Consider the following 72,089-nt stretch of genomic DNA (forward strand, 5'->3'; position numbering starts at 1 on the left):
AAGAGAAATCCAAACGATTTCTCAGTGACACTGCACTGAAGGTGCTGTGTCACTATACAAAACGCAGATGCCTATGGAGATTGTCAGACTCAAAAAACAGTGAAAAATGTTAATCCTGATCCGGGAAAAACAGAAGAGGGAGTGAGAAAAAGGTACCACTCACTCAGGAATTCAAATTAAAAAGTCCTAAGTCCAGCAAAAGAACTGGGGGTCTCTAAGGTTGGAGGGAATTAGCACAGTAATGTAAATTCTCCCTAACAGTCTCCTCCATTCCCCTTGCAATTAGGAATGCAACAAATGGACTCCCACTGATGTACCAATCTTGTTGGCTGGTGAACACACAGAACTGTTTGCTGGCCCACACACGTGATCTGTCATGCAAAGAGCACTGTAATGCATCCCCAAACCGACTCAAAGACTCAAGGAGGTGCTGAGCAGGCTGGTGGATCTACCTCAGTGCGCTGGAGGTGCGAGCCTTGCAATGTTTGTAAGTGCAAGGACGCTTGTCAGCTATGCACCTTGAACACCCATGGCCCAGTTTAGTGTTGACCACTTATCTTCATCAACTCTTTTGGCCTGTCTTCTTTTTCAATTTTTTTAAATTAAAGTGTTTGTGTTTAAAAACAAAAACCTTAAACACTACATATTCAAACATATAAAGAAAACTTATTATCTTAGTACACTAGGCAAAATTCATAGTATTTAATTGATCGTCAAACTAAATATTTAAAATCTATTTAGCAAAAACATTACATATGTTGTTATGTTATAGTGCATTTGTCTAGCGTCTTATGTACCATTGGTATGATCTCAAAGCGCTGTGGGTTCAACACCCTTGGAGACCGTGGACCGTATTAGTTGAGAGAGTAGTGTAGCATATAGTGCTTGGGTGCACTTGGTATGTGAGCAGCCAGAGTTTTTTGCGTGGGTTGGCTGCATTCTAAGCTAAGTGTGGTGCGGTGGATCTGAGAGATCAGTTTTATGTGCACTGCAAGGAGGATGGTCTCTGAGTCTGCATTCTGGCTGCTGTCGGGTAGGTGTAAGAGAATATTTGTGCCGCTACGCTGATTTTTACGTGGGGTATAGCTCTGTACTACCAGGCTGTTGGGGTGTTCTATGAGCGATGTAGGTATGTGTGCAGCTAGGCCGAATTGACTGAGAGGTGTAGCTGCGTTCTATTGTTTGTCGATGTAAAATGGAGAGTGAGCATATTGGTAGGAATGAGTGTCTGCGGTTATCGGTGGGTGGCTCCCTTACTTGGGATGCTTTCGGAGCTCAGTGTGTCGGCCGTGTCTGCCCTGGGGGTTTTTGGCAGTGGAGTTCAGAGCAAGGTAAACTGGTTGGTGGGGTTTGCTGTGTTATCTCGGTAGGGCTGTTCTTTTACAGACGCTCTGTAGTCAGACTCGGAGGGACAATTTTCTGTGCCCCTGGATGAATTTTTAAGCTAAGTTGCTGGGTGCTACTTGGGTTATTACATGATTCTCTCTCGAGTTTAGCCAAGAATAGTTACGTCTGTGCCGCCGGTGCAGGGCTGTAGGTTCTTATTCCTAGGTAGGCAGGGTTCACCTCTATTGATAATATAGCACCAGCTGTGCTTTGGCACAGCTGGTGCTATATTTTGCATGCGGCTTGCAGCTGGATAGGCCGGACATCCTTGGTCCATAGGCCGACTTCCATGCCCTGACTGATCCTGATTTTCTGGTGTGAGGTAATTAATTAATTAGTCAGCCTTCTTCCATGGCTCTCATGGAGAGTTTCAGGTTAGTGCAGATTCTCACAGGACTTTGGTCATTGGGGATGGGTCTATGGCTTTGGCCGGACCCGTTCACTGATTTGGGTTTTTACCGCTTTAAAGAAGGTCATGTAATCCTGGTTGTGTCGAATACTGGGAGGTAGTGAATTCCTTAGAGTTGGTGCCAAAGTCAAGAAGGCTGACCCTCCAAGTCTGCCTGAATTGGAGGCTGGGATCATTAGTAGGAGGGCTGTGCTTGACCTTAGGGTGTGTGTTGGGCAGTAGCGCATAGTCTTTTCTTGGAGGTATGTCAGGCCAGCCTTGTGCACTGCTCGGTGGGTGATGCACAGCATTTTGAAAGTGGCTCTTCGTCCAATGGGCAGCCAGTGGAGGGAGCAGAGAGCAGGCGAGATGTGGTCTCCTCATCCCAGAGCAAGTAGGAGTTTAGCAGATGCGTTTTGGACTCTTTGGAGTTTGTTAAATTGGTATGCCGGAGTGTCCAGGTCCATGGAGTTCACATAGTCCAGTCTGGACATGACAATTGACATAATAGAGGTCAATCTGTTTTTAAAACACTGGCTCTCGCACATAAATGTCTTCATGGATTAGCCTCCCAACTATCTAGCTCAAAGGATCATCAGACAAACATCCTCTAGACCGTCCAGGACTGCTTACGCCAATCACATCATTGTCCCTCCTACATGCAGAGTGTGAGCCGGTGGCTCCAGCTTCCCAACCATGTCAGCGACATAATGGAACATCCTCCCAGCCCAAATCAGATTGATCGAATCTCATGCAGTTTTCCGTAAGGCACTAAAAACCAGCCTCTTTGTATGACTGCCTCCCCTTCCAACCTGTTTTGCGCCTCTTGCTCTATGCTGTTCTCATACCATGTACTGTACCGTGAAATGTAACCTGTGCTGGGTCTACAGACCCTGTGTAACTAAGCAATTGTATCTAACTGGGGCTGCTCACCTGTACCCCGAAGCAAGCCTACTTTCATCTTCTTACAATGTCTCATTGCCCATGGGTTGTAGTGCGCTATACAAATCCAAAATAAATAAAATAAAAATAAATAAATCTGTTGGGGAAGGAGAGATGCGTCTCAGCAGCCTGAAGTTATAGTGACAGAATTTGGATACATTATTGATCTGGTGGGACAGGGTTAGACCGGAGTCCAATGTGCAGCCAAGGTTTATGACTGTGTTGGAGGTGGAGGGAGGGGAGAGTGCCGAAGGAGGCAAAGGGAGTGGTTGCAGGTGTAGAGCTGTTTTGCCACATACAATGATCTTTGTTTTCCCTGCGTTGAGAAGGAGGTGGTTTCTAGTCATCCATTGGTCTATATCACTGAGGCAAGCTTCTAAGTCTGGGGGGATGATCAGAGCTCGTCTTGGGGATTAGCAGGATAATTTTGGTGTCATCAGCATAATTGTAGCAGGTGTGGTTGTGCGAGCAGATGATCCCTGGCAGCAGTTGAAAAGGAACGAGGAGAGTCAAGTGCCCTGGGGTACGCCGGTGTTCACTGGGCGAGCGGAGAAGGTAAAAGGAGGAAGGATAGTGATTTGTTTCCTGTTTCAAGGAACAAAGCAATCCAGTTGAGTGCCAGGTCTCGTATTCCAAGGGATTGGAGCCGGTCGAGGAGGATTGAGTGGTTGAGTAATGAAAAGATTTCCTAAAATCAGTCGTTCAATCCACCAATCTTCTTAATCAGTTGCCACATGTAATATAAATTGCAGCTTAGGTATACATTTTCTCCTGCATAAATCTACACCCATGATTGGTCTTCTTGCATGTTACCAATACCCTTGAATCCACCATATCCTTTGCTATACATTTTAGACAAATCAGGGAAGCCAGTTAATAGATATCTGGAAGTCTCTATCTCAGAGCGGCATAATCTGCATAGCCTTTCCTGTTTGGGAATGCCCTGCCAGGCTTCCACCCGAGACCAAGTGCGTAACTGTTCTACCCCAGAGCTGCAGGATAAATCTCCTCACATTGAATTATTTAATGGTAATAGTGTAGTACTTGGCCGGAGCATCTATTGTAAAACCTTGTTGAACATAATTAACAAAGGTGATTTTTCCCCCTAATTCTCTCATATTACATATGCTATCCCAAATTGCTGTTCCTTTTTATTTCTTTGACTGCAAAGATGTTAATGGGGTAAATAATCTCAAAACCAATCAATTAGAAAAATATCTTAATCTGTATCTTAATGTCATGTAGCCATTTATTTAGAGTCTCGTGGGTGGTGTTTAGATTAAGCAATTAATCAAAGTTATTGTATAAGTAGGTAGATAACTTTCAACAACCATCTTTAAACAGAAGATGCTCGCAGCTATCTTTTTCTGAATGAAAAAGAGAGATAAGGCCTACCTCTCACCAGACTGCTTCAATAGTAGTTGATGTAGACAGCCCCAGTGTGGCACGTCAAACTCTACCCTCCAACTTCGAAGCCACTTAACCTCCTCATTATTAAATATTTCCATCCTATAAAGGGAACTCGATATGGCACAGCTGTTATATGCCCTTTCCATACCCTCATGGAGCAACCACCTTTTTTATTGCATCGAATTTTGGAAGTATTGTCCTGGTGGTTTCAATTGCCAATTTACTAGGACTAAGAGAGTCAGTAATGGGGGTACCCAAATAGGTGTTTTTCTCAACTCGCTCAATGGCCTCATCTTTGATTTTCCACCTGAATTTGTTGCCCTTTTTTGCCAGTGATTAATCACCATGATTTTAGTTTTTTATAATTGATGCTCAGACAATTGGCTTTGTTTATTGTCGTAAGGCTCCCCTGAAGACCAATGGGTGTGGTGTCCAGAATCACAAGGTCATCTGCGTAGGCTAACCACATGATGGCCTTAGTTTTAATTTGGCGAGGATGATCCCTGCACTTAGCCATTACGACCTCGAAGTCAGAGGTGTACAAATTAATTAGCATAGGAGCTAAGGTACACCCCTGCTTTAGATAAAGGAAAAGCAAGGGAGAGTCAACAGCTAGCCCTGTTCAAAAGTGTAAAATAGGTAGGCCTAAGGAACAGATAGCTAGTTTATACAAATACTAGCTGTTGGTGGTCAAAAAAAGGGCTGGAAATTTTTTTAAGGAAAAAACTATCCAATTTATTCATAGGTTTAGACACACATCTAAAATCTGTAGGTCTACAAATACAAACTTTGAACCTTAAAAAACGCATGTAAGCCCTAGCGGGCAGCAAACAAATAACAAAATGTTTACACTCCACAGTCAAGTGAGGGTACATTTCTTGTGTGAATTCATATACTACTTTCAAAATAGTAGTATGTTATTGTTGTCGACACATAATCATGTTCGTGTTTCTGGTTCGGGATGGAGTCAACCTTCACCGAGATCTAAATGTTAACAGATGAAGGATCCGAACTGTCATCAGGACGTGGTTAAATGTTGACCAAACAATGTGAACGCCTAAAGAGACAGATGACAAATTGCAGAGCGTGTGTCAGAGAAATGTGACTACAAAATGATTAGCTGTGATAGGGAGCTGCGTACAAAGGGCCTACCTTTGGAATATCGACGGTGAACTTGAGGTTATTAGGTACAGCCTCTTCAAGGTGCTGGCAGGGGGTCTGTAGTAGTATCTACAGGAAAAAGGGTACCTCAGGGGTTACGTAGATTTTATGTCGATTCATAATAAGAAGGAGTGATTTTGTGGCAGAAAAAATGTACCTCTGGCTATAATTTGACCAGGTCCAGGGATGTATGGCTGGAGTGTTGACGGTAGGGAACTAGATACCGTAGTCTCAGGATATGTATTCACAGTAGGTAGATAGATGCCATAGGGGGTCATTCCGAGTTGGGTGGTAAGGGAAAAACGATGCCGTTAAAGGACTACCGGCATCGTTTCCCGTTACGGCCCATTCTGACCCACCAGACCGTTATTTACGGCGCCGTAAAGTACGAGGCCGTAAATAGCGGTTTAGTGGCACGCAACCAACACGCCATGCCGAAATTAGCGGCATGGCGTAAACCGGAGCTGATCCCAAGTAAAGCGGACATGGAAAAAACGGCCTCCTCAAGAGGCTGGAGGCCCTGCTTGCAAGGCAGCAACTACAACAATAGCAACAACAACAACCACAGCCCCCACCACAGAGGATACACAGGAGGAGAAGGAGGGTGAGACAGGCCCAGCATGCCCTACCGGTGCAGCCACCATTACCACGCCGGCAGCCCCCAATCCCCCGCATCAGAGCCACCCCCTTCAACCTCACACCAGAGCAGATCCACACCCTGTACCGGCTTGACCGGGACACCATTACCACCATAGTGGACCTGATACATGACGATATAGTGAGCCGCATAGAAATCAGCACTGCCACCCCCCCTCTACTGAAGGTAATGTCTGTGCTCCACTTCCTTGCCACAGGCACCTACCAGCATACAGTGGGGCACATGCATGGCATTTCACAGCCCATATTTTCCCGGATACTCAACCAAGTGCTGGATGCCCTCCTCAACCACACAATGGACTACATATCCCTACCCCAGACTCCCCAGGAGATATATGACACCAAAGTTGCCTTCCATGCACTGGCAGGCATGCCAAATTGCATAGGTGCCCTCGACTGCACCCACGTTGAATTGGTGGTCCTGCATGCCATGGAGGTGCCGTATCGCAACCGCAAGCAATACCACTCCATCAACGTCCAGATGGTGTGTAATGCCAGTAAAGCCATCACACATTGCAATGCCCGATACCCCGGATCAACTCATGACTCCTTGGTCCTGCAGAACTCAACACTACCACGCTACATGGAGCGACATGCTGGACGACGTGCCTGGCTGCTTGGTGAGTAACCTGAATGGGCCATGGCAGTGCATTGGGGCTGTGAGTAGGTTGTCTGCATACTCCACCTGGGTGGGAAAGGGGGGGGGGTGCATACTCCACCTGGGTGGGAAAGGGGGGGATTCATACTCTACCTGGGTGGGAAAGGGGGGGGTGCATACTCCACCTGGGTGGGAATGTCCACGCCAGTGCACAATGTTCACCTCACAGCACACTGCGTCCCAAGGCAAGTGACACGGCACATGACCACATAACCACACAGTGATGAATTTGAGCCGACACCTAACACTACATGACTAACAGGAAACCTGGCCAGATACCACAACACATGCACCACTCATCGGCGGACCTTACACACCGTAGCGGCTTCCTGCACCATGCAGTGCAATAGCACCATGTCGCTGACTCCTGCATCTCAACACACAGGACAGCCATCCCTGGGAGTGCATAGAAGTGAGTCTAATAGGGATCCTACAGCGTGTCACTGGTCTTGCACCCCCATAGGATTGCTGCAAGTCACCATGGTAGGGATCCGTGCAGAATGACGAGTATGCTACCAACTACAGCTAACACCCCCTTTTACCAAGTCTCGCGCAAGACATCAATGAATGCAGTCCAACACTGCTGCATGCATGTACGATGCACATGCAACAAGACGTGAGTGCACACCATGACCCATCAGGGAGAAGCTACCCCCTCCATCATTCCATTGCACATGACACACAGCCGGGCCAGTAATGGGGTGACTGTATCCTGGGACATGTGTGCATGTGTCATGATCTCTGCTTCCAAAGGGTTAGGACTTACCCAACTCCCTTGGAAGCAGACCCATAACCCCGGTTCCGGGTGCCGGCCAGTCCCAATTGGGACCTTTTGGACCCTGTCCTGGCGCCAGTGGCACCAGGCTCATAAATATGCCCAGTCCCAGCGCTGGAAGCGCCGGGCTCATAATGCTTGGGTGGACTTACCTGCAGCAGACCATGCTGCTTACTTACCTGCCAGTTGAGCCCCTGATCCTCTTCTGTTTGGGACTACTTTTCCTGTTGGGTGGGGCAGGAGCCACTCCCTAGGTTCAGAACACTGGAACTCTTCTGGAAAGCAGGAACTCTTTTCTTACCTAGGCGAGGCCGTGGAAGGAGACATCTAAGCACTACAGGAGGCTATTTAAACCACACCCGATGGATGAATCTTGCTTTGCGTTATTCTGCATTCTCTGCAGCAGAACGCTCACTGTGTCTTCTGATCCTGTGCCTAAGGGAACAAAGGCTTACCATCCTGGAATCCAGTCTTCAGCAGCACCTATAAAGACAAAGAAAGAACAGGTTAGCACTACGGTCTTCAGTGGCAGCGCATCTCTTACCTGGTCCAGCGGCTGTCACCAACGCCTCGCGCTGCATACCTGCATCTGAAAGACAAAGGCTTACCGACTCTTCGCACGCTCCGGAGGTCTTCGCGCTGCATTCCGGCATCTGAAAGACAAAAGCTTACCGGCTCTTCGCATGCTCCGGAGGCCTTCAACGCTGCATCCCGCATCTGAAAGGCAAAAGAAGGTGCGTTTAGAGACATTGGGCAACTTTACTACTCACGTGCCATCACTCCTTCCCATGCCGAAATCAGCGGGTATCCCAGCACCCTTCAGCTTCTCTAAAGCTCCGAACTTGTACCTGCAAGGTAAAAGAGGCAGTTAGTGCGCATCGTGAAGCAGGCAACAAGCGCTCACTTACGTGCTTCCAAGCGCTTCTATTCCTCACGCGGGTTCGATCCTCAACTCTCTTCAGCCCGCCATCCGCCATCGCCGGAACCCTGCAAAACAAGAGGTATCATTACAAAAGAACTTTACATAAGTCAAAAGCCATACTCACGTGCTCCTCGGCACCGCTCCACAGCAGCTACGCCTTACGCACTTAAAGACTTTTAAGACATTTGAAGTGCCCAGAAGTTACCGTTCGTGCAGTAAACGACGGACAGCAGTCCTCTGAGGTCAAGAGGCCTGCACCCTTATCCAGTGAAGAAACTGGTTACGGCACCCTGCCCCCGAGGCAGATGGAGAGCTCGGCGTTCACCTACCTAAGGTGAGATCGTTAACCTTTGGGGTCCTACAGGAGAAGAGAAAGGGAAGAGGAGAGAGGCACCCAATAACCCCAGTTCATTAATCCCATATTTTCTATCTGCAGACATCTTACTCTCCGAGTCAGACACACAGTGCACAGAGGTCCAGCCCGAGGAACCAACCGTGTGTTACACATCACCTTTGAAGACACGGCATTCACACAGTCAAGACCGGCGCCTCTGCGGGAATCAGGTGAGCGTTACAGAACGCAAAGCCCACCGCAAAACTCCCACCCAGGCGCTATGGAAACCTCGGATACCGACCAGCTAGCCCAGTTACTTGGGGAACTAAGAGCAGAAGTGCATGCTGCCCGCCAGGAAACGAATGCTCTAAGAAGGGAACTGATTATTTCCAAGGAGCGAACAGATGGTCTCGCTAGACAATTGCTACAGTCACAAGCCGGACAAACTCAGTTGCCAGCATCAGGGGCAAATCATCCTTCAACATCCTCTACGAACCCAGTGCAGATCAACCTACCCGGGAATGTGCCTCTGGCTCCGCCCGAACGATTTTCTGGTGACCCAAAGAGGTTTGCAGTATTCATTAATCAGTGCCGCTTGCACTTCTTATGCCGGCCAGCAGCCTTCCCAACAGATCAAGCTAAGGTAGCTTTCGTGCTTTCGTACCTCAGTGGCAGTGCGGCAGATTGGTCGATCCCTCTAGTTAATCAGGATGATCCGGTTCTCCATGATTTTCAAGCTTTTCAGCTCAGCATGGAAAAACTGTTCGCAAGACATTCACTGGGGCAGGCCTTGGACAATGAGCTCCTTTCATTACGACAGGGTAATCAAGACCTTTTGGCTTATATTGCGTCTTTCAACAGACTGATAGTGGAAACCCAATGGCCTGAGGACAAAAGGATTACGCTGTTTTATAGAGGTCTACGTGGAGAGCTCAAAGATGTGTTAGCCCAAGTAGTAAATCCCCCGCAAGACTGCTCGGACTATATTGACTTAGTCGTTCAAATAGACCACAGACTACAGAACAGGAAGGCCGATCGTTCCAAGTTTGATGCTCGAGTGTTTTCCAAACCACCAACTCCTACCAAAGGAGCAGACTCCGGGGAACCCATGCAAATAGGGGGCCTGAAAGGACCACTAACCCAAAAGGAGCTGGAAAGGAGAAAACAGCTGCAATTATGCCTCTATTGCGGAAACTCAGGGCACTTTCTTCGAGACTGTCCGGTGAAACCAGCCAAGAAGGCAGTAGGAGCTGCAGTTACCAGGGTCACAAACTCTGAGCAGGGAAACGACCTCGCCCGACAAGAATAGAGGTCCTCTTGCCGAGCGTTAAAACCAGTTCCGTGACCTCGCATTTTGTGATACCTATGGTCCTCATTAGCCCTGAACGTCCGGATCGATTACATGCGATTGAAGCTTACGTCGACAGCGGTGCCATCGGCAATTATGTGGATCATGAAATGGTATTGAGGATGAATCTGACTCTTTGTCCAAAGGCTGTAAAGGACGTCATTACTACGGTGGATGGTACGGAGATAGCTTCCGGACCAGAAACGCATACCACCCAAGGAGTGACGTTAATAAGTCAAGATGGACACTATGAGAAGATCGTGTTCGATGTGATCAAGGCCCCTCAGTTCCAGATTATTCTAGGAATTCCTTGGTTAGAGAAGCACAATCCTCAGATCGATTGGCGAGCAGGAACGGTTCAGTTTCCAGAATGTGTCTCCATTTGTTACCCTCGACCTGATGTTGCACTGGCAGCAATTTCTTCGGAGGTTCCCCAGTTACCTCCCGAATACCTAGAATTCCAGGATGTCTTCCGGAAGGATCAAGCTAACTCTCTACCTCCTCATAGGTCTTATGACTGTCAGATAGACCTGATACCTGGATCTACCCCTCCTTGTAGTAGAATTTATGCCCTCACCGAGCCTGAGAATCTTCACCTCCGACAATACCTGGATCAATACCTAGCAAATGGGTTTATCCGTCCTTCCAAGTCCCCTGCTTCCTCAGCTTTGTTCTTAGTTCCAAAAAAAGAAGGCGACCTTAGAACTTGTATAGATTATCGCGCCCTGAACCAGATCACCGTTAAGAATAGATATCCGTTTCCTTTGATCCCTGAACTCCTGGACCAAGTCAGAAAAGCATGCATATATACAAAGCTGGATCTTAGAGGAGCCTACCACTTGGTACGAGTAAAAGAGGGCGATGAATGGAAGACGGCCTTCCGCACCAAGTATGGGCTATTTGAATATCAGGACATGCCCTTCGGACTTTTCAATGCCCCGGCCGCCTTTCAATATTTTATGAACGACGTCCTCAGAGAGCTCATAGATGTGTGTGTCGTTGTCTATATTGACGACATCCTCGTTTATTCTTCATCGGAAACTGAACATCGGAAACACGTGAAAATGGCCCTCGAGAGGTTGCGTCAACACAAACTTTTCGCTAAGTTGGAAAAATGTGTTTTCAACGTGACTGAAGTTGAATTCTTGGGATTCATATTATCACCTAGCGGAGTGCGTATGGATTCAAAGAAGGTCGATGCAATTCTCAAGTGGCCTTCGCCATCCTCCGTAAAAGGTGTTCAAAGCATGTTAGGCTTCGCTAACTTTTACCGCAGGTTTATCCCCGAATTCTCTCGAATAGTCCAGCCCATCACCGCCCTGTTAAAGAAAAACAAACGTTTTGAATGGTCTACCGAGGCGGAACAAGCTTTCCAGAATTTGAAGACTAAATTTATCTCTGCACCGATCTTAAAACATCCTCGCCCAGAACTCCCCTACATTGGTGAAACTGATGCTTCGAGTCTTGCCATGGGAGCAGTTTTATCACAAAAGGACCCAGTAACCAATCAGTTGCATCCCGTGGCATTTTGGTCCCGCAAATTCTCGCCTCCTGAAATCAATTACACTATTACTGATAAGGAACTTCTGGCTATCAAGTCCGCCTTTAAGGCTTGGCGGCATTATCTTCTGGGGGCCCGACACACCGTTACTGTGATCACAGATCACCGTAACCTGCAATATTTGAAAACCGCGAAAGCTCAATCCTCTAGGCAACTCCGTTGGGCACTATTCTTTGCCGAGTTTGACTTCATAATTACCTACCGACCTGGTACGAAAAACGGTAAAGCTGACGCCCTTTCTCAGATGGGAGTGGAAGAACACTTGATCAATCCTAAACCTGTACCTATCATTCCCGAACAAAGAATTCTGGGTGTAATCGCCACACAATCCATTGAAGAAGTTAAGGATAAAGCCAGGCAACTGGTAATTCCAGCAGACATACAGAATTGGCATCTGCAGGGAAAGGACTTTACGGTGAAGGACAATCTATTGTATTTCCAAGGGCGGTTATACCTGCCCAGCACAGATTTACAGAAAAAGGTAATCTCCTGTTATCACGATTCTTTAATGGAAGGACATCCCGGTATGGCCAAAACCTCGGAAAAGATCAAGCGCTACTTCTGGTGGCCGTCTTGGAAAAAAGATATCAGAGACTTTATAATGTCCTGTGGAGTATGCGCCCAAAACAAGAGTCAAAAGGAAAAACCAGCCGGCCTCTTACGCCCTTTTGACATCCCACCTCGCCCTTGGCATACGCTTTCTATGGACTTCATCACCGATCTACCTCCATGCTCCGGATACAATACGATCTTAGTAATCGTGGACCTATTCTCCAAGATGGCGCACTTCATTCCACTCAAAGGCTTACCATCAGCAGCAACTCTGGCTCGAGAATTTCTCGAAAACATCGTCCGACTGCACGGTTTTCCTTCGGTTCTAATTTCGGATCGAGGAAGTCAATTTATTTCTCATTTTTGGCGAAGTTGCTGTCGGTCGGCTCAAATTGATGTGAGACTTTCGACCAGCCACCACCCCAAACCGACGGACAAACCGAGAGGACCAATCAAACTCTGGAACAGTATTCACGCTGCATGCTGCAACAAACTGAAAAAACTTGGAAAGATATCCTTTGGATAGCCGAATATGCCTACAATAACTCTGTCCACTCGGGAACCGGGAAGACCCCGTTCTTTCTTTTATACGGTAGTCACCCTCGAACCTCGGATTTGGATCCACTCCAAGATCTTGGAACACCAGCAGTAGACCACCTGCATTCTACAATCACCCAAGCCTTTAAGGAAGCCGTTTCTCACCTTCAAAGGGCTAAAGAACAATACAAGAAAGGAGCAGACCAACATCGGAAGGAAGCCCCCCAATATCAAGTAGGAGATCAAGTCTGGTTATCCATCAAATATCTACCTCTAAAAGGACCACGCACATTCAACCCAAGATACCTTGGTCCCTATTCAATCACTACCATAGTAAATCCGGTAGCGGTCAAGTTGGACTTGCCCCCTCACATGAAGATACACCCGGTCTTCCACGTCTCTCTACTAAAACCCGTGCAACCTAAAACCCGACTAACTAAATCTCCAAAACCTATCCTAGTTGATGGAGAACTCGAGTTTGAAGTCAAAAGTATCCTGGATTCTAAGATCTCCAAATCTAAACTATTTTACCTGATTGACTGGAAAGGTTACGGCCCCCAAGAAAGGTCCTGGGAACCTGCAGAATATGTCCATGCGCCTCGTCTAATCAAAAGATTTCATCAAACATTTCCTAACAAGCCCAAACCCCCGGAGAAGCCCGGTTTGGGAGGGGCCTTGAGGGGGGGTGCTGTCATGATCTCTGCTTCCAAAGGGTCAGGACTTACCCAACTCCCTTGGAAGCAGACCCATAACCCCGGTTCCGGGTGCCGGCCAGTCCCAATTGGGACCTTTTGGACCCTGTCCTGGCGCCAGTGGCACCAGGCTCATAAATATGCCCAGTCCCAGCGCTGGAAGCGCCGGGCTCATAATGCTTGGGTGGACTTACCTGCAGCAGACCATGCTGCTTACTTACCTGCCAGTTGAGCCCCTGATCCTCCTCTGTTTGGGACTACTTTTCCTGTTGGGTGGGGCAGGAGCCACTCCCTAGGTTCAGAACACTGGAACTCTTCTGGAAAGCAGGAACTCTTTTCTTACCTAGGCGAGGCCGTGGAAGGAGACACCTAAGCACTACAGGAGGCTATTTAAACCACACCCGATGGATGAATCTTGCTTTGCGTTATTCTGCATTCTCTGCAGCAGAACGCTCACCGTGTCTTCTGATCCTGTGCCTAAGGGAACAAAGGCTTACCATCCTGGAATCCAGTCTTCAGCAGCACCTATAAAGACAAAGAAAGAACAGGTTAGCACTACGGTCTTCAGTGGCAGCGCATCTCTTACCTGGTCCAGCGGCTGTCACCAACGCCTCGCGCTGCAAACCTGCATCTGAAAGACAAAGGCTTACCGACTCTTCGCACGCTCCGGAGGTCTTCGCGCTGCATTCCGGCATCTGAAAGACAAAAGCTTACCGGCTCTTCGCACGCTCCGGAGGCCTTCAACGCTGCATCCCGCATCTGAAAGGCAAAAGAAGGTGCGTTTAGAGACATTGGGCAACTTTACTACTCACGTGCCATCACTCCTTCCCACGCCGAAATCAGCGGGTATCCCAGCACCCTTCAGCTTCTCTAAAGCTCCGAACTTGTACCTGCAAGGTAAAAGAGACAGTTAGTGCGCATCGTGAAGCAGGCAACAAGCGCTCACTTACGTGCTTCCAAGCGCTTCTATTCCTCACGCGGGTTCGATCCTCAACTCTCTTCAGCCCGCCATCCGTCATCGCCGGAACCCTGCAAAACAAGAGGTATCATTACAAAAGAACTTTACATAAGTCAAAAGCCATACTCACGTGCTCCTCGGCACCGCTCCACAGCAGCTACGCCTTACGCACTTAAAGACTTTTAAGACATTTGAAGTGCCCAGAACTTACCGTTCGTGCAGTAAACGACGGACAGCAGTCCTCTGAGGTCAAGAGGCCTGCACCCTTATCCAGTGAAGAAACTGATTACGGCACCCTGCCCCCGAGGCAGATGGAGAGCTCGGCATTCACCTACCTAAGGTGAGATCGTTAACCTTTGGGGTCCTACAGGAGAAGAGAAAGGGAAGAGGAGAGAGGCACCCAATAACCCCAGTTCATTAATCCCATATTTTCTATCTGCAGACATCTTACTCTCCGAGTCAGACACACAGTGCACAGAGGTCCAGCCCGAGGAACCAACCGTGTGTTACACATCACCTTTGAAGACACGGCATTCACCCAGTCAAGACCGGCGCCTCTGCGGGAATCAGGTGAGCGTTACAGTATGGCCAGTAATCACCTGCGGGCATGTAAGACTAGTACAATTCTCCACCATGAATGCACAAACACTTACCTTCATTCCACTCTCATGCAGGTGATGCTGGCTACCCTTTGAAGCCGTGGCTCATGACCCCGGTCCGCAACCCACAGAACAGGCACAAGGAGGACTACAATAGATCCCATACCCGTACACGGGTGGTGATAGAGCAGACCTTCGGCCTGTTGAAGGCACGATTTCGTTGCCTCAGCCCGTCGGGTGGGCCACTCATCTACAGCCACGAGAAGGCGTCCAAGATCACCATGGCATGTGTAATGCTGCACAACATGTGCATCCGTCGGAACGTGCCACTGCCCCCTGATGTGGAACTGCTACCACCAGATGATGATGAGGGGGAGGAGGAAAGAATGGTAGGACAGCATCACAGTGCCGATGCACAGGAGGGACGTTCCGTGCGGCAATCATTGATCGGACAATATTTCTGACTCACAAGTCAGCTGGGGGGGTGAGGATGACAGGACATTGGGCACTGGGTGTGGGGATACATGTACACCATGCACTGTGCGACGTTAAAAGACACATGCACAATGATCAATGTCCACTCTGTTTTTTAGGGATGATCAACCAGTGTATTGAATAATAATGTAGAAACATGTACAACAAAACCTCCACCCTCACCCCACCTCCCCCTCCCCCCAACTCCCACACACACCCTCACCCCCTCCCCCTCCCCCCCAACTCCCACACACACCCTCACCCCCCACCCCCTCCACCCCAACTCCCCCACGCACCCTCACCCCCCTTCACCTCCCCCCGCAACAACCCCACAATAGTCCCATCAGTGCAACATAGGCCACATGTTTGTGGCAGTATGGTCAATGTGCGCTTCCAGAGCCAGGGGGATCCATGTTGTGGCGGCGCAATGTACGCAGTGACCGACAGACAGGTCTGGTCTGCGTGGAGGAGCTTTGGGAGGGTGGGTACTCCCACTGGGGCTGTGGTCTGGGGGGTGCTGCCTCCAGGGCATCTGCGATCTGGCCCAGCACCTCACAGAGCCAGTTTGTGCTCGCAGTTATCACCACGCCCAGAGCCTGAAGGTCATTGTGCCACTCGGACCTAGATTCGCGGTTGTCCCGGATAAATACCTCAATCAGGCCCGTGAGGTGCTGGGAGCGCACTGCATCCATGGCCGGTGTGGCCGATGTGCTTGGCAGGCTTGGTATTGAGCCTGCAGCCCTTTCGGGACTTTCTGCAGGGGAGGTGGATCCAGGACAGGCAGGTGGTACTCCTTGGCCTGTGAGCCCTGGGGTGTCACTCTCCCCGGAGTCGCTGTGTGCCACCTGGCTGTATGATGGAGTGTCTGGGCTATGTCCAATGTCATTGGGGTCCTCCACGTTGAACACGGAAATTAATGTTGGGCTATCTGGCACATCGAGGAGGCACATGGCAGCATTCTCCCCTGCCACACTGGACTCCTCAGAGTGCACCGTGGGGCATGTCTCCGGCGGCACTGCAGGCATGGGTAGGGATGCGGGTGGGGGTTGTGCACCATCCATGGGGGTTGCTGGAGCAGGTGGTGTTGCATGTGTTTTCTTCCTGCTTGCAGGTATACGGTGTCCCCTGGCTCTGCCTCTGGAGGTACTGGGCTGGGTGTCTTCCTGGTCCTCACTTTCATGCCCGCTGCCTGTGGGGGGGAAGAGAGAGACGGCATGAGCAATGATTTGGGGGTCAGCATTTCTTCAAGCCTATGGTATAACAATGGGATTGCAGCGTTTTGTTGACATTTGGGTGGTGAGTGGGACAGTGATCTGGGCTTGGATGGAAAATGCATGCAGATGTCTGGGTCACTCATGTTGGCGGAGTACTGTGGTGACTCACATTGACAGCCTCTTTGTGTGGTATGGCCAATATGGGTTGCAGCCTTGCACCTGACATCAGCCTGGGTCCCACTTGTTACGGCATGATTTCATTGGGGGGGGGGGGTTTCCCATACATGATGTGACAGCTTGCCCAGCCCTTGGCGGTGCCTTACATTAGGAATGCATTTACTGTCTTGACTCATGACACTCACCTCCATCAGCGGATGACGGAGCACCGCACTCCATTTCGCCAATCCCTTCTATGGCTTCTGTGCCCATCATGTCCGCACACGTTTGCTCCCAGGGCATCATCTTGATGGGAGAAGCTGGGCCTCCTCCTGTCTCCAGGGCCTGACTTCGGTTGCCCGATAGGATGGCCGCACCCTGAGACGGAGGTCATCCCACTGTTTCCTGAAGTTCTTCGTGGTGTGGGGGGTGTTTCCTACGGCGCTCACCCTCTGTGCAACCAAGTCCCTGATCTCCTTCTTCCTGACGACGGTGGGCCTACGCATGTCACTGCTGAATACTATCTCAGCATGTTCGTGCAGAGTGTCCACCAGGACCTGGAGCTTGTCCTGTGTAAAGCGCTCCTTCCTTATGCGGGCGGCACCCTTTTTCAGTGCTTTCGGCATGATGCTGGTCTCTAATGGCTATTTTCCCGATCCAAATATGCCTCCGGGTCCTGTATGAAGAGGATGGCAATGGATTGTGTTTTTAAAGATGGCCGCCGCGCTCCTTCCCGTTCCTGTGCAATGACGTAATTTCCGTATCCGTTAATTAGCGGTGACCGCAATTTACGGTATCCGTAAATTACGGTCACCGCTAATTACGGACGGCGAAGCTTCGATGGCGGTGTTGTAAAGAACGTCTCGCTTCATGCCGCTAAGGGGTTTAACGGGCCCTTTAGCGGTATGTCGCTAGGGGATTTACCGGCATGGCGGAAAGCTCGTGCCCGCAAGGTCGGAATAGCCTGTAAATAGCAGCGTGGTACCAGATCGGACTCGCTCTTTCCGCCATGCCGGTAAAACCCAATACTTACCGCCAACCTCGGAATGAGGCCCATAGTCTCTGGATATGTAGAGAGAAAAGGAGAGACTTGGAGAAATTGCCTTCTGATAAGCTTGTGCTAGCCATAGTGATGGTGCTGCTATCCTGAAATCTGTTGCCAATTGACTTACATTCTGTTCTGAAGTATCTTCTAGACTGCAATTTCTTCTTGATCTAAGAAACCACCTATTATACAGGACTGCAGGCATAATAATTTTGTAACTATCGGTATACAACAGAAAATGTATTATATTCAGCTATCACAAAATAGTATAAATCTATGTTTACCACCTTGCAGCTAACTCAGTTCAAGCCCTAAATACCAGTTAGGATTTGAAGCCACAAATATTGCTGATGAAGAGAGCACTTACTTAATCTTATTCCAACAAGCAACAACTGCACAGACCAACGGTCATTAAACTGCCAGGTACTTAATATTTATACTCTTATACACACTAAAATTGTATTCCCTCGTATTGCTAATACATACTTCCAAGCAATGCAGCATTATCTGTTCAACCAAATGCACACAATCCTGACCTTGTGTTAAGTATTAGCTAAATTGGCCCCAGTTCAATTCAAAACATGTGCAAAGGCGTATTTATTTTTGTTAAAGATAATGTCATATCATATCATGCGACTTTAATGAATTGAATGTATTTACTTTACAGTCTTCATGGTTCAAGTGTCCACACATCTGACATTACTTTTGTTTATTTTTATTCTCTCCCGTTTCTCTGTTTTCTCCTCTACGCCGTTCTGTAATAGGAGCTGCCAAAAAGCACTTTCTTTTAAAAAAAAGTGTAGTTGTTGAATGAATACAGTCTATTTTTTTATGCCCTGAAGACGACCTTGTTAGGTTGAAACACATGTCGGTGTGTTGTAGTTTACTTTGGCGTGACACAGTTTACATTGTGTTCAAATTTCTTCCTATGTTTCATTTTATAGTTGTATATGATACTAAATTTTGGGATGTTACAATGTACAGTTATTAAGAAGTTTATGATCAAATGTGTATGATTTAAAATACCACTGTGATCAGAAATACTCTGAGTGTATGTATTGAATACCAGTGTAATCAGACTCAATAATGTGATTTTCATCAGGCAGTTGAATGTATGACAATACAAAATCATATCCACCTAGGCTGTCTCCAGTTCGTATTTTCTATTTGAAGTAAAATACATAACTAAGTGTGGAGTAACACAAGTTATATATAGGTTGCTAGAGTGCAGTCTGTAAGGTTAGCACTTTCAAATAACTATTTTGAAAGTAGTATATGAATTCGCACAAAAAATGTATGCTACTAACCCTCACTTGACTGTGGAGTGTAAACATTTTGTTATTTCTTTGCTGCCCGCTAGGGCTTAATTGTGTTTTTTTAAGTTCAAAGTTTGCATTTGTGGACCTACAGATTTTAGTTGTGTGTCGAAACCTATGAATAAATTGGATTTCTTTTTACCACCAACAGCTAGTATTTGTAAAAGCTAGCTACCTGCTCCTTAGGCCTACCTATTTTGCACGTTTGAACAGGGGTAGCTGTTGACTCTCCCTTGCTTTTCCTTTGTGTAAATTGCCTTTTAGAGTCAAGCCCCCCTTAAACAAAAAAGAATGCCCTTTTTTGCCCTATCTTGACTTTACACCCCTGCTTTAGGCCATGGTTTGTTTATATAATTTGGCTAAGATTACCTTCTTGATTAATCCTAACTTGAGCAATGTTGTTGGTATAAAGAGTTTTGATCAAATGCAGAATTTGGGCCCAGATCCTCCAGTTCATTTCACAGTACCTTCCGGATTACTGAGTCAAATGCTTAACTGTAATCTATGAAACAGATATACAGTGAGGAAAACCTATCCTCCATGGTTTTACGTATCAAGTACGTCAGAGTCCATAGGCAGGCCAAGGTGCCCACCTCTCTGCTGGTTGCTAAATATCTTGTATTCTTTAATCCAGATGTTAAGTTTGTCCAGAAGAAACAAAGAGAATATCTTAGCCATTGTGTCCACCACAGCTAATACATTTATAATAAATATATCACAAGATCTTACATTTTGGGTAATCCCAAAATGTAAGATCTTGTGATCACTGATCTCAGTGGAAACCAACTGGAAACCCATAATACTTTCAAATAAGCATCCTGATAACAAAATAGTCTATCCAGGAGGTTCTATGTCCATCAGTCCAGGGAAAAGGAGGAAACTTCAGATCTTCGGCTATCTCAATGAGTTGGACCAGATCTTGAGTAACAATCAAATCATGCCATAGTCCTTCTCTGCAAGGCAAACTTTCAAGATATGCTCTATACCATTAATTTCGTAATGGTTTAAAAGGATGTTATGACATGTAAGTGTGCTCTTTTTACTTCCATGCAACAGCTGGAAATCTAAGTCCCCTGCAATAATACAAGATCCAATAGATCATTCTAAAAGCCATTCTACAATGATTCCCTCCAAGGTGTTTATTATTGCAGCCAAGCATACTTGGCCTGCCGGATTATAAACATTAAGGAGGAGAAGGTGTTCCTGTTTGTTAGCTTTGATTGCATTGCATTGCATTGTATTGTATTCATGATTTATATAGTGTCCTTTCCCCATTTGTATGGCCTCAATGCGCTGTGTGGTTGGAACATCCTTGGTGACCACAGTCCATGTGTGGGAGGTTCTAAGAGTCAAATTAAAGATGCGTGTGTGCATTTTGCCAGGTTAGGACACAGGTAGGCTGGCTAGGCTCCAGTAAGCAGCCCGGAGGTTGGGCATGTGGCGGGTGCTGTTGGTGGTTTAGGATAGAGTGCTAGTGCTGGAGATTCGATTTGTACCCAGCTAGACTTGACATTTTTCGTAGGTTGTTGCTGTGTTCTAATGGCAGAGGTGTTGGGGTTGGTCAGGGGTTTCAGTGTGGGCGGCTTTGTGACCTGCTAGATCTTAATAGCATAGCCAAAGCTGCACTCTAGGGTGCATGGATGGGTGGCCGTGCCTGTGTCCACAGACGTGGTGTAATGTATACATACCCTAAGCTTGGGTGGAGTTTGGCTTCAATGTGATTTTTCTTGGTCCAATGCAGGGCCCAGGGTGATGTACAATCATCTGTCAGTGAGGAAGAGTGGGGGGAAGGGCAAGAGTTTGACATGGTGTGCCGCTGTGAATGCTGCTGGCATCTGTGAGGGCATTGGTGGATAGGAGTGTTGTCGGGTTTGGGTCAGTGTTTCGGTGCGCCTATCGACATTATAGAGTCCAAGAGGGTTTCAAGAGCAGGAAGGGCAGAGCCAGGTTTTAGGGCCTTTCTGAATGCCAAGTGATTGTCAATATACGGATGTGAAGGAGTAGGGAGTTCCAGATGATCTGCGCTTGGACAGAGAAGGAGGATCTGCCCAGTCTGGTGGAGTTGTAATGTGGGACAACTCGGAGCAATGCTGTGCCAGATCTGAGCATCCTTGAGGGGTGGTAGCGAGTGACTTTGTCTTGGAGGAATTCCAGGCCAGTGTTTTGGATGGCCCGGTGATTGATGCACATGGCTTTAAATGTAGTGCATCGACCAGTAGGGAGCCAATGGATCGGGCTGAAATGTTCTCTGGGAGGTAGGTTAATGAGCAGGTAGGCAGCAGTGTTTAAGATTCTTTGCAGTTTCTTTGCAGTTTCCTTAGCTGAAACGCTAGTGCGCCTAGATAAAGGCAGTTTGCATCTAAGCGGGAGAGGATGATGGAGATGATGGAGGAGAAACGGTGAGGATAGGTGAGGTATGGCAAGATATGGCTGAAGTTGCATAGATGGAAGAAACAGGTTCTGGATATGGAGTTGATGTGTTGGGAGAGGGATACATTTGTGTCCAGTGTGCATCCAAGGTTTTTCACTGAGGTGGAGGTTGCCTAGGGATGGAGGCCAGGGAATAGGCTGGGGAAGGAGCGCTGATTTCCTGCAGGCTAGGATTTCTGTTTTCCCAGAATTGAGGATGAGGTGGTTGGTCGTCATCCAGTAGTCAATATCAGAGAGACATGATGACAGATCTGGATTGTTGGAACCTGGCGATTTTGGAATTTTATAGATGATCTGTGTGTCGTCTGCGTAGTTGTAGCAGGTGAGATTGTGGGAGCGGGTGAATGCGGGAAGTTGGTTTAGATAGTTGTTGAAGATGAGGGGAGACAGGGATGCTCCTTGTGGGATCCCTTTTGTTGCTGGTCATGAGATGGCGGTGAACTGGTGGATGAGCATGATTTGTGAGCGGTTAGGGACAGAGGCGTTACGAGGGGGGGCTAAGGAGGCTATAGCCTCAGGTGTTTAGGTTGTAGCCCTGGATAGAAGTTCAGGGGTTACAACCAAATAGCTAGCTAGCCCCGAGCCCTGAGTCATGGCAGTCCCGACATTAGCATAGCCCCAGATCTATTCCAAGCCTAGCAACACCCCTGGTTAGAGATGAAAGAGGAGATCCAAGAGAGGGCAGTATCTTTGATTCCTAATAAGTGTAGCCTGTCTAGGGGTATGGTGCGGTCAATGGCATTGAAGGCGGCAGAGAGGTCAAGGAGGATGAGTACACTGCAGCTTTCTGCATCCGCTGTTCTTTTTAGGTCATCCCAGAAGGTCACTATGGAGGACTCCATTCCTCAGAGCGGGCTGTCTGGAGCCAGATTGGACAGGATCCAGGAGGTTTTTGGCTTCAGCAGTGAAAAGGCTGAGCTGCTTGTATGCTGTGCGGACCATGAGTTTGGCTATGAAGCGGGTGTTGGAGAAGGACCGGAAGTTCTGGGGGAGGAGTGGGTTCCCGATGTTAGGGAGAGGTTGAAGATTGAGCATGCGTTACTGCCTGATCAAAGTTATGCAGCCACAAGGATATTGGGGTTCTTTTTCTTCAGCTTAAATAATTTAATTGAAAGATAATTTGTAACCCCTATAAGAAGCACCTCGGAGGGCCTTTCTTTAATAGGTCATACAGCCTTCATGTGAATTGTCTGGAATTCATCTAGGGAATATCGATCCATCATCCAGGTCTCTTGGAGGAGGAATACATCTGATGCCAGAATATAAGCTTGGCCCTTAGAGTTAGAGGTAAAGGAATTGAATCCTCTAGTATTCCATGAGATGACCTGTATGGATTTAGATCTATCTTGTTAGTGTCATCCACTTAATTTATTTAGCACCTGGTGGAATATTTGATCTGAGTTGCACTGGTTAGAGTTGCAAGTATTTTCTGTATCACAATTTCCAGGTATTGCGATGCATAATTCGTCTAAATTGTTCCCTAGTCTGGTTTCTTTGGCTGTGTAGGTTTATCCGTACAGTCGAACATTCTTTCATTGTTAAAGCCCATTTCCTCTAGAGCGCCCATATGGGCCATACTCAGTTCCACAATAATGGGATTCCTCTAGAGCTCCCATATGGGCCATAATCAGTTCCACAATAATGGGAGAAATTAGGTGCACTATTGCCCAACTGTCGTTGCATGCTTATTTCCATATGGTCTTTCCCCTTTTGTAATGGCTTGGCAGGCAAAGAATGATGGTCTGGAGGGTTGCCCAGAGCAATGCCAGAGGTTAGGATTAATTCCAAATCTTCCAGCCATCACCTCTTTTGTTTTGCACCTGGTATACTCTGCTGCCAGGTTTCTGCCCACCTTGAAAACGACTCACAATCTCAAGGGCATGGGACTGCCTTGAGATCCTCTTTCACTGTAGTTTGTTACACAACTTTTGACTTTTCCTGGTGTACTCTCCTTCCAGGTCTTAGATGCAGTCTCTCAAACATGTAACTTGCCCTTGCATACTCCTCTGCCAGGGTTTCAACACTGAACCTTGCCTGGTATACTCTCCTGCCAGGACTTCTATGTAATCTTTCAACCATTTGACATGTAGTCTCCCTCAAATGCTTCACGTTGTCTGGTATACTCCCAGGATTTATATGCAGTTATCTTTCCTTTTGTCCACAAAGTGATGTTTACCCACTGTTGGTTTATCACCTCTGGTTTCAAAAAGTTTGTTTCAATATTCGTACCTGTATTTGTTGTATTTCCTTTTTTCAGGTATGGGCCCAACGACCTGTTTGTGGTATGGTTTAAGACCATGCTAAACTCTTCCGATGTTTCATTCACTGTTTCTTTCATGGAGCGGCATGCATTCTTAGGCACCCCGTTAACCTGTCGTCTTCCCTGGGCTTACTGGTTACTTTGAATGCTTCTCCTGCCTCTTTGTTTTTTCTCTGTGCAGCTTGTTGGCTCACCGTGTATCCTCATCAGAAAGAAACACTTCACTGATGAGGAGTTGCAAATTCTCACAGATTATGTTGCTGAACATCATGTCGACCTGTACCCTTGGGCTGTCAGTACCCTTCCTGCAACCCAGCGGTTGAGGATGTGCAGGAAGTCACAGAACAGATAAATTCCTGTGCGGTGGAGAGGCACATTACAGTCCACAAGAGGATGGGCAACCTCACTAAGTGGATCAAAGTGAAGCTCAGCAGCAATGTGGCCTCTGCCCAGGCTACTGATGGTGGATCACCACATGTTGAGGTGCTAGCTCCATTTGAAGAGGTAGGCAGTAGACTCATTAAGAGTGAGGAGGTGGTTGGTGTGGGAGGCTGGGTCACCTATGCTGGCACATCAGGTTAGTGCCATGTGTGCATGATATGTATGCTTTCCTCACCACATGATATGCAATGAAATGTTGCAGTACAGTTGTTTCGGGTCCTTCTCTCCCATCCATGATTACTACAGTAATGCATACATGGTCACTTCCATTATATGTCGTGGATCATAGAAGGTGGATGCTTGATCTGTGTTTCTGGTTGACATTGATCTTACAGGATACGTTACTGTGCACAGTAATCTTGAGCAAGGCCAATACACCTATATGTGCTGTGAGGAATCTGAGGGCATCCTCATTTCTTTTCCCCCAGAATCCTCCTCTCAGGTGGGCAGGGAAAGACCATTGCTTTGGATCCTGACCCTGGGCGTGGATATTCGAGCGAGGATCACCTGGCTGGAGGGAACTTGGGAGTGGGAGAGGACATCCTTTGATGAGACATGTTATCCCCATTCCCTTTCCAAAATGAACCACTATCCCCCAAGCCTTCATAGGCTACGAAAAAAAGTCCCCCAAAATGATCACCTTGACACTGGGATGACTAAGAGGCCAACTAGGAGGACATATTTTCATACAGTTGAGAGAACCCCATATTCACCTTTTGTTGTTAATGCAGACACACATCAGTCAAGTACCAAGATCAGTATGAGATAGCACAGAGTAATGCACACTTCCTTTTCAAACCTCCCCAAACACCACTTTGGCACTGAGAAAAAGAAGAGAGCTATGGAAGTGTACCATTGGTATAGCCAGGCATGTCCGGCTAATAGGCTTCCTCAAGGTTTCCTCAAAGTCAGGCAAATAAACTAAATGACCCACACCTGTGGGCCTTTGAAAATCCCACTAGATATAAGAAGTCTGGCTGCACAGCAAAAGGGAGAGTACGGGAAGGAACCTGGAGGCAGGTTGCAGACACAAGCAGGAGAGAAACTGTCTGGAGAATGAAAGGAGCGCAAGCCGAAAGCAGTGTCAGGCAGGAGAGAGGGACGCTGTGGCACAGGCCTGCCACGAGAGGGTCTGGAAGGCCTGCAAACCCTCCTCGTTGGGTGCACACAGCAGGAGCTGTGGGCACTGGGACATTCCAGCGGTCACAGAATGCCCAGAGAGCAAACAGTGCTCTGTACGGTCTCTGCAGAAGAAGAGCAGTGACACAAAAAGCCAGCCAGCAGTACGAGGAGCAGGTGAGAAGCCGAAGGGAGCCCAAAAAAGTACTGTAGTTCGAAAAAGTACTGTGATGGAGGGCACAACAAAGTAGCTGTGGTTCAAGGACAATTTATAAGTTATCTCAAATCCGGTTTTTAACATAATCATTTGTTGGTATTTCAGGTGCACCAGGGTAAATCTCGAGGCCATCCGAGATTCGAAGGTAAACACACAAAAACAAATATCAAGTATTGCTACTTGATAAACCTAAGGTGCACTCGTAGTGGGATATACTATCTCAAAGGGAGAGATAGCCACAGTCATCAGAATAAGGTAGCCTTGGCTGTTACCTATCCCAAGTATTCAGATTATCATGCAGTTTATCATTGTCTTTTACAAACACTCACAAAGCCAAAGTAACCCTTAGTGCATAAGGTTTCAATACTTGAATTTTATAAACAAAAGAATTTTTAGTTGAAAAAATTAAGCAAAACGCAAAAAGCATACAAAGCTCAAAGCATATTTTTATAAACAGTAAAGTTTTACATTTTTCACTACAAAAGGTAAAAAATAGGTAAACAGGTTCTCCTCAATTCAAATGAACAACAAGTATTTTATGTTGGCACCCATACACAATGACCCAAAGGGAGCCGTCATACAGAGCTGGTGAGTGATACAAGTGAAACACTGATACCTTGGCGCTCTGGGAGCTTCACGTACGCACTCTTAGTTACCAAATGAATGGGAAACTGTTATAAGCACTTTTGTATGGCGGAAACAAGTGCTTTTCGAAAAGTGGACGAACTGAAAGTGACAAGAAGCAATTTTGAATGCCACATAAAACAGCAGCCAGGTATTTTAAATCCTGAACGAATTGAAAGACATTGTGAACCATTTTCAATGCTGCATAAAGCTAAAGGCTGGTATTTTGAATACTGAACAAACTGAAAGACATTGCGAACCATTTTAAATGCTGCAAAAAACAAAAACAAGTTTTGAGTATTTAGGAGTGGAATAGAAACAAGGTGGTGCAAGTGAGAGATTCCACGCAGTGAATTGTTGGAAAAACACGTTTTGGCAAAAGCCAAGGAAAACCACACAAGGGTATGAAAGGAGAAGTGTTGAGCACTGTTAAAATAGGTCAAGAATTGCAGGTTAAGGGAAAACCTGTATTGGCAAGAGCCAGAAGAATACGCAAGGTGTAACAAAGTGCATGGTGTCAAACAAGGCCACGGAAAAGTGTTCAAAGAGTAACATTGATGAAAGGAACTAGTTTAACTGTTCAAGGAGAACAATGGACAATTGTTAATGGAAAGCAGATAAGAAAGGGTAGCGGTTGTGTGACCTGTAATGGGTGGACCGCGTGGTCCGATAACTGCGCATAGGCCAAGGACTCTTTGTGAAAAAAGTAAATGAAAGTATTCCTACAGAAGCTTGTGTTGTGCAACAGCTGCTTATATGATTTTGAAGTCAAGAAACAGACTTGTTTTGTGAACCAGTGAAGAGTGTAATTAACCAGAGAGTTGGGAAGCATCCCAAGAAACGGTATTGTTTTGCGAAGATGGAAAACTTGAACTCTTGGGGAAGGGAACCCCAGTCTTTTTTTAACTGTTTTGAACTTGGGGAAGGAGGAGCTGAGTATAAGCCTAAAACCGGAAGCGGCTCTATACTTTCTTTTGAACTTTTTCATTTTGAAGCTTACATCCCTGCACATTGTATACCGTTAGTTGTGGGGGCAAGTATAGGATTTGGATACAGACATTTACTTGATTTGGATATCCTGACACAGACTAGCCTTCGTTTTCTTTAGATAGAGAAATCCCACCTTAGTATAGGGCAAGTTAGGCCTTACTCCATCCTGACTTTTAAGTTAAATAAAACGTTTGAGTGCACGTTTGAATCTGTTGTCTGTGTCTTGCTTCATGATGCCTTAACAGTGCCTATGGTCTGCAAGACACATGTCATTGAACAAACTCACAGTGTCATGCTTGTGGATAGCGCAGTCTCCATGCTAAATTTGACTCACTTGGAGTCACACTTAGCAGTGGATGATGTCAGAGTAATCCATTCACTGGCCCTGGCAGGCAGTGAATATGAATGAGCTACAATGTGAGTGTCAAGTTTCATGAGGGGGTTTACTTGATATAAGTTGTAGTGGTTGGCTAAAAGATATTCGATATGTAGTGTTGATTCCACATTTGGACTGTCAATAATTCAGTGGTCATGCAAGTGCCCACTGGTCTCATCCATGTTGTAGTCTTCTCGCACATGGTAAAGATGCATATGAGCATGGGTAACCATAACTGGCTTTGGTTATTCTGGTGAATTGGGTGATGGGGATGTTGGCAACACAAATTCCTGCATGCATGTTTTGGCAGCAGGAGAAAACATGATGCTTCCATTTGTTGCAAGTATACACGGAGGAAGCAGAGAAGGGGCTCAGCAATAAAGCACGGAAATCAGTCTCTCTACTGTTAGACATTCCACTCAGCAGGCCCTCTTGTGTGTGTCTATTCAAATTTAAGTATGAATGTTCAACTGGGTAGATAGGCCTCCGAATATCGTTGTCTGACTTTGTGCAGTTGAGGATGTAGCAGATGATGATGATGAGGAATAGGTGAAGGATGAGGCACAACCATACAGCAGTGCAGCCCAGGGTGCTGTGTCTTGTGAGAATCCCCTTCATCATCAGCGGGCCTGCCGTCTTATCTTCCGATAATGCTGCTGAATCAGATGTGTAAGGCATACTGAGGCACATGTTGGGGGGACCATCACTGAGTAGTCCAGATGCCATGGATCTCCTTGAGCTCTTAGGTGCTGCTGAGTCTGAGGAGGAAAGCCAGGAGACCTTAGGCCTGGCAGTGGAGAGGCCTGCATCAATGGTGGATTCTGTGTCTGCAACATTGCCACCTGCTATCATGGAGGCAGCAGCAGAGGCTGATGTCAGTGGGAGGGTTGTAGACCACTAGCCTATGACCGTGAACTCATAGCAGTCGGCCGGTGCTCCAGCATCCTGGCTTGGTAGGGTAGACGATGCACAAGTGGTGGACCTGTGTCTGCCGGGCACTTGGAGTGGGAGGATGAGTTGCTGCATGCAAGTGCCTAATGGGGGGAGGTCATGCAAGAGATGGCCAGGGATATCCCTCGTCTGGCAAAAAATATAATCTCCTCCAATGCCGTGCACACTGCTGAACTACATCTATTGTGGCAGGAGAGGAGAGAGGACATGCTGCACCAGAACCAGGCGACTCGCAAGGAGGGTTCTGCTTTGAGGCAATCCTTGCATGATGAGTTTATGGCCTCAAGGGACGTCCTGTGGCAAGAGATGGCCACCTACATTGTGGCAAACCCTGCCTACAGAGCTGTTGGCCTCAAGGGAACTCTGCCATCAAGAAATAGATTGCTTGAGACAATGTCTGCTTTAGGAGATGTTGGCCTCAAGGTAATCCACTGTCAAGACATGAGTTCCTTGAAACAATCTGTGCATGAGGAGATGTTGGCCTCAAGACACATCCACTGCCAAGAGATGTCTGCAGCAAACTCTCCACATGCAGTTGGAGACGTAAAGGGTCAGCCTTCATGCATGATCACTTTTTGACCATTCGTATCATCAGGGCCTTGTTGCAATTGAGTCTCTCATGCATGCATCCCTCTAACAAGTGGCCCTAGCCAATGAGGAGCAGGCTTTGGCCATGCATGGTCAGAGTGTACCATCCCTGGATCCACCACAGGATGGGGGTTGCAACTGAACTATGCAGGTTATGCCATTGGCCATCACCCAACAAACCCCTATTCTGTTGCCACCACCACCCCATATGCATACACCCTAGTGTCCAGAAGCCTGTGAAAGGAGTATCGATTTTTTTTATTTTTCTTTCCATGTCCAAGGTGGACTGCATTTATTTTGTCCTCTTGACTGGGCCATAATGCTCATGAGGGCAGTGACTCATCTGCTCATGCTAATGGGCACATTATTGAACTGGGTGATTGGACATGCAGACTTCCTCAGTGAAGTCAACTGACGCGGTCTTGTGGATTGCTACAGCCTCCCACATACAGGTGCACATTCCATTCAACAATGATGTGTGTATGTGTAGTCTGTCAGTCTGGCTCCTTCAGCTAGTCCAAACAGATGTCTAATGTCATTTCAGATTTCTTGCCTCTTCCAGTGCCCACACTCCCTAAGAAGACAACCCGAGCACTCTATTTCAACCTAATTCCCCATTCTCTCTGCTGGACACTGACTCTCCTAGCACCAATGTGGAGGCACAGCGTTAGGTGGAGCTGGTGAGGGATTCACAGCACATCAGCAGTACCACAAGGTAAGGTTGTGCACTATCATACATTAGCATGGCTGGTGATACATGCATCCCAATAGTGGCATGATGTGGGACACGTAGGGTTGAGCATGTATAATTAAATTTGGTGATAATTTGGTGATGGTCACTGTCACTGAAGATGTGAGTTGTCCTACATCGGTGTGTGTGCGCGCATGTCTCCTTGATCAGTTATGCATGTGCTTTGTGTTACTGGTTAATCCTCCACAACATGCTGCTTGGAGTCAGTCTCCTCGGGGTGTTCCTGTGCACATTGCTTTGGTGTGGGGTATTGCAGTTACTCATTTACACTCCTGTCATGTCAGCCTTGCATGCCATCTCCTGACATATGTTATGTTAAGTAGCCACTCCATGATGCATGAGCATACAACATACCTGACTCTCACAATCCACATAAGAGGATGATCCAGACGACAAGCATGCATGTGTATGATGTGTGATGTATACTGTGCATTGCTGGTTATGTGCTGATCCTGGTAGCCTAAATGTCTTTCCCATGTGTCATGTATAATGTTGCTGCTGTGTTCCGATTATTGTGAAAGAACTGTAGTGAGGGGTGTGTAACCTTACAGCATGTTCATATATATGTGCATTTTGTGGGTGATTACATTGCTTTCTGGTAGATCAGGAGAACATCTTCATAATAGGACAAGGGACATGCATTAGGAGTGGTTGGGTGGGCAGTGTCTGCCTATGGAGTGGTGCAATACCAACAAGGGGACGTAACAGGGAATGCAGCTCACACTGTCTCAAGTAGGGTGGTGGGTGGAAGGCATGCAGAGGCAGGGGTCATGGCATGTTTTTACACTGCAGAGGAGGGTCAAATGTGACAGTAAGTGTAGAGTATACTGGTGTGGGGAGGTAGTATACATATTTTCTTGCATGGGCTAAGTAGTATCTGGTGGATCTATCTTTAATGTTGCACCAGAGAAATAGTCTACATTTGTCATCACTTCAGTTGTGGTATGGGCCTACAGAGATCCTGGCTTTGTGGTTAAGAAGTCTTATTGACTACAGGCAGACAGCCTTGTAGAAGATGCAGCAGGAATTGAAGGTATAGTAGACTTGCAATGGGTCTGAGTGCAGGTATATGGTTCTAAAATTCCCATGGCCTCATTTTCAGAGTACATTGATGGTTGGTGCAACTGCATGCAGTGCACATCTCAGGGGTAGGAGGTGTTTAGAAATAAGGAATTACATAGGGTTGTGGCGCACCCCCTGGTTTTAGAGCAGCCTGTGAAACATCACTGGACAGTGTGATGTTACTACGCTTTGAAATCAGATTTCACTGTCAGTTATTGGCACTTTACACACTCTGCCCGCATCCTCTTCTCATTTCCTTTATTCGCACTTTACACACTCTGCCTGCATCCTCATTTCCGCACATCTGTGTGTGTAGCATGCAGGATCTGGTGCGAATGTTCAAATGACATGTCACCTGACAAATTAGGATAAGTACTGCATATGTGGGTGAAACAAGCCATTTTCAGGAAGAACGCAAGAACATTGAAATCTGCCTGACAGGTGTCCTTTCCAACTTAGGTATTACCTGCCAGATGCATCTGCTTGTGGCGCTATCCACAGTGACTTGCTTGTAGGGATTGAAGGTGAGCAATGGTGCAGAGCCAATGGATACAGCTTTCATAGCGCCTGCCAGTGAGGGTAGCGTCCACCACGAGAAACGTTTGGCCAAGCACCTCATATAATACATACCTGTGTTGTCTTAGACATGCACAAACACTGGACACATGTTGGGACACATGCAGCTGTCATCCATCCATTGGTATAGGAGGAGTGGCTGTCCTCACATTGTTTAATTACTGTGGCAAATCATTTTAAGGTGCATCTTCTATTGTATATGCTATGCTACCCGTGGCAGAGGTGGATCCACCTAATGAGGCCAAGAAAGAGGGACACAGAATTAATGGGAGCTGGGAGTCAGTAGATGGAAGGTGCACTGGGTAGTGCACACAGTGGTTCTTGTTTTCTCTAAGGCTTTCTTGCAGGTGCATGAAGGAGTGACAGTGCATTTCTGTTGCTGCTTACAGTGTAAGTGTGTCTGATTCATGTTCGTAGGATGTTCTGGTACTCAGAACACACATGTGTTGGAGCCACGGACATCCCGGGGTAATTGAAGTGGTTCTCTTCTGTAGTCTTGCGCTATGGGTGGCATGTGTATGATTGTCATACAGCAAATGTGTGACTTTATACACAAGTGTGAGCCCTGCAGTAGGTCATTCTGAACTCAGCCATGTGGTGGTGGTTGGCACACAACAGCAGGGATGTTGTAGTACATCTGAGTCTACACATACTGTCTGTGCTGTCATAGGAGGATGATCTGGCAATGGTGTCAGTATCGTCTTCACAAGGCAGGCCACACCCTTCACCATTAGTGTTGTGGGAGTTGGCACTGCATGTTGTACATGTATGTTTCATTTGTTAGCAATGTGTTGAGGCATGTGTGGATGGGCTGATGTGTGTGCTGGTATGTGCATGCTGTGCATGGTGTGTCCAGGGGACACAAAGTGCACTTTGTTATTAGGGGATATTTGGACACTGCAATGGGGCCAGGGAGAGCAGGATGGGGTGTGGCAGAGCACCCATGTGACATGTCTGCTGGGCATACAAGGTTTTGGGTACTGTTCTGGCAGGGCCACATCACATGTTGAACATAAATTTGCAAGCACAAGCCTGACATGATGACATGTATATGGACCTGTGGAGCTGCAGTACTCAGCTTTGGCGGGAAGAGCTCCAGCAACCTCCTACAGTGCAGGCCCAGCCCGACAAGAGGGGCAGGCAAAGGAGGCAGGCTTTACCCGGTGCATGGGGCAGGGTATGGGGGCAATGCTCCATATTGCCTTTTCCCAGGGAGTAGGTCACAGGCACAACCCATGAATGTGTGTTTGGCAGGGAGAGCCAAAATACATGGACTGGAGGTGGTGGTGAGACATGGGCAGGTGTCATAGGGTGGTTAAAGGCCAGGGGTGGATAGGTTGAGTTTATTAATGGTATTTTGCAGGGTTACCCTTGCCTACACGACCTCTGACAGCTGTTTCCTGGGCCAGTGGTCAGGGGTGAATAGCAAGGTCCAGGAGGATAGCTCAGTGGCAACACATTTGGCTTGGCAACAAGACAACACAGAGCAACAAAGGTTTGATTCACGGTCCGGCGCTTAGAGAATGGTCTCTGGCATTTAGTGCATAATAAAAGATTAATTGAAAATAAATATAGGGGGGCATGGACCCAGAGAGACACAGAGGGTAAGCCTTTTTCTCACTGGAAGGGCATGTACGTGGCAGCTGGCTGAGTTAGTGTCAGCCATGACAGGTCAGTGGGGGTGCAGGGAGGATGCCTCAGAGGTGGGTGCCAAAGTGGTAGAATGCCAATCCAGAAGATGAGAGTGCAGATACATGGAGAAAGGGTAAACTAACAGAAATAGGTTGAGTCCACAGGATTTGACATGGGGATTGGTGCTGCTGAGGGCCTTGATAGGGGGCTGGGGTGCTAACATAGTTTGGGCTTCCTGTGTTGATAGGGAATGGGGGCATGAGGGCAGGAGGACACACAGGGAGCAGTAGGGGTTGATGTTGGTAGAGGTACATACGGGGTGAGGGTTATGAGGGACTTGCTAAGGGGTTGTAGACACATGTGCCACAACTGTTCATGTATAGGGGAGTAGGGTGCGCTCTGTGGAGCAGGAGGGAGTGTTGGTGTATGTGCAGGGCTCCACCAACAAACATGGCCAGAGATAACAGGCAAAGTCATCCGACTCTGGTCGGGGGTGTTGACAGGGCAGCAGAGGTGGGTGTCTCAACACTGTGGTTGGAGACAGAGTCAGGGCCATCAGGTGGTATGCCCTGCTGCACATGGCCCACACACGCCATGTGCAGCAGGGTAATGGGTAGGCCAACACCCATCCTGGTAGTAGCAGAGTTGTGTGTGGATCCCCCCCAGTTAGATGTGGTGGAGGCAGTCATTAGTGTACAGGGTGTGTGCAGTGATACAGGGTTCTACAGGAGTCGTGAGGTGGGATTGATGGATTTATAGGAAGGGCAAGATGATGACTGGGGAGGTACAGGGCATTGAAGGGGGTTACATAGTGGAGATGGGGTAAGTAGATGTAAGTGCCAGGGGTAGGGATGGGATTCGGGGGAAGTGGGGAGAAGGAAAGGAAGGTTAACAGGTACAGTGGCTGGGCAACTGTTGATTTTATCCAATGCACATACATGGCAGTGGTGAGTGGAGGTGATCAGAACTAGCAGCAATGGTGCAGAGGGACCCAGCATCAAGATAGCAGTAAGGTGAGCCATTTGTGTTGCACTTGATACGTGCGACTCAGGGGAAACATTTTTATGATAAAGCCGTTGCGCCAGGGGCTGGCTTTGCAATATTAGGAATTTTGGGCGTGTGACATGGACACTTTTATTCCGACTTCACATGAATGTGAATGTGGTTTGTGCTCTATATGGCAAGGATGTCAATGAGATGGCAGTGTACTTTTAATGTTATGATGCACACAGTGTTTGCCAATCCAAGAGACACATTGTCAGGGTGTTGTTATGGGTAAAGTGGAAAAGCCTGATTGCATCATTGAAGGCAATCCGTGATGTGGCATTGGCGTATGTGTACCACAGGTGATGTCATTTATGGGAAGTCGGTTTGTATTACGAGGTTACATGTGTCCACTCCCTGTGCCCTTTGGCCTGCTAGGGGAATGGCTGGTGCCCGTGAAGGAAAGTGGAAGCCCTCCTGCACCCATACTGCTATGCCATGCTGTGTGTCAATATAACGTAGGACACAACATGCCACAATATTTTGCATGGGTGCACATAGCACCTTAGTGGTCAAGGGAGCGGAAGCGTGATTTAAGCACTCCAAATGTGCACTCCACTATGCCTCTAGTGGCTATATGTGTTGCATCTTAGCGTTGCGCACCTCATCTGGGCTGGCTGGATTTCTAATCGGTGTCAACAGGAACTACCCTGAAAAGGCGTTAATGGTTGTTAATAAATTGTTCTTTCACGTGTTTCTGTGTCATGTGACTGCTTGTGTGTGCGTGATAGTTGATATTTTTTATTTACTTGCATTTTTTTAAAGCGCTCACACAGCCCGGGGGCATCGAGGTGCTGTTACAGAATTCTTTTGTTGTTGTTGTCTTAGTTGCATATTTATAACGTGCTCAAATACCTAGAGGTTTCTAAGCGCGGACCCGGGGATCGAACCTGTGCTGCTTCGTGTCGTTTTGCTTCCAAGGCGAGCACATTGCCACTGAGCTATCCTCCCAGGACGATACTCACCCACGAGCCAAAATGTTGCCAAAGGTTCCAGAGTCAGGCCTGGTATAAGGCAGAATGACACAAGATGTAGCTATCCTGCGTACATCCTGAGTAATTGCCATTCACATGCATGATTTGTGCCTTGGCATCACAGATCACCTGCATATTTATCGAGTGACAATGTTTCCTATTGCGATATATATGTGCTCAGTGTTTCCGAGGGGTTGCAGCACTACATGGGAGTAGTCAATGTCTCCCAGGATCCTGTGGAAGTGTGCAACTGCGTAACGTTCCTGTCACACTCTTTGCCTTGCCTGCAGTTCACATGGCATGTCAATGTGCCTATGCACACATGCTAGGATGCCGTGCAAGACATGGTGGAGGCACCTTGATTTTGTGGACTGTGATATTCTCCCAACAATGGCTGTGGAATAATCCAGTGGCCAGGAAGTGTAATTAATTTAATTTTAAAGTTTTTTATTGGCATTTCTTATTGTTACAGACAAACATCATATCAGAATTGCATACCAATAGTAACGTTTGAACACAACATATAACCAAACAATACAATTGAACTGTGGTGTTCTCCGGTGTATAGCTCTTGTTCCAGTTAAGTAGGTGCGGTGGGTGTCTAGTGGGCCCGAGTGGGATGCCAGGGAGTGAGGGGAGGGGGGAGAGGAGGGAGGTGGAGAAGCGTGGGTGGTCTATGTGCCGCACTACTCAGGTAGGTTGCTCTGAGGATGGGGCGTTGGTGGTCTGCAGGGTTGTTTGTTCAAGGCGGTTTATCGTCCGAAGAGTGAACCAGATCTCGTGTCAGGGTTTTCCATGCATCCAGTGCCATGCTTGCGTCGTCTGGGGATCTGAGGACTCCATCCTCCCAGGCTTGAGTTTCTGCTTCTACCCATCCTTTCAATTCCCAGTGCCATGTTAAGTGCTGTGGGCCGTTTGCCCGCATCCAGGCCAATGCAATGGTTCTTTTTAGTAGCACGCAAGCCAGGTCTATGAGTTTAGTTGCATGTTTTATCTTGGCTAGACAAGGGTACGTGCCCAACAGGCATTCTTTAGGGGACCAGTCGTATCTGGTCATGCCGGCTGACCTGCATGTTTGCTCAACTGTGGCCCAGAGGTGACATACCCTGGGGCAACTCCAGAACAGGTGCCATAGGTCTGCGTTTTCCGAATTACATCACGTGCATCTGTGGGAGGTCTGCTTGTCAAACTGGGCTATTCTGTGTGGAGTCATATATGTGCGATATAGCACGTTAAGTTGTATCAGCCTAAACCAGGCATACCTGGATACTTCTTTAAGAAACGTCAAAGCCCTCTCCCATTTTTTGTCTGTGATCTCCTGTCCTATATCCTGTTCCCATCTGGTTTTCAGATCTGCGCTGCGGGGGTTAGGTCTGTCTGTTAGTTGGCTGTATATTTGGGATATCAGTCTCCGGCCGTCCCCGAGGTTGTACAGCAGTTTCAGAAGGGGTGTGCCTCAGGTTCTTCAGGCCATTCGGCCCACTTCATACGTGCAGTGCATTTGGCTCGTTGGTACCATAAGAATTGTCCGCACGGCACACCGTCTGCCACCTGAAGCGATGTGAAGTCTCTGAAGTTGCCTTCTTCGTACATGTTCCCCGATGTGTAGACCCCATTCCTTTCCCAGGATCTGATCTGTGCTAGATCAGTGCTAGATTTGCATAAGTCTGAAATCATCCGGACCTCAGGGGAGTATGAGTGTTTTAGGTGTAGTAGTGCCCTGGTTCTAAGCCATATTTGCCGACCTAGGACTGCTAACATGGGTGGATTACTTAGGCATATCTGTGGTACCCAGATGAGTTCTTTCAAGCGTAGGGGACTTATTAGATGCTGAAGCAGTCTGGTTTCTGCTGTGGTGTCGTCAGACAGCCATCGGGCCACAAAGCTAAGTTGTGCGGCCAGGTAATACCGTTCCATGTCTGGGAGTTGTATGCTGCCTGCCCTGTAAGGTAGTGTTAGTGTGGACAATGCCAACCTGTGCCTGCTAGCCCCCCATAAAAAAAACCTTTGAAAATAGATTCAAGTGTGCGAAAGAATGAGGATTTGATATAATGATAGACGTTTTGGAAATTGTAAAGACATCTGGGGAGGATCATTATTTTGATGATTGACGCCCTGCCCATCACTGACAGGGGGAGCTTGGATCAGAAGCCAACTGACTTGCGCAAGGTTTTCAGGGCGGATCAGGTGTTATGTTTGTGCATCAGCAATGTATCACGGTGATGCCTAGGTACCTGAATGAGGTTGGTTGCCACTGAACTCCAACCTCCGGGAGATCCTCTATATTCATACCCTTAAGGCCTGCTAGCGGGAAAAGGCGACATTTTTGCCTGCTAAACCGTATGCCCAAGACAGCGGAGAAATTGTCTAGGACCTCCAGCATGCAGGGCACATTTAAGTGGGGGTCTCTGATGTAAAGGAGTACATCATCCGCATAGAGTGATATTATGTGATACTTCCCGCCCAGTCGAATGCCCGCATCGAAGAATTGCTTCATAAAGTAAATTGCAATTGGTTCCAGACCCAATATATACAGCATAGGGGACAGTGGGTAGCCCTGCCTAGTACCCCTGCGAATGTCCCATATCGAGGACACAAGTCTGCCAGTCTTCACTCTCGCTTTGGGATTGGTGTATAGAATTTTCACCCATTTAATAAAGCCGGCCCCAAACCCAAATTCCCTGAGTGTGGCTAGTAACCATTCCCAATAGATGGAGTCAAACGCTTTTATAGCATCTAATGATAATAGCGCATAGGGGCCCTTGTCCTGGTCGGGTTGGGCTATGATGTGCTGGAGCCTGCGAAGGTTCGCTGTAGTGTTGCGGTTGGGTATGAAGCCGTATTGATCGTTATGTACCAACCCACGATCTGTCTCGAGAACCTTGAAGCCAGAATCGTGGTCAATATCTTGACATCATAATTAAGCATCGCAAGTGGGCGATAGGAGTCCCACACTTCAGCTGGTTTTCTGGTCTTGAGCATCGGGATAATGAGTGTTTCCCGCATGCTTTCTGGCAGAGTCCCTAGTTCGTTTGCTTCCTGAAGTACCTTGAGTAGTAATGGTGTGAGTAATTATGTGAGTTTTGTAAAACTCTGGGGGCAGCCCGTCAGTACCTGGGGTTTTGGCAGAGGCTAATGAGTTTATGGCCTCTGTGATATCTTCAGCTGTGATTTCTGCGTCTAGGGCATCTCTCACTGTGGGTGTCAATTTTGGGAGACCAATTTCCTCTAATGTGTCTAGGATTTTCTCCCGCGGGATGAGGGTGTCGTGAGAATAAAGTTGGGTGTAGAAAGATTTAAATGCGTCATTGATGTCCTGCTGTGTTTGGAGTAGGGTGCCGTCCGCCCCCTTTAGTGAGGTTGTGAGGTGTTTGGGGTGTTCCTTTTTGCAGAGCCAGGCCAGGAGGTGGCCCGGTCTGTCGGCCTCTGTGTGTGCCCTGGCAGTTCTGGCCTTGTAGACAAACTTTGCCAGTCTGCCCCATGTCTCACTGCATTTATCTCCTCGCTGACGTAATGTCTCCTCGTCTTGGTGTGTGCTGGGGGAGGTGGACTCTGCCTTTTTGAATTTGTTTTCACACTGTTCTAATTCGTCTCGCAATAGCTTCCTGACAACACCGGCTTTTGCAATGACTTCCCCCCGAATTACTACTTTGAGGGCCTCCACAGAGTGCCTACCCTCTCCACGCTGCCCTCGTTTTCCTTAACATAGTTCTCCAAAGATTCTTGGAGGTCGCTTTTAAATGCCGGGTCTTTAAGGGCCTCGGTTGGCATCCTCCACGGCGGGATGAGGGGTCTGGGGCCTGTTACGTTCCATTTGACCAGTAGTGAGTTGTCAGATATGGATTGCCCCAAATATGGTGCTTGGTCTATGTGGACAAGACACTCCCTGCCCGTAACTATGTGATCTATCCTGGTGTAGAGATTGTGTGGGGATGAATAATAGGAGTAGCCCCACCTCCCCAGATGTAATTCTCACCAGACGTCTACCAGGTCTAGCCTTTCCAGGGCTGAGTTCAGCGTGGTGGAGGCCACTGCAGCACGATTTAGGGGAGGAGCAGATCTGTATAGATCTAGGTCATGGATGCAATTGAAGACCCCCCCACATGAAGAAGCTGTTTTGGTGGTGGGTTACTTTGGTGTATATCAGCACTAGGTGGGCTGGGATGCTGCAGAGTTCACTAGGCACACCTCTACCTGTTCTATGTGTCTCTGCACTATCACATATCGGCCCTCTGGGTCTGATTCTTCAGCTTGAAGGGGATTTGGGGGCTAATCCACGTGAACACCCCTTGTGCAAATTTGGAGTAGCCCACTCCAAATTCATGCCCAGCACTCCTTGAGGTTAGTCGTGCCCTCACCTGTCAGATGAGTCTCTTGCAGTAGGGCTATCCCCATCTGCTTTCTGTTTAGGTATGATTTTATTCTGTTCCTGCGGAGGTAGGTGCCCAAGCCCCGGACGTTCCTGGTTAACACTGTGACTTGCACTGCCATAGTAGTGTTGAAACCCCTTGCAGGAGTGGCTTTGTGCCGCCCCCATCATGTTTCTGAGGGGCTACTTTACGATCCCCCCCGGCAGCCCGGCTGGTGGGATCCATTCCCAGCAGGTCTGATGACACCCCCCCTCCCGCACCGCGCTCAATTTCTTCTGGAGATTCTGCAACTGTCCTAACTCCCGCCATTGTCGATGGAAAAACAAACAGTAACAATGAACAACTGCTCCTAGCAGCCACCGTGGGAAGGTGGCGCTCAGGTGCCCGCCGGCCATCTGATCCTGTCCAGGCCATTTGGCACAAGGAAAGTGCTGGCAACTGGCCTGCACTGAGCTTTCTGTGGGGTGAGTGTAGGTGTACTTTACTTGTGGCTCAGTGGGATTACTGTCCAAACCAAAATTAAGTTAACAATGTAGTGGTGGTTAGATGTGTTGGACGACTATTGCAAATTCCTAGGTAACATGCTTTTTGATGTATCCCCATATTCCTGCCTCCCTGGTCCCCTCTCATTCAAGTGATGAGTTTGACTTCTCCCACTAGGTTGTTATGTTCCAGCCACATGTTGACTGCCTCTGGTGTTTCTAGGAAATCACCTTCCCTTTGTAGAGCACCTTAAGGCGCAATGGGTAAAGCAACATGTATTTGAGATTGAGTTTTTGGAGTCTCGCTTTTACTGGCACAAAAGAGTTCCTGGCTTGCTGCACCACCGGCGTGTAATCCGGGTAAATGGCAATCCTGGAGTCACCACACTTGATTTCCTTTCCTTCTCTTGAGTACCTGAGAATTATCTCCCTGTCCCGAAAGTTCAGGATTTTTGCGATCATTGGGCGTGGGTCTGATCCCGGTGGGGGTCGCTTTTGTAGAGACCCGTGGGCTCGCTCCACTGAGAAGCCCTGGGATAGGTTGCCAACAACAATCTCTTGCAGCAGTAGGGTTTCTACGAAGTCAGTTGGATTTGGGCCCTCCATGTCCTCTGGAATTCCTAGAATGCGAACATTGTTGCGGCGTGCGTGCCCCTCCGCATCCTCCGATCTTGCCTCAAGGTGCGCCACTCTTTTCTCTAGTTCTTGGACTCTGGTTTTCAGATCTGACGTGGTATTGGCGGTTTCCTGCAAGCCAGCTTCCGTGGTCGACACCCTCTCAGCCAGGTTACGAGCATCCTGGGGCATCAACTGCATGTCGGATTTGACCTCATCTATTTTGGTGTCAATAAACGATCTGAGTGCTGCAATGGCTTGCAGTACCTGAGCATCCTTAGTGTTATCTATGTTGGAGGGTTGTTCCTGCTGTATGGAGGTTTCTGGTTGTTGTTGTTGTTGTTGCTTAGGTTTGGCTGCAGAGAAGGACTCCATTATTGTTGGTTTCGCTTTGTTTTTGGACGGGGACATGGCCACTCAAACCTGTAGGGCTGTCGCAGTGGTATGTGGCGGGTGGTGAGTCCCCAGATTGTGTGGTGTGTGCGGGTCTGTGCCCCACAAGTGGAGCCGTGAGAACTTTCGTCCGATTTACCGCGCGTTCACTATTCTCGTGGGGGGTTGCTTCTGCTTAGCCTGAGTCGGACCGATGGTCAGGGCGCCTCTGTGTTCCCAGTCAATTTCAGTGGGCGCTGGTCAGATGTGTAGGGGGTCCCCGGTCATGCTCCCTGCCTGACTGGCTATTCCGGTGAGGACATGGAAGCGAGAGTGGGCTTTCCCCCCTGGGTTATTCTGGTGGTGCGGTAGTTTGTGGTTGCTGTACCAGGACAGCTGTCGTATGCTCGGTCGACAGAGGGCCCACCACAGCGGCCAGCAGGGCCAGTACTCTGCTATGTGTGGTGTGTTGTTTCTGCTCCTGGTGAACTTCCGGTTGGCTTGGCTCCCAGGTGTGGTGGGTTGCTCCTGTGGGTGTGTGCTTTATGGCTCCTGGTCACCACAAGGGTGACTCGTTGAGTCTGCTGAAAATGTCAATGATGTGCGAGGAGGTGAGAAGAGGTGGCAGCCCGCACTCACAGGTGTAATGTGTCTGCAGGGAGCCCCTCACTGCATTGGTTTTAGTGTTCCCTTGCTGCCACTAGCGCAAGAGGGGGGAGCCGGCCGCAGGGTGGAGCGCCAGCAAGGATCTGATTGCTGTGGTTGCAGTGTGGTGGTTCTGCCCCGCACCCTCCCGCAGCCGCAGGTCAGGATCCCATGTACCTGCGATCCGGTGCGGCCAGGTTGAGCAGGGCTCTGCTTCCTCAGGCCGTTGATGTTGGTGGGCTCCCACATGTCTCCTCTGCAGCTTGAAGGCTTCTCTGTTGGAGGTTCTGTGGTCCTCCAATCTCTGTTCCGACCCGCCAGGGGTCCGTCTCGCTGGGGTCGCTTCACGTGACGCTGCAGTGCCCCTCACAGCAGGCTGGTGTGGAGACGGCACAGGGCGATTCCGTGGATTGTTCAGGGGTAAGGGGGTCCACGTCGTAAGGCCGTATCCCTGTGTGGCGCAGGTCCGGCGGACTCAGGGCTTGTTGACGTCACTGCACCTCGAGGCAGTCCCGCTGGGGCAAGCAGATGCAGGTGACAGATCCGATGCTGGCAGACACTCGGGGGTTCGTGGCTGAGGCGGATGCCGCCATTTTGCTGGGCGCAGGGGGACCTCTCAAAACAGCTGACACAGTGGCTCTCCTGGTCCAATTTTTGTGCAGAGGCTCTCTGGGAGGTGGGGAAGGAGTTTGTCCACCTGGAGCTGCTGTCAGTGGGGTAAGGTTATAGCTTTATGCATCGTTTTATGATCTAATTAAGGATCATGGACAGGAGCCCAGCAGATTCGCCTCTTCACAGCCTGCGTGCTGGCCACGCCCCTCATGGCCAGGAATTGTAAGGTCAATATCACTTTGACCAGAGGTGTCACAGCCTGTGAGCACATGGTGGGTGATACCAGGTCATTCTCTCACACCCTCACCAGGTCGAGGATGACATGGCGAGGAAAGTAGTATCTTTCATGCACCTCCTCATCTGGCATTCCAAATATTGTTGTTCGTCAATGGAACATTCTGGCTCTCCTACTCCCGCTCCTCCTGCTTTCATGTAGTAATATCAGTGCTAGTAATGAAGGATCTGGCATTGTGCCAATGGATTGCTCGTTGTGATTGCATTGCCTTTTTTATATGTGGAGATTAATAGCGCTTTTTTGGTTGGAGACGAGTGACGGGTGGCGTTAGGATCGTTCTCCTTTGCATACAACGCGATAACGCTATTGTTTCTGTTATTAGGGTTTACTTAGCTTGTAGTTTGCGCGGTGTCTCCCTCCCCACACCCATGTCGTTCCACACGTTTCTCCTTTAATGAGAATTGTATGTTGCAACCCCCTTTCCTTCTTTGTGCTGTACCCTCCCGCATGCTGAGTTCTATCCCACGCAAAGCACTCGCCCAGGGCACTAAGTGGGAAGGGCCAGCGCAAAGTCCGATCTGTGAGTCGGAAAATTGTATTTATTGAGGAACAAAGTGTACTATTGCGGCGCAAAGTCACTTTGCGCTGCACTAAGCGTTTTGTAAATAAGGACCCCTACGTATATAAACTCGAGATAACTTAGAACTATATGAAGGAATATATGAAAGGGACAAACGTGTCAGAGGTGATTGAAAAAAAAAGCTACACAATTTTCAGTCCCGACACCCATCCCTCTGAGGAATGAGACTGCGTGAGGTACTAATCTAGACCTCCATTGTGCTGGCCTTTCTGTGTGCAACAGAGTGCAAAATATAGGTGCGGTGCAAAGAAGGCGCTGATAAGTGGCCCCTCATCTTCATTCAATGACATGGCCTATTGCCAACAAAAACAAAGGCCCAGTGCAAAAAACATGGATTTGCACTACGCCTCTTCCACACTCTCTTAATCACTTCTGCGAGTGAGCAACAATTTTCCCTACCACAAAAGTGTTAGAAAAATGCAAACGCCAGAAACGCAGCACAAGAACAGCATCATCAACGGCCACGAGATGTTCTTAATGGAATTCTTACCGTTTCTTTCATGATGAAATAGTCTTATTTACAACAAGACCTGCAGGACGCGCAGAAATCCCTCTCTCCTTCCACTGACAGTACTGCGTTACTGTGTAGAATGCCGAACCCAATTCTGGCACAATCCTGGTGCAAAGCGCTCTGCTGCTCTTGAGCTAGGTTCACGCTAAAAGCAATACAATCAAATGGAATTAACGTATTTTCATATTTTTTAAAGCCTGGTCTTCACATTTCAGTCATGCATCAATAAATGTCAAACGCCGCACCTTTACAAAGGTCACATGTTAATTGCTACCTCGATTGCGTTCTCATTAGGCCTGCGCAAATGACTTACTTTAATGCACAGTTCCTTGATGTAACATTTTATGTAGTCTTAAAGTTTTAAATCTAATTCATCATAGTTCACCAGTTCATGTGTACCTTTCTGTGCTTGTACTTAAGTGAGATTGTTTCCTCAATAACAAGATTTAAAATAAACAAATAATTTGAAATTCAATGCCAAATATTTCAGTAAATGACACAACTTCCGGTGAAAATGTGCTATACTATGTACTCAAAAGATCATTTCCATCGTGTTCATGGCTCTGAAGGTGCACCAGCTAAAAGCATCCGCCGAGATTTCAAGGAGAGCCCTCGAAGAACTGAGTCCTCACCTCACCCCAACCAGGGAGATTAGTAGGAGATTAGTAAATCCCGTTTTAAAGCTTTCTCTTTCTAAATATATGCATTTTATTAAGAATTACTTGTATTGGGCCAAAGACGGTTTCAGGGGGATTTCCAACAACTGAATCAAGGAATTAATTAGCATAGTGATGCGCGAACATATTTGCATTTTCTAAACTAACAGAAATGCCGTAAATCTGGTACCTGCGCGCACGGTCCAGATTATTTCACAGTTTCAGTCATGTTCTATTTAAATTTAAAGCAACCCCAACCATTGCACAAACAATCTTACACAAAATTAAAACACAACGAGCCTGATTTACAGAAGCGTTCTTCAATGGGAACATCCCATGAAAAACGCTTTGTATATCAGTCCCAACATAATATGACACATTGGGGTGCATGAGAATGGATGGCTTTCATCACAAAAGTCATTTATTTATTATTTAGTTTTTTTATACCGTGCCTAATACCGCACCTGACAGAGAAAGATGGGGTACCAGGGAGTAGAGCCCTCGGGTATACGTGTCTACTGAGCTATTGTTTTAAAGTTGAGAGAGATAGTGACTGTGCAAACCTATGGAACTGTAGACTCCCCCATCCTACAGTATTAAAGTAGAAACAAGACTGATTGTTCCAAGACAAAGCACTGTCACATCAAGTGAGATAATGAGTGAACATATAGAAAATTACAATGTATAGAGTCTGTGTTTTAATCACAGTTATGCAACAAATGTGTCAAAGTTTTCTGCCAACTTTACCAACACGTGTTTCGACCCTTCCTGGGTCTTTTTCAGGGCAAGACTGAATAGATAACTAAACAATATAGATAAACAATATGATGAGAATATGTTACACATTGGTTATAACAGTAAGAGGACAAACGTGTGATAATTTTACATTGCAGAAGCAGATAAGGGAAACACAGAGGAACAAGGACCCATGTTACAAATATCATAGTAAACATATCAATAGAAATAGTACCAATTGTAAAAAATAAGCATTGACAAAAAGTAAGGGTGTAACCCTGGCTTCTTCGATAGATGTTGGGGCAGAGCTAGAGGTACAGGAGGCATTCATTAATTTGGAGCTGGACAGCTGGGCTGAAATCTGGGAAAAATAGCAAGGACATGTTTTCGTATTTGTTTGGCACATTTTATCTTGCCAGCCTCAGAGTTAGAAATGTAACAATTACTGGTCTGGGGGCCCTGATTTAGGGCAGGGCCCTAACAACCTATGTGCTTGTTCAACTGCAAAGTGTTTTGAGAATGGTCCACCCGGGAATATAAATAAGATGAACCTTTCCATGAAATCCTCACTTTCGCCAGACTCACTTTCCGTCATTTTCCATGTTTTAGTCAGCGTACCATTTTCTGTTTTCACAACATCCAGTTGGGTTTCAGTGGCTCTGGAACATTCTTTGAGAACTGCAATTTTGGCTTGAATACTGTTTACTCTGTGGGCCGTGCGCTTAATCTGCCCAGACAACTTGTTATGGTCACTGCAAATTTCCTGCAGGATCTCATAAATGATGACCTCTTCAGATTCATCTCCTTGTGCCTCTATTGCTGATAGCTCTGTTTCTACCACCAAATCACTATGGTGGCATGCAAATCACTGCAGGTCAACGTGTCTGTCTAGCCCCTTTTCCTGCACCCTGGGTTTAGGTTTCTTTGACATTGTATTGGTCAGCACTGATGGGCCTACGTTCATCTACTTTATGGAATAGCCCAGCCAACATGGCCGGCGTGGCCACAACAGCTGGCTCCTGTTTATCTCTCCACTCAGTGTGTTGCCTCTGCTGCATCTGCCGCTCCACACTACAGGACCCCCGGGACAGCCTGGAAGGGCTGCAGCCATGGTCAGGTACCATCTTGGGATGTCAAAGATGAAGTGAGATTGGGCAGTCCTGTTCAGGATCCCAGTGCACTGATGGGAAAAGTGATCCAACACAAATGTCATGCTCTGGGTGTTCTTTCATGCTCGCAACCCACCTCTTTGTTATAGGAGTGTGCTGCATTGAGAGCAGTATTTTTCTGCTGGAAGGCGCAGTGCTGGGGAAGCTCTTCCCTGTGATTGGATCTTAGTGGCCACCAATAATGTGACACCTAACTTCAATGGCATGGTCCTGTGTGCCTCTATTTGGAGCTCAATGCTGTGTGATGAATTCAGATTGGTCACTGCTGGGTTGAGATGGTATGGGGATCAGTGATGCCCTCGCGCTATGCAATATGTGACCTGGAGGAGGTAAATGGGGGATTCACCAGAGACCAGAGACAATCCTTTTCTTCTAATCCGGCTTGTGGCATGCTCACAAAAGCAGATATTGTACAAAGACTCCATCATAGACAGGTGTCTTCCCAGGACACAGAAAAAGCTGTAAACCTGCCAAGGGCTATATCACAGACACTGGCAGACACTATAACCAGAGAAAGAGAGGAAACTAAAAGCTTGCTGGGGGCTACATCAAGGACTCTGGAAGTGACCAGAGAGAGAAACAGGAAAGCCAACAGCTTTTTGAAGGCTACATTAAAGAAGCTGAGAGGAGTCTTTGGCCAAGTTGGGTGACCACTGGCTTGTGGGTTAAAATAATCCAGTTTAAACCCCCTGAGTAAAGGGGAATACACAAACTACCTTGCAGGAGTGTGCCAAATGGATTACTATTGGGCCAGAGGGTGATCCATTGCACGAGGGTGACAATATATATGTGTAAATATGTACCATAATCAATGGAGGGAGGAAATACTTCCTAGTAGGAATGTGTCAAAAATGATAATCACTAATGGTGGAGGTGACCCACAGCTAATGAGTTGCAAAAGGGTAATCATATCTGAGCCAGATCTGTACCCTAAAGCAAGCAGCGAGAGAATTTGCCAGTTGGCAAGATGGCCAAGCAAGCTTGAAGCATAATCCTGAGACTGTTTGTCTAGCAGAGGGCTGTGGTCTATAACCCTGAGACTGTGTTGTGCCGTAGAAGTCCTGCGGGAGCCTAATACCCTGCTGACAGGAATACCCTCACCACTGTTTGATTTGACACATCCTGACATTTTTGAGAAAGACCAATCCCAAGGAGGGAAATCCCTTTAAGATACAGGCATACCCTTAGGCTATATACACCTCAATCGCAACTCCATCCAGTTTGTGGACTGGAATTAGTCCTGGATCAATTATTGAAACTTTCTAATGTTGTATTCTTGAAAAATGTGTCAAACTTGGAGAGGAGGCTGTTTTTGTGACTGTATGCCAGGTTCTGTGCACTAGGACACACACTCAGATCGGCAGCAGAAGAGGAAGCTGATAGAAGTGGAAGTGACCAGTGTGGGTTGTGAGACTATTATGAGACGTTTGCCTCTGGAGCTGCCGAGCACATAGAGCCTACAGAGCGGTGGCATGATAGACAACCATGAAGAGGTAAAATTATTCTCTCGGAGGCCTGGAGGCTGGATCTGGCTCTCTTGACCGGATCGCTCAAGAGACCATCCTTAAGAACGGGAGTTCAGGGAATATGAAGGCAGCCAGTCCGGAAAGGATAACGTGTTCACACCGAAGCTGGGATAGAGCATTTCAGCTTGTCAGGTCCTGGTTCCTGGATTAGATGCTGCCATTTAAAAGGAGTAATTTGGGGTATTAATATTGGGTTTTCTGCATCATAATCCATATAACTCCATAAAACTCCATTTAAATCCTACACTACCATGTGACCTGTTCATCTCCTTGCTACTCTGCATATAAATCTATAATCTCTGCACTACATGCAGCTCTGAGGAGGTGTGGGGGGATGCGTGGTGAGCAGAGGCTCTTGGCAAGAAGCCAGATGAAGCACTATTTATTTTCAGCAGCAGCTTCTGCTGAAGAGTGCAGAGAGAATTAGAGGTCATTTAGCCCTACAACAGTACAGGCCTTGAATGTAAGGCCTTAGCTTAACTATCCATAATTGGTTAATAAGTTGATTGAGGGTATGGGATATTCTTTCCTTTGTACGCTTACAGTTAGATTGTTTTTTGCCGTCCTCCAAACCTGTTACTTGACATATACAATAAATTGCCATATGTGCTGGTTGTTAGGAAAGATTTCCACTTATGGGTAATTTTCCCTCCCCTCCGGTTGTGCACCCCCAAACCTTTTGCTTTTGTGTGACCCCCCTAGCCTGACTTTCACCAGTGGAGCCCAGTCTTCTGCTGTACTCTGCTGGGCTTTTGATCTTTTTGTTATGGGGAAACTGACATGCCCTTCAGACTGTCAGTACTGGGGGACTTTGTTTCCCTTAGTCTTTCACTTTGTTGCTATTTCTTAGCAACATTTTATCAGTGCACACTTTTAAGGTCGTAGACACCCACGAAGGATTTTTGGTATATGTACAAGTGTGTCCAGGACAGAGCTTGTGGTGGCAGTTACTTTTAAAGCATTTTTTACTCTTTTCTCTGGTCCAAACCGCATTTACTGCGTTTGGCCAAGGACAGTGGGCAGTGCCTAAAATGGCAATGCCACCATGTCCTTTGTTCTGTCCTTTGTTTTTTTTGTCCCTTTGACTTCCCCAGGTCGAGCAGACCCTGGAATCCTTATTTGGTCATGCCGACCCTTGCGCAAACCGAAGCTTTCGCAGGCTTCTGCAAGCCTTGTGTGTGTGCGCCCAGGATGTGGGCTGGAGCTGTCTAGTTCCAATACACATCATGGGTGCCAGGATGTCTGGGGTGCTGGGATGACTGGGACCACCGTGGTCTGTGATTGATCCATGTGTGGGATGGCTGAATGTGAGCAGATCCCTTATTGGTTTCTCCTAGGTTTTGTCTCAAAGGAGATTTTGGATCAGAGAGGGCACCTTAAACCCATTCCAGGTCGATCTTCTGAGTTCATACCAAACTTAGTAAAGGAGCTAAGTATTCTGAACTGAAGAAGCTGATCTGTGGAACCACTGGTGACGCGCTGGAAGGTTTAGCACCCTGACCCCGTTGTCGTCCAGTCGGAGCCCCTGTTTCTCATTGATCACAGAAGTACTGCAAGGGTGCTTCAACCCATTGGAGTAGTGGGACTAACTACTGTCGGCACCTCCTGCTTAACCTGCAATCGAGCCTTTTCGGAAGTGTTCCTGGACCGCCCAGTGAATTGACCAGCTCGTACGGGACCTTTGACCTGGAACCACCACTGTCTCGAGTTTTGACTTGGCCTTTGGGGACTGTAAGCTCTTTGTAGAAAGCACTCTCACGCCGAGTTTCGTACACTTAGTATCACTAGGTCAAGAATTAGGAGAGGCTGTCTGAACCCGAGCATACTCGGTTCCTGTGGGGCCCCACTGAGGTGCCAATCTTCATGGGTGCCTTGCTTCTGTGCCCCCCTGTGCCCTAAGATGAGCTGCAGTGTAACTGGCCCGACCCCTTCACCAGAAGCGGAGAAATCGATACTGTCCTGCCACATACAGAGGTCCCGGAAAACAGCCCCTGAAAGCTGGAGAGATGCGCAACTGTGGGATTCGAACTTGCAAACAAACTGGACTTGACTGCCGAAGTTTGGGCTGGAGTGCATTGAGGGTCGGTAAGTACTTGCATCACTTACCGGTGGCCCCTGGCGCATCCATAGACCTTTACGCACAAGTGTTGCCTATGGGCCACACTCCTTTGTGAAGGTAGCCTGCACTACCATCCTATTCCTGATTCCTGGAAATTGCTCTGCCCTCTTGTGGAGACCCTCCTTAAATAATGTAACTTTATTCTTCATCACCTTTCCCCCCTTCCTGCGACACTACAGCCCCTTGAAGAGACTCATTTAAACACAATCGAGTGCTGCCGTGAAGAATGTACTTTTGAGCACAAGCCTCCACACTTCTTAGGGATTGGACTGGACTGCCTATTAGTTAGGGTTTGAGTTGTTGAAGGACTGCCTAAAGTATATTTACACTGTGTGACCCCTTTCTGTTTCAGATTGTAGATCTCTACTCATTGAATATTCCTTTAGGCCACAAGTTACTGTGTATATGTTTCATAGTATAGTGTTGTGTTGGATTTGTTAATATTGCTGTGTTTTCACTTGTTGTTTGATTTAAACAGACTTTAATAAATGTATATGTATTTTTGATATATACACCTGACTGAGAGTAATTTGTGGTGTCGATCACCCTCACCCCTCCTGAGACCTAGTCTTGACTGCCGCCAATCCTACCTTGATTGGTCTGGCTTGTCGACCAGGTTACCCTGTTCCAAGAAACTAGGCTGGCCTTCTGAACCTCTGCCTACCAGGTCAGAGTTCAGAAATCCATCTTAACAAATTGGTGTACAGCGGTGGGATAGGATTGAATGTACCCAGTGTTGTGCACTGGTAAAGGTGCCCAGATTACACGTACCCAGGACACATAGTGACCGTAGTAGTAATTTGTATGTAAAGGCTAATGACCTATCTTAAAACATGGAAGAAATAACCAACATAACCTTGAATGCTTCCATGTCTGAAACACTGAGAATGTTGTGCACCGAGAGAGGCTTATCCGCTCAAGGTATCAAAGGTGAAATGATCCAAAGGATCATGAATTGGCAAGAGGTGCAACTCGATGCCATTACTTCAGATGAGAGGGCAGAAAGTGGTGGGGTGCTCCCACTGACAGCTCTAGCAGAGCTGTCGCTTACTCAAACATGGGGTCCATGAAGATAGGGATGATGAAGAGTCCCAAGTTTTGTCTGTTGGCTCTGATGCTGAAGCCATGCTTGAATTCAAGAAGCAAGAACTACTGTTTAAGCAAAAGGAGCTTGAGTTCAACATTGAAAAGCTGAGAGTTGAGCAAGCAGAAAAACAAAAGGACAGGGATCACCAATTGGAACTGGTCAAGAATCAGGCTGCAACTTGCTCCCCCAAGGGATCTGGACATGGTTCTTGGTCCTCCTCTCATCCACAGTTTCCTAAAGATCTGCTCAGTATGTATGATGAAAAGAATGACATCATGTACTGGTTAACTGCATTTGAGTATGCATGTGAAGTACAAGAGGTTGTGGATGCTGACAAGATTTCATGGCTGATCAGTCAACTACCCCATTCTGGCTGCACTGCCATTATGGAAATGTCAAAGACTGACATAGTAGACTTTGCAAAATTGAAGCAAACTCTCATCTTAAAGTCCGGGAAGACTCCTGGTCAATACTGAAAGAGATTAAGAGAGTACACAAATAAAGAATGTAACACTTGGGTCTCCTATGTTACTGATTCCTTGAAGAACTTGACTGGCTGGGTTGAAGGCTATAAAGTGACCACCTTTGAGGTTATGATATGTGTAGTCATGCTTGAACATATTATTGCATCTTGTTCCCCTGAGTTTAAGCAGCACTTGGCTCATTCAAAGGAGATAGATCCTAAGAAACTGGCCAGTGCAGGGGATTTGTGGGTGTCACACCGAGGGTCCGCTAAGGACAAGACTACTCCTGATAAGCAGGAGGAGGGGAAAAGGAACAAAGATAAGGAGGGTGGGGATCTGATAAAACCTCCTCCCAAAAGAGCCACAAAAATAAAAACAAGGGTAAGTCCCAAGGGAATGTTCAGGGTAGTGGGAGTTATACTCCCAGACAGAAATCTGGTTATAGTAAGCCTCCCTATGTCCCAAGACCCAGTGAATGTTGTGTGGCTTGTGGAGCAAATGACCATGGGGGTCCAATCTCTGAATCTGGCCTACCCCTCCTATGAGGAAGAAGAGATCACAGCGGCATCGTTCTCCCCAGACTCCTTTCCCAGTGGGATAGAATCTGAGGTAGTCCTAGTTTTCCTAGGTTCCTGGGAGCCTAAAGTCTCAGAGGTGTATGCTAGCATTCTAGACAATACCAAGCACTACTTTAAAGACAATGTGCTAATCAATGGAGTAGATACTTCTGCCCCTAGGGATAGTGGGGCCTGCAGAACTGTGGTGAATTCCACTTTGGTAAACTCAGAGGAGCTTGCCAGAGCTCCCCTAATGCCCACTAAGTTAGCTGATAGTCCCCTCTCAAATTCCCAGTAATTCCTGTAAATCTTACTATCAATGGTACAATGAACAGGGTTCCAGTGAGCATCCATCAGAGGCAAGTCCCAGGTAAGGTTTTGCTGGGGAATGATCTCAGAGACATGGGTTTTGTGTGTGACACAGCAGAAAGACCATGCACAAAGTCACAAACAAGGGCTGCCTTAGCCAAGACCAACGCAAAGCCCAAGCCAAAGGGGAAACCCAAGGCTAAAGGTGTTACACCTTTTCGTCATCGCTGCTTTGTACACTTACATAGGTGGAAAATGTGCAGTTCCGCGCTTTGTTGTGCAGATGCGCGATCTATTTCTGTCAATACCACCAGTTCTAGCGGTACTGTGGTTCCACGTCATCAGTGCACGTCAAGGACAGGTCACATGATTCTTCCACGCAACCAGCTGACTATTACGACATGTCATGTGACGCTATATCAGAACCGAAGGCTTTCGCCTTCGCGCGTCGCTTCTGTATTTCAGGACGCTCCGTAAGTTCGAACTCTAGGCTCTCCCTATTCTAGTGTATTCAATCTTGCATGGTATCTACCATTCCTTTTTCTCTCTTACCTTATAGTGTGCCCTTCCAGCGCTTCCTTCCAACCATCTCTACCTTTCACTCCGAGAACCCTCCACCTCTCAGCAACAACTAGATTCCTCCAAATCCATCCGTAAGAAACCCCTCTCTTCTCCCAATCGATTCTATCATTCCGCTGTCCTCCTATATTCACCTGTTGTTTTCTCCCGTTAGAACCTGTGATACAGCCATCAAATCGGGAGGTCTGCGCCTTGGATAAACCACCTGTCTGCAAGGATCTCCGACAACACACCTAGGGTTTTTTCCCCCTTGAGGGTTTCCCTGGGGGTCCTGCCTCTTCCTGTTGAAGTTTCTTTCTTCCCTTCCAGCAGAGTGGGGGTCTCAGGACTCTCAGGGAGGCTTTTCAATTCCGCCGCTGCTGTCCCGGTTCCGGCTTTCCGACCAGGTTAGTGGAGTTTTATATCTCATTCTGGACTATCAGATTAGAGTGTTACAGTAAGCGACGCCTTATAAAGAAACTCTCTAGCTTGGTCGGAGCGGCGGTGCAGGGATGGAACAACAAATGCAGCAGCTAATGGCTGCTATGCAGTCTATGTCTATTGAAATGCAGAGTCTTAAACAGGACAATGCACAATTAAAACAACAGTTGACTCGGGCCTTTTCTGAAACCCCTCCCGTTACTCTCTCCTTGGGCAAGTATGATGGTGACCCACATAAGTTGAAAGAATTTCTTGATAGTTGCATCATTCAGTTTACGTTCAAATCTCGATTCTTTCCCACGGATAAGGACAAGGTAGGATTTCTCATTTCACACCTAACGGGTCCTGCCCTTGCTTGGGCTACTCCGTTAGTCACTTCCGGAAACGCTGTATTGGATTCCTATCCAGCGTTCTCCAACAGTCTCAGGTCCATGTTTGGTCGACAAGAGATTTCGGTAGCCACGCAGGAAAGGCTTCTTGATCTCAGGCAAGGTCAGAAGGACCTTATGTCCTATATTACTCGATTTAAACAGTTATCTTCAGAAACCGGTTGGCCTGATGACGGACTACTCACTCTCTTTCGACGAGGACTTGCGGAGGATTTGAAGGATGAGGTGTCCAAGATCCCACGGCCCGCGAATCTGGCGGAGATGATATCTTTGACTATGCAAATAGACTACCGCCTTCAAGAGCGTTCTATCGAAAGGAAGAAAGGGAAAGGTCCTCGTCTCAACCCTGATATCTTGGCCCTACAACATAAGACCACTCCTTCTGAGGAACCCATGCAGATAGGATCTGTTAGAGGTCCTATTTCAGCCATAGAGAGAGAACGACGGAAGGCCTTGAACCTGTGTATGTATTGTGGGTCTTCTTCCCATTTGTTACGAGATTGTCCTGTTGTCCCTCCTCGCAGATCCAGACATTTGCCGTCGGGAAACGCCAAGCCCCTACCGTAAGGGGAACCACGGTAGGAGTACAACTTCAGGGTTCCCCGATAGAAGAAGAGTCCACTTTTGAACCATTGGCTAATAACCCCTCCATGGTTGTACTTTCATTGACCATCTTGTTGCCTGACCGTAACTTGATGGACATACCAGCTCTGCTCGACTGCGGAGCCGCTGGAAACTTCATTGATGATAAATGGGCAGCTAAGAACGGGATAGGCAGAACTCCTAAACCCTTTTCTACACCTATCTTAGGAGTCGATGGTAGTCCATTAAGCTCGGGACCTATACGAGAACAGACCAAACAGCTAACTTGTTTGATCGCCTCTCATAAAGAGTCATTGGTGTTCGATTTAATCAGAGCGGCTCACTTCCCCATTATTCTTGGTCTGCCTTGGTTGCGATTACACAACCCCTACATAAATTGGAAGGCAGGAACACTTTTTTTGGGCTCGGAGTACTGTGTCACACATTGTCTTTCACGCAATTCGGTAGGCCTATATATTCCATCAGAGTCTCCTCCTACCACCGGATTGCCTTCCATCGGTCATTTGAGTATGATTCCCAAATGTCATCAACACTTTCTCAGGGTGTTCTCAACTCCCCAGTTTCCAACACTTCCGCCTCATCGAAGGGATGATTGTCATATAGACCTGCTTCCAGATCAACCGGTTCCGTTTGGACGAATGTATGTTTTGTCCCAACGGGAGAAGAGTGCCCTTCGAGAGTATCTCCATGCTAATATTCAGAACGGTCTCATTACCGAATCTAAATCTCCCGCTGGAGCTTCTTTATTTTTTATTCCAAAGAAAGATACAGAAGAATTGAGACCGTGCATAGATTATAGAGGGCTCAATAAGATCACTATTCCTGACAAGTATCCCATGCCATTGATTAAAGACATTCTTGAAGCCGTCCGTGGAGCTACTCTCTACACTAAATTAGATCTCAGGGGAGCCTATCATCTCATCAGAATCGCTCCGAATGACGAATGGAAAACGGCCTTTCGAACCCCTTTTGGACACTTCCAGTACCAAGTAATGCCCTTTGGCCTGGTTAATGCGCCGGCTGTGTTTCAACGGTTTATGGATCACCTTTTCGCCGATTTGCTGCTTCATTGTGTCGTCATTTACCTCGATGACATTTTGATATTCTCAGACACTCTTGAAGACCACATCCAACATGTTAATCTAGTTCTGAGTCGTTTGCAGACGAACCATTTGTATTGTAAGGCAGAGAAGTGTGAGTTCCATCAAGCTCAGATAACCTATCTTGGATTTGTCATCTCTGCAAATGGGATCTCTATGGATCCCAGAAAGGTTTCTGCCGTGCTAGATTGGCCAGCTCCTTCCACCGTCAAGGAGGTTCAGCGATTTCTCGGATTCGCAAATTTCTATCGGAAGTTCATTCCTTGTTATTCTGAGACGATTCTACCCATTACTCGACTACTCAAGAAGGGGATCGTCTTCTCTTGGAATCCTTCTGCCCAACAAGCCTTTGAGACCTTAAAGGGTTTATTCATCTCCGCCAGGGTCTTACTCAACCCGGATCAATCCCGCCAATTCATCCTTGAGACAGACGCTTCTCATCACGCTCTAGGAGCAGTCCTTCTACAAACAACTGATTCGGGGGAGGAGAGACCGGTGGCCTATCTGTCAAAGACGTTTACCTCCTCAGAACTACACTACTCTGTTCTTGAAAAAGAGTTATTGGCCATAAAGAAGGCTTTCGAAGAATGGAGACATCTTCTACTAGGATCTCCCCATACCATTGTGGTCCGTACAGACCATCAGAACTTGAAAGTACTACAGCAGGCTCAAACCACCAATAGTAGACAAGCACGGTGGGCGTATTTCTTTCTGCCTTACCGAATCGAATTCACCTTTCTCCCAGGAAGCCAGAATCTCAGAGCCGATGCCTTATCTCGAAAGAAACCACAGGTTTCGCAATTCAGCTCAGAGAAGATGTTTCCTCAAGCAAGATTTGTGGCAGTCATTTCCGACTTTCTTCAACTACTAAAGCTGGATACCATTAAGAATCAATCTGAATGTGAGAATCTTCTTTATACCCACCATCTTACAAAGGATCAAGGATTGTATTTCCACGCAACACAGGTCCTAATTCCTTCTAGTGTTCTTCAATCTGAGGTTCTTCGGATGTGCCATGACTCCCGAGCTGCAGGTCACCGGGGAATACAGACTACTCTGGATTTGATACAACGTTATTTCTGGTGGCCAAACCTTCAGGTCGATGTTCAAGATTATGTAAATTCCTGTACAACATGTATCCAGTCTAAGGCTTCACGAGCTCCTCCCTTTGGCTTACTTTCCCGCATGCCGATTCCCGAGAAACCTTGGCAAATCATCTCCACTGATTTTATAGTGGATCTTCCCCCTTCCTCAGGTTACACGACAATAATGGTCACCATTGACTACTTGACCAAGATGGCCCAATTCATTCCCTTAGTCAAATTGCCAGGGGCAGCCCAAATGGCTAGGATCTTCATTTCTGAAGTGTTTTCTAGACACGGCCTACCTGAAGTCATAGTCTCTGACAGAGGGCCACAATACACTTCTCAATATTGGAAAGGAGTCTGTCACTTCCTAGGCATTAAGAGGGCACTCAGTTCGGGTTACCATCCCCAGACCAACGGGCAGACGGAGCGTCTTAACCAAACTCTAGAAGGATACCTCCGCTGTTACGTCTCAGCAGCTCAGGATAATTGGTCTGAACTGTTGTCTATCGCAGAATTTGCTTACAACAATGCCAAGCACACTGCCCTTAAGACTAGCCCCTTCTTCTGTTCATACGGGTTTCACCCTTCTTTTGTCCCTACCATTACTCCCTCCCCCTCTAAATTACCAGGGGTGGACTGTTTGATAGACATCATCCAGTCTGGCCAAAAGAAGGCTCGGTTGGCCCTTCAAGAAGCTCAGGATCGAGCCAAGCGGTATGCAGACCAACATCGACGCAAATTTCCAGAACTACAAGTAGGGGACAAGGTTTGGTTGGCCTCTCGGTTTCTTCCGAAACACTTAGTCCCTTCTAAATTATCTCCTAGGTTCTTTGGTCCTTTCAAGTTGGTATCTAAAGTAGGCTCGGCAGCAGTTCGACTGGCTCTCCCGGCGGCCTGGTTTCGCATTCATCCTGTTTTTCATCTATCTCAAGTGAAACCAACTGTAGCTGATCGTTTCCAACGCTCCACAAGGACCATTCCACCTCCGGTGATCACTGATACCGGGACAGAATATGAGGTGGCCGGTATATGTGACTCCCGCTACCGCAGGGGTCAACTACAATTTCTTATTGACTGGAAGGGGTATTCTCCGGCTGAAAGAACGTGGGAACCTGCTTCTGGTGTTCACTCTCCCCTTTTGATTCAACGTTTCTTTCGTTTACACCCGGGGAAGCCCGGATCGCCCCCCAGGAAGAGAGGGCATACTGTTACACCTTTTCGTCATCGCTGCTTTGTACACTTACATAGGTGGAAAATGTGCAGTTCCGCGCTTTGTTGTGCAGATGCGCGATCTATTTCTGTCAATACCACCAGTTCTAGCGGTACTGTGGTTCCACGTCATCAGTGCACGTCAAGGACAGGTCACATGATTCTTCCACGCAACCAGCTGACTATTACGACATGTCATGTGACGCTATATCAGAACCGAAGGCTTTCGCCTTCGCGCGTCGCTTCTGTATTTCAGGACGCTCCGTAAGTTCGAACTCTAGGCTCTCCCTATTCTAGTGTATTCAATCTTGCATGGTATCTACCATTCCTTTTTCTCTCTTACCTTATAGTGTGCCCTTCCAGCGCTTCCTTCCAACCATCTCTACCTTTCACTCCGAGAACCCTCCACCTCTCAGCAACAACTAGATTCCTCCAAATCCATCCGTAAGAAACCCCTCTCTTCTCCCAATCGATTCTATCATTCCGCTGTCCTCCTATATTCACCTGTTGTTTTCTCCCGTTAGAACCTGTGATACAGCCATCAAATCGGGAGGTCTGCGCCTTGGATAAACCACCTGTCTGCAAGGATCTCCGACAACACACCTAGGGTTTTTTCCCCCTTGAGGGTTTCCCTGGGGGTCCTGCCTCTTCCTGTTGAAGTTTCTTTCTTCCCTTCCAGCAGAGTGGGGGTCTCAGGACTCTCAGGGAGGCTTTTCAATTCCGCCGCTGCTGTCCCGGTTCCGGCTTTCCGACCAGGTTAGTGGAGTTTTATATCTCATTCTGGACTATCAGATTAGAGTGTTACAAAAGGAGTCAAGAAGGACAAGAAAGGGAAAGAAAACATTCCCCCTAACTCACCTACCACTGAAGTGGAGGTACTTGGCCAAACACCTGAACCTGACGAGGAAGAGGTGTTCCCTGAAATTCTCAATCCACATGACCATCTTGAACTCCAAAGTTTATTGGTTGAAGGTGGCTCTGATAGGGCTGAGTTTAGTAAGGGCCAACATGAGTGCCCATCATTGGAAGGCCTTAGGAGATAGGCCTGCTCCCAGCTTGTGGGTGAATCTCCGGGGAAGCATTGGATCTACTGGGAAGGTGTGCTCCTGTACAGTGAGTCCACAGAGTCTGCAGAAGGAGAACATAGGGGGTTGGTGGTTCTGCTTCATGTAAGACCCTTCCTCTTGCAGCTGGCGCATGAAGTCCCCAGGATGTCTGGTGTGCTGGGATGACTGGGAACACTGTGGTCCATGATTGGTCCACATCTGGGATGGCTGAATGTGAGCAGATTTCTTATTGGTTTCTCTTTGTTTTAGCACAACAGAGGTTTTGGATAAGAGAAGGCACCTTACACCGATTGCAGATCGACCTTCTGAGTTTACACCGAACTTCGTAAAACAGCCAAGAATCCTGAACTGAAGAAGCAGATCCGTGGAACCACTGCCCACTAGTCGTGTGAATTAAAGGATTGCTTTCTTCCAAGCTACAGTATCAAATAAGATAAGAAGTCACATCAGACAGGACGCCCATCACAGCACATTTGCGTTCATTCTCATAGATCACAGACACTAGAGAGTGCACACTAAAGAGGGCAGACAGCTGAGGCTAGCTAAGCCCCGCCCACACTGGACAAAAGCACATGCAGCAGGGGCTGGAAAGTAAGGGTGTGTGTGCGCATGTATGTGTTTGTGGGGTGGTGCAGTGTGTGTGTGGGGCAGGGGGCATTATGTGTGTGTATGAGGGGGCGCAGTGGATGTGTCGACTAAGGGAGAGTGAAATGGGGTGTTCAGGTGTGAAACCGCCTGATTTTAAGTAAATCCTGCCAATGTGGGACAACGTGAGGATAGGGGTCAGTAATCAGTCCCTTTTCCCACCTGTCGATGGTCGCAACAAAACAGCCTAAAAACCCAACCCTTTTGGTATGCTGCCTTCAATGGGCGGCATATAGACATAGAACATATACACCAACTATGCAGATGACACCCAAGTTCTCATTCCCCTCACAGGCTGCTACGACCAAGATTCTAAACTACTGAACGATATATACCAAGAAATCCTGTCCTGGATGGCTACAAACAGCTTATCCCTTAATGACGATAAGACTGAGCTCCTGATTGTCGGCGCTCAAGCACGTCTGAACAAACTTTTGGCAAAATACATATTTCCACATGCACAACCTCTCTAAAATTCACATATACAGATTACATATTTTAAATAGCAGCTATTCCTCCAAACCCTGTAGCTGTGGGATCTTGTCTCCGCTTTTCACAGAATTTTGCCCTTTTCCCTAGGAAAAAAATTTCCAATTTTTAAGCTAATTTCTGCAAGTGTGCGTGTTTAACATGGGCATAAGTGTATGAAGTTTCACACTTCTAGCGGAAATACATTTCGCGTAAAATCACATTTCTTGCCATTTCTGTCCAGAACATATTACACAGCTCTGGCGCCTCTTCACCCGTGCAGCCAGAAATTACATTAACCATTCTTTTATTTTTATATTTTTCACAATTTTCAATAGTAAGTTATCAGTCTTTTTAAAATGTGTTCTTTGTCCTTCTTAAGCAGCAAATGGTTGTTTAGCTCCACCACTTGGTCTCTCCCTGGAAGCCCAGGAGCCATGCCCCATGTTTGGTCCTTGCAAAGGTCATTTACGACTGTCTTCACACTTTGAATTTCCTGCTCTGCAGCTGGTCATTGTTCCTTTTGCCTCTGTAGACTAGTTTCTTTCCTACCATGTAATTAAGTCCTCTGCGTGATTTCCTGCTGGGGGGAAAGACCTTCCTTCTGTGGGAAACCTGCTATTCCAGTTTGGCAGCTTCAGCCAGATTTAATTTAATTGGTAACTCTGTTGACTTTTCCTTAGCACAAACAAACTTGTATCAAATCACAGCTAGAATTCTCATTCAAGATTTTAAACCATGGGATCAAAACAATTACAAAATGGGTTAATATCAGTAACAGGCCTCTTAGATTGCAAACATTTGATTTCAGTTTATACATGTTAAAGTTTAATCAGGCAGGCCACTGACAGCTGTCATCACAGCAGCCCCCTGCTGCACAGAGATTTTTGACAGATCCACAGACAGGCCGCTTTTTGCTGTGGAAATCTCTTCATGCTCTCAGCTTTTCAGGACCTTGTAAATTCATAATGATTTCTTAAACTAAGTGAATTGTAGCACCCAGCAAGGATTTTGAATATTTGAAGGTGTTCTGTACCGGCATTCTGGGGTTTCAGCAGCACAGAAAAAGTGATTCATAGCCATAGTTGGAGTTTCATGTAGCAGAGCACTGCTTTTTCCTTCTGTACTCCATTTTCAATTGTTGTGGAACCCAGTGACATATTTCAGGAGTGAGGGCTCTGTTCTACCACTGACAACATGCGTGGCAGATTGGGCAGCCATCTTTTTGTGTGTTGAAAAGTGTGATTTTCAGGGGTTTTGGCTCGTACAAGGGTTTTGCAGCCATTTTGCGGTTTCTGATCCCATCATAATGAAGTAATGCAGCATAGCAGAGCAAAAGTGGGTCAATACATCCCACATGACTGCCTTTTCATATTGTGGGGTTCCCTTTTCTGGTGTACAGGCCCTGCACACGGACCGTAAACTCTACCCTGACCGCGCATCCTCCTCAGGCGTGCATGTCATATAAATACATCCCCATTCCCTGCCAGATCCACCGATACTTCCTTATAATTTTCAGGGTCAGGGGGCGGAACAATAATGTTGTGATACCAACTGTCTACTTTGTCTCCATAGGGGATGGGGTGGCCAATCTGTATTTCATTATCTTTTGTATTGCAAGGTACCTTTGAAACCCCAATTGACACCATAATCATTGCGCTATTAGGTACTGCTTTGGCACAACACCGGAGGCCCATTTGACTGGTGCAAAAGATAACCAAGATAAACACTATGACAGGCACCAGCATCTTCACGATGGGGCCCAACCAGGACAAAGTCCAATCGAATGCAACATCAAATCAGTCATTTCCTTGTATTCCTCCTTCTTTCTTAATGCGAACTCCTAGACGATGTACAGCTGCGATTATGTGAGATAATGTGCACCAAGAATCGCCAATTTTCCCCCTATGCCTCCTTCCATTGCCGTCAACATATCAAGGACATACCAATTTTTCATCATCATCAGTCTCAGGGCACACAGTTCGATCTTGAAATCGTAGAACCCATGCTCAGTGTCATTTTTCAACTGGACCAGTTCCCAGCGTACAATTTGCAGCCACTCTCTTACTGTTACTACTCTCTACTGGCCCCCTGGTCAAATCACCTCTTTTCTCTCCGAGTGGGCTGACCTCTCCTCCTCCCTACTGGACTTAACCACTTAACTCCTCTTACTTGGTGACGTTAACATCCACCTCTATTTTTCCTGTTCTTCTTCTTGGATATTCTTTGCTCTTTCACGCCTCTGCGACTCCCTCTCCCTCTCTATCCACCCCTCTGGCCCTACGCACTCTGCGGGTCACACACTTGATGTCTTGATCTCCTCTGGCCTCCCCCTATCTATCCCTCTGACCACTCCTCATTCCTGGAGTGACCACTGCCTCCTCTCCTCTCATTTCTCATTCTCTTCCCCCAAGGCAATCCTACCCCAACACTGCCACCTACCTTTTAAAACATCCAGCACATGAAGCACGTGTCAGTTGAGGCTTTTGCTGCCACCTACTCCCCCCCCTCCTCTGGCTGACTCACACTGTGACACAGCCCTGTCCCTTCTCTACTCTTCTATTTCTGATACTCTTGATGGTCTTGCCCCTGTCATGAGGATCCGTTTGAAGTCCAAAGCCAAGTGCAATTCCTGGTTTGACTCTGACCTAGCTATGCTTAAACATAAGTGTAGGGCAGCTGAGAGGAAATGGAGGGCTTTTTGTTCATCCTCTGACAAACTGGCCTGTCACCTGCTCCAAAGGCAATACGACTCTCTGTCCTCACCAAGAAGAGAGTCCATATTCAAGCCTGTGTCTCGGCCGCATCTAATAACTCTGCCGAACTCTTTAAAATCTGCAAGGAGCTGGCTAACCCTGCTGCAGTTGCTCCCCCTCCTTTTGCCTCCCAGGCCCTTTGCAATACCCTTGCCTCTCACTTTATCCAAAAAAAAACAGAACATCCTGGCCACCCTATCCTCCCCGTCCTCGCCTCTCACCTCTACGTCTGTGCTTGCTGACCCTCCTTCATCCACCCCCGTGCCCCCTTCTCTTCCTTTCCGTTTTTCTCCCCTGATGAAGTCGCTAGACAACTCCGATCTATGAAAACCTCATCAAAACATGTTCATCCTTGTTCCTCTAAAACCATCAAGGACCATGTTGACACCCTCGCTCTTGGCCATGCCGATTTTTGCAATCACTCCTTTGCCTCAGGATCCTTCCCCTCCCCTCTGAAGCACTCCCTTGTGCATCTTCTTCTCAAGAAACCCACAGCTGATCCTTCTTGTCCAGCTAACTATCGCCCAATTTCCATTACTCCCTTTCCGGGCAAACTCCTGGAAAAGCTGGCCATCTCTCAGTTTAACCTTCATTGTGATTCTGTTGGCTGTCTCCATGACCACCAGTCTGGCTTCAGAGCTGCCAGAAGCACAGAAACTGCTCTCCTGAACATCCGTGAAGGTCTGCTCTCCAACATTCCCTCTGTTCTTATCCTACTCGATCTTTCTTCTGCTTTTGACACTGTCAACCATACCATCCTGCTGAACTGGCTTCGTGATAACCTGGGTATCACTGATCAGGCTCTGGCCTTTTTCCTCTCCAATCGACCCTCCCAGGTCAAACTTGGATCCTTCCTATCACCTATCTTTCTCTCTACCTGTGGTGTTCCCCAGGGGTCTAAGCTCTCGCTCTGACTTTTCAACTAGTACCTGGCAACCCTAGCCCACTACATTGCCATTAACTGCTCACATTTCCAGTTTTATGCTGACGACACTCAACTAATTTTCAGGCTGCCCTTGGCCACCTCTCCTCCCTCTCTCATCTCTGATTGCCTAACTGCCAATCAAAATTGGTGTGCCACCAATGATCTTTGTTTGAATGCTTGCAAGACCGAGATCCTCCTCATCGGCACACCTCCACCATCCTTTCCCCTCACTCTCTGGCCTGCCTCCCTTGCCCCTCCTCCTACCCCCAACTGCGAGACTAAGAACCTCAGGATTATTTTTGAATCCACCCTTTCCTTCTCTGCCCACATCTCTGAGGTCTCTAAAAAGTCAAACGTCCTATTGCACCTCCTCATAGATACTCTGCCTTTCCTATCCTACCCCCAGAAGTTCATTGTCTCCCAAGCTCTGGTGCTCTCTAAGTTGGACTATTGTAACAGCTTCTTTCTAAATCTACCTGCCTCTACTCTCCACCCTTTGCAAGTAATCCAGACCAGGACTGCAAGACTTCTCCTTGGCCTCAAGCCATGGGATTGTATCTCTCCAGCTCTGAAATCTCTCCATTGGCTCCCAGTGGATGCAAGGATTAAATTCAAAACCCTCTGCATTGTCCACAAGGCTTTCTGGGCCCAAAATACCTTCAGCTATCCCTACGCAAATACCTCCCTTCTCGAGCCCTTCACTTCTCTACCTCTAACTCCCTCAGGTTTAGTTGTTTTTCAAAGAAACAAGCTGGGGGTAGATCTCTGTCTGCAGTTGGGGCCTCCCTCTGGAACAGCCTCCCTGCCACTCTAAAACTTGAGGAGAAACATCACCAGTTCCGGAAGCCCCCCAAGACCTTCCTTTCTGCTTCTGCCTTTGCCCCCTCTCCCCTTCTGATCTGTTCTCTCTTGGCACCGTGCACCTGGCCACCATCTGTCCTGCGGGCCCAGGTACCTGCTCAGCCTGCCACCCTCCCGCACTGCCTCCAGGCCACCCCTTGCACTGGGGTTTGTATCTGTTCCCACACAGACCCCCCCTTTTTCTTCCTGCACTTATCAGTCCTACCCTGACTGCTGCCTTAATCCAAGCACTTACCACTTGATTGGCTGCACTACCATTGTTTGTTGCCATTATTATTTATTTATTTATTATTATTTATTACTATTTATCCTTTTTCTCCCCTGCTCCGCACTTCTGTGTACGAGCGCGATAGAAATAAAATATCAATTCAATTCAATTCATTTTTCATTGCCCGCTGCTTGCACGCCGTTTAGCATTATTGAAGCAAAGAATGTTTCTGCTGAGCAGAAAAGTCTGTATTCCTCAGGAATTTTAGCGAGCAACACTGATGAGTCTCTAGTTAGGTAGTTTGATCTCTTCCTCCTCCGCAGTTTCTCATATTGCCCTCTTCCGGGTAGAATGTGAAACTCTGGTATCGGTAACAGGTTCTACACTCCAACCGTTGGTGAAGTGGTCGGGGCTGTATCGGGTATTGGACCCCCTTGCAAATGTTCTTCTGGAATTACCAGTAGTGCTGAGTGCAGCGTTGCCAGCGAACAGTAGCTCCTCCATGATGCGGGAGGTGCAAGTACGCTTGTTGGCCGCAGACCCAGCAGTAATCCATCACTGCCGCTGTGCCTCTTTTCAGGTCTGGAATCAGGAGGGTCTAATTGCAACATTCCTTAGAGCTGATACAAATAGATTCTTTACTGTTGAAGCACAGTTCACATGTTTCTTCTCTGTGCGCTTTCACTGTTTTTTTCATTGCTGCAATGCATGTGAACTTTGTAACATGCTCTATCTAGATTTGTGTGCAGGTTGTTTCCACTCGAGCCAGGAGCTCCTCTTCATATCCTAGGAGGCCCTCCACCATGCAGCTGAGTTTGACCTCTTGCCATCTGTTGTTTATATATTTAAGTCCTTGGATCACCAGATATGGTTGTTGCTTTTAATGTTGCTCAGATTATTGTTACATTGCAGGGGATCTGGATCCACAAGCTCTAGTCAAATGCTGTGTGCCTGGAAGGTGCTCTTGACCCTACATAGCGCAAGATGAACCAGGCACTGTGCCCCTATGATTGGTACTTCTTGTGGACCTAATACCTGGGGAGCTCCTGACACGTGCTGGATTAGTAAACATAGGTAACAGCTACCATTCACTGTTTGTCTCCCTACCCCACTCATATACGTATACCAACTATTGGTCATCTCAGGGTGTCGCACATCTTCAATAGCATCAAGGCCTAGCCCATGGTAGAAATCATATGTGCCCTTTGTGCTTGCATTTTCATTCTCCTATGTGGTCTTATATGTTCACTAACAAGACTCATAATTCTAATATCATCATTCATGCTTATATTGCGAAACATATTCTTAAAAATAATTGGGAATTTGTTTTCTAACATACTCATACTCAAACATGCAGCTGTACTTGTTAGTCTGCTATAGCTGTTATTACGCTCATGACTATTGTTATACATTTTTACAGTAATGTTGGTGATGTTTGTGTATGCACCTCCCCCTCTTTTATATGAACTCACCATATAAACGATGCTTCCCAATACATTCCCAATATGAACATTGGAATGGTGAATATTCCTGCAATAAAAAGCTTGCCACATATGTATGAATATTAACATTTAGGAACAATCTCATAGCTAACACCTTTTATGATATACATTGAAGTATTTGAAGCTGCTGGTTCCATTGCCTTCTCACCTAATGGAGAAAAACAAATACACACCAAAAGATAGGGTGGGGGAGAGGATAAAAAACAAAAAGAGAGGAAAAGGGAGAGAGTGTGAGAGAGAGAGAGGAAAAGGGAGAGAGCGACAGAGACAGAGAGAAAGAGAAAGAATGAGAGAGAGAGAGAGAGAGAGAGAGAGAGAGATATGAGAGTGGGAGGGAGAGAGAATATGAGAATAGAAAGAATAGGAGTGCAAGGGAGAGAGGAAGGAAAAGAGAGAGAGGTTTTTATAGAATATTTATGTTTGAGCAGTTGTGTGTGTGCACAAATGGGATAAGGGCCAGAGGGAATTGTGCAATTTGTCCGTATTCTTCATGTTGAGGTATATGAGCCAGGTCAGGTGCCCTTAAGGCAATTGTGTAATGTTTGGGGGTGCCCTATGGATGTCTGGAAGATTAATCCAATAGCAAAGCTCCTTCACATTTAATGCAAGGGGAGTAAAAAAAAACTACTTCATATGGGCCATGAAATCTGGGGTTATTCCATTTTCGAACAAAGATCCTCATGTAGATATGTTCTTCAGGTAGCAGTGATTGGGCGGGCAGGGAGCCTGTCGCTGTCGTGTCTGCAGTGTCCGGTGTGTCCTCTGGCGGGGGCGGTGCAATCTGCCGGGAGACACAATTAATTGCACGTGTTACGGTTGTCAAATACTCTTTAACATTTTTCACCTACAACCACTGCCACACTATGGGCATCTGATGCCATCCTGACAGGGGATATGGGCGTGTTCATGCGCCGACCAGTAACCACCTCATGGGGTGATAAATAGTGGTCCTTTCTGAGTTGTGTGCGTAAACTGAAGAGGGCCAAAGGTAAGCAGTGCACCCAGTTCTTCTTCAACGTGGTGCAAAGCTTAGATAGTTTGCTCTTGAGAAGGCTGTTGATTTTTTTAAAGAGCTCATTGAAAAATTGTGTGCTATTATCGAACCTTAGCATATCGCACACATCCCGTTGGGGGAAGACCTCACGGACAAGAAATGTGGCTGCACCTTTGGCATCCGGGTGTGCAAAAAGTCCTGCTTAGCCCACTGTGAAAAAGGGCAGACCAAAACAATCAAATACCGGGAACCATTGCACCTCTCACCCATGTAATCTATGTGTAGCTTTCAGAACAGCCCAGTGGGGCGGGGCAGAGTGCCTCGTAGAGTTTGTAGCATGTCAAGGGTTTTGACCCATGTTGAATCAATAGACTGGGTAGATGTGGGGATGAGCTGTCGCCGCCCATTATTCTATCCCAGAACAAACTAAATCAATAGACTGGGTGGATGTGGGGATGAGCTATCGCCGTCCACATTCACGCCAGAATAGGAGAACCGCGCAGTTTGTGCGAACACCAAAATGGTTGCCTAACCTTCCACCCACCAGTGTGAGCGTGATGGGCCAGGGGTGCCATGAGTGGAATGTGTGCCAAAGGAAAAACAGCAGTGCCTGTTAGCTTAAAAAGCCCTTTGAAATCGCCTTGGTTTCTCTGAATGCAAGCTCAAAATGCCTATTTTCAAACATTGCAGGATATTCAAAAATCTCACTGAACACCAGCAGACATTTGGCAGAATGAAGTTTTGTGTACATACAAAATCTGGAAAGAAAAAGAGGCCAAAACCATGTTCATAACAAAACTGGCTGAGCTGTGGAGGTCAGCAGCTTAAGTTAAACTGAACTGAAAACCACTAAAATCGAAATGTTTAAATTAAATGAGGGACCTACTTTTGAGTGTCACATAGTTTGTAACTTTCGAAATGTCATAGTTTTGAACTTAGAATCAGCATTCTAGCTGCATGTGTAAAAATTGTCAGTTTGATTTGAATGTAGAAAACTGGGAACAAAAAGTGACATTTAACTGAAACCTGGCTTAATCAAACTGGATTCTGCCTGACAACTACCCCCGATAGGAGTTGAAATTGGATCAACAGCTGTGTTCGCAGGCCTGGCTGCATTCTGTTGCCCCACAAAAAGGAGGTCACATGGCCCTGTTGATTGAAAGGGGAGTGGCAGCTGGGGACTGCAGGAAATTGAACAATGGGCCTTCTTTGGCTCAGGCAAATGTTATATTGGGGGGGCCGTAAAGTGGCTTCCTCTTGGGGGAAACTGGGAGGGGCAGTGCCTCTGCTAGCAGCTGAGCTTGGGGGAAATGGATAAACCAGTTATTCCACCATGTGATGTGGGAAGCCACACCCCTTTTTGACCAGGGCATACTTTTAAAAATATGGATAATTCATAGTACGGACCTGTCAAAACTATATAAATAATATCATTATTCTTGTGATTTTTCTGTGCACATTTTAAGAGGTGTTAGGACCCTGTGGTATGTTCCTGGGGATAGTAGCAGAAAAAAGGTTGTTACTCCAAATGTATGCATGTTAAAAATCTGACACTTTATCATCTGTAACCCATATCCCTGGTGCACATTTGTGTAAAATCTGGAAAGGTTTAGAGGTCGCTATCTGGATGAAAAGGGGAGAATTCTGTCATCAGTGGACACAACATCGTACAAAGACAGGGATCGGATGGTTTGGTGCTACAGAAAATATGTTAACTGGACCTATAATATTAGAAAAATGGTGCATAGATAAATATGTAGTTGGGTTAGAAATAGATTTGTGTGCAATCTGACAAGGGGAGGTTCCTCTGACCATAAAACCTACAGCATCACTCTGACTCACATTTCCTTCCCCCAATCAAGGGAGAGAGGGAGAATTGGGCCAATGACAAGTAGAGAGGGGCATGCTCAGTTATGCCACGCACACACCCACTTCCAAAACACATAAAAAGAGACTGCTGGGACAGGTAGAGACATTCAATTCCATTTTCTGCGGAGCATGCTGACCGACAACTTCACATCCAGAGATCCAGACTTCAAATCCATCAATCTCCAGAAACTATAGCAGAAATTAACTCCAGAATTTGTAGCAGAGAGGCCTGAATCCACCAGCTGAATCCTCTTCAGCAGGCCTCAAAACCAACCAAACTATTCAACAGCCGGGCGAGCTGTTTGAATTTTTGCCAAGAATTTTTGCAAGAACCTGTAGCAGTATCCAAAAAGCAGTGCTGTATCCGGAACCCGAGAGAACCACAAACCAGACCTTTGTGAGCAGATCCGGTGCTTGACAGACCCAGAGAGCAGAGCTGACCCAGATAGCTGGGACTTCAGAACCACCCGCCGGAAGTCCCGTCCAACCTGACCAGACCGTGACGAGGCCTATTTCAAATTGATATTGTGAGTACCTAGCGGAACTGTGCAGAACCAATCTCTCAGTTAAAATAATCTAATCCAAACTATTTTAACCTAAGTAGAACAGCCTCCTAGAAATCGTGTCATCTGTCATTTATAAAGCTGCACAACTGTCACCTGTCAATTCTGCAGCTGCAAGCTGTCACCTGTCATTTTGAGTTTTACTTTAAATCTGAAAATCTACCTTTATTAAATCGTCCTTATCTCTGGAATCGTTTGGGCTAGGAACGTGGTTTAACTTTCATTTTACAGCTGTGATTCTAGGCTTTCCAACGAACCTAGAACCGACTTCACGATTTACGCACTCACGAAATTTACCGCGATTTGTGATTTTGGCTCAATTTCTCCACTTGTCAAAATAGCAGCTCCATTCTTTCTTTTTCCGTTTGCAACTTGGTAATAACTCATAGAACATTGCTAAAGTGAGCCCGAACTAATACCAACACGCATCTCCCACTCACCCTGAATCTCTAGAGGGAATTAAAATCAGTTCGCACATTTTCCCATCCATTGCCATCACATTTAAAAAGCATTTTGGGCCTGTGTTTCAAACTCCTACCTGTTTCCTCTAAGCTTGCTGGGGGGGAACTGAATTTCGTATTGTATTTGATTGCATTCCTGAGAACTGTGTGCTCCTCTTTCCATCTCCTTCCATTTCTTACATTGCATAGGGGAGGGGGGTGAATTGCCAGAGAAAAAGTGATTATCTTATCTTTTGCTAAAATCATATCAAGTATTTCTGTACTGCATTTTATTCCTCATTGCTTTTCCCTTGAAACCATAAAAGTGTTTTTGCTACTTTATCCATCCTATACTAACTCCTCATTGATTGTAAAGAAGTGTGCTAGTGCCAGATTACCCATTGTTGCTCAACATCATATGTCTAAGTGTACTATCAGATATTAATTTATTTATAGAAGTGTTATATATATATATTGTTTAAATTTTCAAATAAACCTTTTAATTTGCAAAACAAACCTACTTCTTGGCTCAGTGGGGTCATGGGGATTCTAAGAGGGGGGTGTTATACAAGGGTTGTCATCCAGAGTACTGAACTGGACATAAAAATACATCAATAAGGGTTTTCCTCAGCATCCCAGACTAGGCATTGACTTAGCTGTAGTGTTGATTGAATATCGCTTACAGAAGTGGGGGCTCGGAGCCGGGATATTCTGGGTTAGATTTATCACTCGTGCAGATTAATACAGTGTGCCAACTGACCAGATACACATATCCGGTTAGATCACCACGCTGTTTTACACTGTGAAAGCATCCCTCAAAGGAACGCTCTAAGGAAACGGTCTGTTTTGCAAAATAAAATACAAACTTCTGTAAGTCAGGAAGGAACTCAAATTCCAGATTGACGACCTTGGTAGATATGAAAATAGCCAGAGAGCACTTCTTACATAAGCTATTTGTGAGAGGTGAGTGGACTCATCAGGACCAAACGGTTTGGTTGCAGGCAATCACGCAACAGGTCACTGAAACAGGGTCAAATATATGGGGAGATCAGGGTCCCCTACATGTGGCCCTGAGTGATAGCGGCATATTTGTATCTATATATGGGAGCCATGCAGGACAAATGTGCTGAAGGCCAAGATCTGGCAAATAGGCAACAGATGGCGTTAGAAAAGGCCCAATCTGGCCTGGTCTCTTCTGAGCAGCGGCTGCAGAGGAGCCAGGAGTCAGAAAATGATAGTAGGCAGTATATCATTAAAACAAAAGAGAACATGGATATACTGCAACAGGAAAAGACAGACCAGGATACCAGAATTCTGGCTTTGCAGAAGGAGCACCAAGACAGTTTGGACTCCTTACTGCAGAGCCAGAAAAGGCTGGAGCAACAGATCAATTTCAACAGGGCATGCACAGAGCAGGTAGCCACCCTGCAAATCCAACTAGACAGAGAGAAAGAGGAAAGCAATACATTGATTTTGAAAGACCTGGATACCCAGGCAGAGTTTGATGAAGAACACCAGAAAGCTGGTGCCTTCCAAAGGCAAAGGGACGACCTGGCGGCACAGATGCAGGCTCTTAGTCAGGAAAGGGATACCTTAGGCCAGGAAGTCTGCCACTTAAAAAGGAAAATGGAAGAAAATCACCTGGCCCTCCAGGGACTGGGTGACCTCCAAAAAGAACACCAGAACTTGTTAGAGCACACCAGGAGGGTGGAGGATGTAACCCTCCTGCAGCAAAGACTGGCCCAGTACTCCAGGACCAATCAGGAGGCACAGAGAGAGAATGAGGCTCTCTGCCAGCACAATGATAGGCTCCAGCAACAGGTAGCGATGCAGGAGAGACTGATAGAGTCTAGTAAGGCCTTAACTGAGGAACTGAAAGCGCAGGCTCTTGCTTTGCAACAGGAAGCAGGGGCGGATAGAGATGAGGTTCGCTGGGAAAGAGAAACTCCTGAGCATAACCTCAGGAGCCCTAGTACCAGAGGCCTTCATCTCTCCCAGTCCCTGGACTCTGCCACCCCCATGTCCCCTCGCGCACATGAGCCCAGGGCCACGGGGATGGCAGATTACTATCCAGCTAGAAGTATGGGGCTCATAGGCCAGTACCTCCCAGGAATGGATGGGCGGGCATCCGGGTATGGGCACCCAAGCACAGTGCAATTTAGTGGGGAACCCCAGGAGA

The sequence above is a fragment of the Ambystoma mexicanum genome, chromosome 2q (assembly GCF_040938575.1).
Source record: "Ambystoma mexicanum isolate Mex_15411 chromosome 2q, UKY_AmexF1_1, whole genome shotgun sequence".
NCBI classification, from domain to species: domain Eukaryota; kingdom Metazoa; phylum Chordata; class Amphibia; order Caudata; family Ambystomatidae; genus Ambystoma; species Ambystoma mexicanum.